This window comes from Lontra canadensis, unplaced genomic scaffold (assembly GCF_010015895.1).
Source record: "Lontra canadensis isolate GAN:19392208 unplaced genomic scaffold, GSC_riverotter_1.0 scaffold2, whole genome shotgun sequence".
In the NCBI taxonomy this organism is placed as follows: domain Eukaryota; kingdom Metazoa; phylum Chordata; class Mammalia; order Carnivora; family Mustelidae; genus Lontra; species Lontra canadensis.
In genome coordinates, this window is record NW_022630996.1 from 46484669 (window position 1) to 46556757 (window position 72089).

General features: G+C 38.8%; 1 protein-coding gene across 1 annotated transcript; it reads left to right on the forward strand.

Annotated features, from left to right (window-relative positions):
- Nucleotides 1-14973: 14973 nt before the first annotated feature.
- On the forward strand, nucleotides 14974-50152 carry LOC116878696 (peptidyl-prolyl cis-trans isomerase A-like). The gene is made up of 2 exons (XM_032876441.1): nucleotides 14974-15121; nucleotides 49792-50152. The coding sequence occupies exons 1-2, from the start codon at nucleotides 14974-14976 to the stop codon at nucleotides 50064-50066; spliced, it is 423 nt and encodes a 140-aa protein (XP_032732332.1). The 3' UTR covers nucleotides 50067-50152.
- The last annotated feature ends 21937 nt before the right edge of the window (nucleotides 50153-72089 follow it).

Sequence of the window (72089 nt, forward strand, 5' to 3'; positions counted from 1 at the left end):
ACTAACCCACACTTTAAGCTGTTGTGGATACCAAGTGAACTATATCCTCCTGAACTAGTGATAGCGGACAAGGAAGTCAAGCACTTATTTCCCCTCTCACCTTTTCATCTGTGTAAAAGGAATACACAGATGTTTTCATTTTCCCAGCCACATGATGAAAAATTCACTCTTTTTCCTCATCTAGCCTCGTGAGAAATATTAAGGAGCGTTTCCTTTGTTAGACTCAATGAACCCTGTACTCATGGAAACCACACGGTTTGTGGTGAGTACTCTGAAGTAATGGATGTTGCAGAGTTTCTTCTTCATTCTAACTTTATGACTTTTTGGTTTTATCTTATATATTTATATATTCTATCAATGCAAGTTCATTTTTTTAACTTCTGAGTTAAATGTTGTGAAGTTCCAAAGGAGAAAGAACTATGCAACAGAGAGACTGACATACTTAAACATAACTTGCCCCCAGTCACAAAATTCAATAACATCTGGCTGTGTACCACGTAACCATACCCGGTTTAATTTAACTCAGTGCTACCACATATGAATTGTAAGGGTCTGGTCCAGAAGGTGATGAGATGAACTTATATTCATTAATTCATTCTTTTTGAAAATTCAACCACCAATATATATTGATAACTACATGTGTTCTCAATTTGAATCAGCCACTGGAGCCTGATCTTACCCTTGTCCTAAGAGATATTTCCATATGGTCATTACACTTCCCATAAGATTCTATTTCCATTCATTTGTCCTATTATGTTCATTTGTTGAAATCACTATTTTATCTTGTCTCTTCAGAATGAAGTTCTATTATTTTAGTCTCTTCATTGACTATATAAAGCACCCTTTCTGTGGCAAGGGATAACAAAAAAATAATGTTTCTGAAATATTTCCCATGTTAATTTCAACGAATCCTACTTGATTTTCTCTCATGTAAAATGTTTCCTGTTTACCAATTAAGTTTGTTTGCCTTCTTTAGCAACCTAATTGATACTCACCAGTAGAATGTAAACAACCCCAAATTTAAAAAGCACAAGGGATGTAGAAAATTATTTAAATTCACTCATTTGCCGCAAGTCCCTTCCCAGAGGTTTGCTTTCTATCTCTCTGCCCCTTTTGCCATTTGTTCTTCTGGTGATTCAGACTCTTCTGGAACTTCAAGTCAAACTCCCATACGGCTGTTGTTCCATTTTATTTTCTCTATGCTAATGTTTGCCCAAGATGCAAATACGTGGGAAGTGCCTTAATTTATGAGTTGGATGTTCTTAAAAAATGAGTGAAAGGATAAATTCTAACTTACTTTATTTTACTATTTCTCTCCTATCACGCAATCAATACACATTCATTGTAGAAGATGCAGAAAAAGAGAAATAAGGATCCAAATCATCCATAATCTTAAAAGATTACACCCAGAAATGATCACTGACAATAGTGTATGCAATTCTGGTCTTTTTATGCATTATGTTTATGTATGTTTAAATAGATCTATGTTAATGTTTTCAATGAGATAATAATGTAAAGCTGCTTTGCATCCTTTTTTAAAAAGTAAATACTTTTTCACTAACATCTTTCTTATTTGACAAACATGTTCATTTATTTTCATCATGGAAGGGCCACACTTTATTTAACTAAACTCCTATTACTGGTCTTGTAGGTTATATTGAAGTCTTTGATATTATAAACTATTGACATCATCGATTAAGTTTTGCACATTATCTTCACTATTTCTCAAGTGCACTATTCTACAAAGTGAAAATATTTAATAAAAGAAAATGTCAGCAATTTTTTAGGGGACTCTCTCTATCCTTTCTTGAAGAATAATCAAAGCAATGATAAACTGAGCCCCTAAGTATCTTTTTGAGTATTTTTCCTTCCTATGAAGGCAGAGTAAAATCTATTGAGACCATTTTGACTCCCCGTTTTCTTCCAATGCATGGCAGTCCCAACTTTGGGAAATCATAATGGCAGAGGAAGCAAGAGGTGCTTAGAAATGTAGACTAAACTGTATAAAATTGACATTGTTGGAGTCCAAAAATGGCTGGAGATAGGCAATTTTATTTTGTTCGAAGTTAAGTCATTTAATCTAATAGTGCAAAGGCTTTTTCTCCAGTCCACCTCATTGAGAGAATTTTGCTGCTATCCTGTGTTTTGGTGTCCTGAGCAATTTTTATTTGGGGGCCTGTAATAGAAAACATTGTTTATCATGTCAACAGTAGTCAACCCACTTTTTACAGTATATGCAGTAAGTCAGATAAAATACACTCCCCAACCGTAAATAGGTTCTGGGAATGTTCTGAGTGATTCTAAGTTGTAGTAAAGGAGAATAAACTTAGTTTGAAGATGTGCATGATAGTTGAGAGGATGTTCTGATTTTATTTTAAGGAAGAAACTGTCTCAAAGTAGTCTTGGGTATTCTAAACAGATAGATGCCAGCAGTTACACTGTTGGCTCAGAATTTACAATTATGGAAATTTCACATTGGCATGCTCTGCAGGCCAACGTAAAGGTACTGTAACGTATGCCTATGAAAGAAAATACAGAACTTTCATGCATCGAATGAGCAAGGCTTGACAGGCAGTTCCATTTTGATATGGGTCATGCCGCTGATAACTACCGCGCTTTTTAAAGGTTACATTTTAAAGGTTACATTAATGTTGAAGTTGTGCATGAAGATGAGTACCCTGTGTAACCAAAAGCTTTATATTTCATTCATCTCTTGTCATCTTAAAAATATAGTTAGTGATACAAATGGAACATAACATTTTGAAGAGCTTACTTGGTATGACAAAGACTTACCCAACCAAAACACCATTTTTTTCTGAGTACTAATTCCATTAAGGGGAAAAAAAAAATCCATATGACCTTATTTCTTTCGTGTCTGCTTTCAATCATATCACAATATTATGAAACAAATTGCTACTAACAGTGAGACTGTCATATTCAGGAATGAAATGGGTAAGCCCATGGAGGCAAGTGATTGGCACAGTGCAAGTTTCCTTTTATCAATCACATCACTCAACAAAATACTAATGTTTTAAAGGGCTTTACAAAGTCATGAACTCAGGTATCCAATTATTGAACACTAGGATGTCTTCATGGAGGTTCATTCTGGAGCTCACCAATAACCAGATTAGAAATTCAATAGCTATAGATCATAATTCTTGCCCACAAAAGCTAGCTCACTTTCAAGGAGACACTGAATTTCATAGGGTCCCGGTATTCTTATCTATAAAATGGAGAGGACAGTGTCCAGTTTCACTATAAAAATATGTAGTACTAAAATCAACCTGATGAGGCATGAACCCAGAGTCTTTAAACCTGCACTGATTAATAATTTAAGAATTTTCATAAATCTCTCCACATACATACTTTTCTAGTTTTTAAAAAAGATTTTATCTATTTATTTGACAGCGAGAGATCACAAGTAGGCAGAGAGGTAGGCAGAGAGAGGGGGAAGCAGGCTCCCCGCTGAGCAGAGAGCCCGATGCGCGGCTCGATCCCAGGACCCTGAGATCATGACCTGAGCTGAAGGCAGAAGCTTAACCCACTGAGCCACCCAGGCACCCCAACACACTCTTTACTTCGATAAGTTTTTAAAGTGACTATCCATTCAACAAATATGTATCAAGCACCTCTTGTGTACTAGGCACTATGCTAGATGTTGAAGATAAAACAGGGAGCTGGACAGACATAACCTCCCTGTGATTATGAAAACAGAAAAACACTGAACTGGGAGTAAAACTGAGAAACGCATGGAGTCTTTGGTTTCATTTCTGATCCCCATTGCTCACCAGTAGTCCCCAGATCAAAGTTTAAGATTCTGTTAGTGAGCTAGGTGGTTTTCAAGCTCTGTTCACTGCGGTCCTACAGCACTTTGGGTAAGAAATATGGGAGGAGTGGAGAGTGCTGAGCAGGGTCTATGGGAACCCTGACTATCCACCTCAGAGTCCAACATCACAATTCCACTTTTAATTGTTTTTACATACCACAAGGATTTTATTTGGGGGATCACTGTACTTTGCTATTTGTTAGGAAAAAGAAGAAACTCTCCAGATTAATAAAAAAAAACAAAACAAACCTTTTATCTTTCAGATAGGGCTATTGAGAAAGTGAGTAATAAATAGGCTTATTGAAGGTGTTGAAATAGTAACACACCAAGGGTTTGAACCCAGGCGTCCAAAGAATTAGTGTAAGCCTTCTGTACTTTGCTCTCCAGTTGCTTAGGCAACTGCCTGTGGAGTAACTTGCAATTTTTAGCTTTAGAAAATTATAATCTTAGAGCTAGAAAAATGTTAAGAGTTATCTAATGCAAGCCCCCTTATGCTAAGTAACAGTGTTTTTCTGACTGTGGACTGTGATCATGAGTTGGTGAAGAAGTTGATTTAGCGGGCAGCAACTAGCATATATATCCTTTAAAATGGAAGAGAATAGAACAGAAAATATCAGAATGCACACTGTGTGGGATAAGACCAAGAGTTATTTCACAAAGCCTGTGTATAAATGTGTAAAAGATATATACACACATATGCACATATAGAAAAATTTATACACAGATAAATACATATATGTGTGTATGTATATATTTGTATATATAAGGTCATGAATAAAATAAATAAAATGTATTTTTTTGCTGTGGGTCATGGTCAAAAAGTTCAAATACCATTGACACCTAAAAACCCCTTTCCCATTACTGTTAAGATGAAGACTCCAGTAACAGAGCCATGGAGCTCTCATTCCTTCCTCAGGCAACTGTTTCTAGTTCTACTAAACCAAGATAGCCATAAAACATTATCCCTTCATGATATTATTATAATTTTGTCAATTAACCATTCCTCATTTCTTCCGTAGGTCCCCCTATGATAATTTCCAGACCTTTCTCCATCCTAGATGTTATTAATGGCCCTCTCAGAAGGAGATGTCCTTAATTTCCAATGAAGCTCTTGTTAGAATCAGCTACATAATGAAAACAGGGAGCCTCCTATTCAAAAATTATTAAGACTTTCAGGACAGGGACTGCAGGACATTAAACTAAGCATGGAGTCCTTAGAGGCACTGGGCCTGTAAGGACCCAGTTAGACCACACAGGCAGCATGCCCGTGAAGCGGGCCCTGCCTCAAGGTTCAGTCTGCCTCTCACAAGGTACCCTGGGTTTTTGTTGCTGGTGTTTTAAGAATACCTCCTCTATTACCACAGCTCAGACCCCTGGGGCTGGTTATTTCCAGGGTGAGCTGAGACTGTAAAAGGTCTTCATCTACAGAAAATGCAGCTAGTCTCCTAGCACACTGGGAAGAACTCAGCCTGCTTTGTGCATTCTCATTTGCCCTGGCCACACCACCCCCTTGCATCTCTGCTCCTCAGACATGGAGGTCTTTGATGTGAAATTTCATGCTCAGTCTCATGGTAACCAGTCTCATGAGTTATGCCATGCTCGGGGTTCCAGGGACAGCAGTGTTCAGCTCGCCTGGCTACCAAGTTCATTTCAAAAATGCTCTGTTCAAGCAATGAGTTGCTCATTAAAACACCCCAAGTTGCTAAGATATCCCTAAGATAGATGTTTTGTAAAAGGTCCCAGCAAATCTGTGAAAACCTAACACTTCATCAAGACTAAATGTGATATGACTTAGAAAGACGGCTATGACAAGTCTATCTCACACTAACAAACAAACCAAAATAAGTTCATTTCATCCTAACATGATGAAAGCAATCAGGTCTTTATCTTAGAAGGATATCATGAGCAAGAGGTCTCAGTCTTTTATTTTAGGAATATTATTCTAAATCGCAAATATTTTAAAACACAGGCCAGTTGAAATTTAGGAGAAACATTCACTGAATATCAAAATGCAGGATAGGGACCAAAGTCAAATGAACTATATTCTTTAAAAAAATCATTATTATGAAATTTCCCTTACATCTATTAAAGCAAGTAGAAAAAAGTATTGGTGTATGAAATTTAATGTATTAAATTTATTGGCACACTTTTTATAATGGACTGTTCTAGGTAATATAAAATTATGTTCTTGGGTCTGCACTTTTGTGATGTTTTCCCACTGTCATTTAAACATAGACTGTTCTAAGGTTGACTGAGTGGCTCAGTTCGTTGAGCATCCAACTCTTGATCTTGGCTCAGGTCATGTTCTTGTGGTCCTGGGATGGAGCCCTGCAGGGGCGCAGGTGAGCCCTGCGCTCACCTGGGATTCTCCTCGAGGACTCTTTCCCTCTCCCTCTGCCCCCCCCAATACCCTTTCTCTCTCTCTAAAATAAATAAATAAATCTTTTAAAAAATAAACATAGATTATCACCTTACTGTATTTAATTAAAAGAAAATTATTTTAATGCTGCATTCTAAAAGAAGTCTCTGTCATAGTTGACCCCAATCCTTGCCACGAGACTATGAGGCTCTTAGAGAGGAGCTGTGGCTCTCACTATGAGTCCCCACAGTGTCAGACTCACAAAAAGTCCTCAGCAGGTGTTTACTGAATGACTGAATGGATTCCTCCACCCAGGCCTCCAGGATTTGGAGATTCTCCTTGCTGAGAAATCATCATTCTGGTTCACACACATTTTTTGGTATAAGAAAAGTAATTATGCATTTTGGGTTTTGGAACAGCCTCCCAAATAACTAAACATAAATGGCAGGCATCTCAAATATTCCTCTCCTTCATGATCCTCTTGAATGTGTTAAATAGAATGGGAGACTGTATCATTCAAGACTTAGACAGAAGTAGTAGGTTAAATTTGTTTTAGGGTCCATCTTCCTGGATTTTAACACCCTTCTCCCTCCTGAGTCTTGCCATTTCTTTTTCTGCTGCTCAGCTAACTGAAGATAAGCCCTTGAGAAATCCACCTTAAGAGAGAGAAAGGCGGTATTTCTATGTACAGGTCTCCATCAATAGCCTCTTGTTGGGTGGAAATCTGCTTATATGGAGATACCAGGGCCATCGACAACACCATTATGTCAGTGACGATGTTTGCCACACAGAAGGTGAAAAGTAAGGAATCCTTCACTGATCAAGAGACAACTAAAAAAAAGTTTTGTGTGTGAAGACAAGAATTATACTGATTCCCAGGCAGGGACATACTTGTGTAAGAAGTAATCTCACAGAAACCTCTGGAGAATTCTGGGGCACCTGGCTGGCTCAGTTGGAAAAGCATGTGACTCTTGATCTGAGTCATGAGTTCAAGCCCCACATTGGGCATAAAGATTACTTTTAAATAAATAAATAATATTTAAAAAGAAAGAAACCTATGGAGAATTCTAAATCCTTTTGTGCATGATCAGGCACTTGGGCTTTCCCTTCCCTTCTTTTCTTCCCTTCTCTCCCTCCCTATGACCCTCCCTCTTCTTCCCCATCCCCTTCCTCGTTCACTGGGAAGGCAGTAATGACTTGTAGACTACCGAAGTTAGAACCCCACATCTATCACTGACAAACCATCTGATTTCAGAAATTTTGCTTAATCTCTCTGAACCTCAGATTTGTTGTTTATTAAGTGAGGTGACAACAGTGCCTACCTCATACAGTTACTGGGACTATCAAACAGGTTAATACCACCAAATACTTAGTGCAGTGCTTGACTCATGATAAACCCTACAGAAATGTTAAACCCTGTTTATTATTATTATTACCAGCATGCCAAACAGTTACATTCACCCTAAAACAAAGAGAGCCAATGAACTAACTGTTTATCTCAGAACTGTCGATCCTGTTCCACCAATTTTATTAAATCTTCTCTGTGACAAACTATTTCCATCTGTCCTTAAATTACACAACCATTCTGAGGGTGAACCACAGTGAAAAAAATCATTCATTCATTGGACATAAGAGATGTGAGCTATTTTTTGTGGCCGTGTTTCAGTTTATCTTCTTATAGAGAAGGCATGAAGGCCAAGTGACCTCAGATAATTTCTGCTTCCTTAGCAGTATTATATGTGGTGAAAGTACACTGCATCATACAGGCTATAAAACAAAACAAAACAAAACAAAACAAAAAAACACAACAACTTAGTGTCTATGAGAGGTCAGTTGGTACCTGCATGATCAGCCTAGTTTCTTTCTTATTTCTAATGGATGCTGTTATTTATCAGGAGTCTATGATGAGAGAGGAGGAACAATCCTCGCCATTCATGCCTCAAAGGAGCACTAGGAATGGTAGCAGGTCCTGCAGCACAAACGACACATCAAAAGAGCTAGGGGTCTAAAACTGTGGGCATCATGAAAACTTTAAATACACTCTTTTTTGTTGGTCAATGGAAGAAACATATTGAACCTGCTCGGGATACTTATTAAATAAAGATGCCAGAAATTCTCAGAGAAATGATCCTCTTCTAAGCTGATAGTCCCACCCTACCCACACCTCAAATCCGGTATCTGTCTGTCTTTGTGGTAAATCCAGAAATTGGTATATGAGTCTATATAAAGGAGAATTTAAGATGCTCTCCAGCCTCTTGCTTTTTTCCTAGTTTTCCCCATATTTTGGTTACTGGGCCTTATCTATGAACCCTCAGGGATAGAACACACAGTGAATAGTCATTTAAAAGAATAGAGAAGACGGACAAGTGTGCACTGGTTGCCCATGGCAGATACTGAGCAGGAAAACACCCAGATTTTGCTTAAATCAGTGTGGCAAATGTCTCACGTACAATCTCCAAGAACATTTCATTGGTGCTGTAATTTATCTGTAGATCACTTGAAGTAGAATCAACAACTCCTAACCCCCCAACCTTATTCCAGCCATGTCCCACCCCCGCCACCCCTACCTCCCTTCCCCCACCCTGCTCATTACAAGAAAGGAGTCTATTCATTATTCTTACTGCAATTACTTTGAAAGAGCTTTGGACTAGAATGAGGTGGTTCCAATCATCAACAAACAAACTCCAACAACAAACCCTAGAGTGTTTCATTTCACAGAGGGATGAGATGGACTGGATAGATATTTACTATACTCAACAGCATTCAAGAGCCTTTCTGAAGGAAGGAAGGAAGAAAAAGGAGGATAGATAGCTGCAGGAGCCTTTGGGCATTGGCATTCATAAGAATTCTTCCTTCCTCAAGAAGTAGAATTTGATCATCTGAGTTTCTTAGAGTTTTGTATGTAAAACATGAGCATCAGTGCCAGATCCTAGTCATATATAAAGAGATGAAAGAGTGAAAGATACAGGGACTGTGGGGCACACTCCATCTATTTCCTCCATAACTACTTAAAATATTCTGGAAAATGCAGAGTATGTGCCAGCCAACCAGCTTTGCCTCCATAGCTCGAGAAAGAAAAAGCAGAAACTGGGAAACAAAGCTCTTTAGGTGGCAGGTCACAGGTTCTGGAGCTGGATGGCCCAGGTTCATATCCCAGATGCATCACTTATTCGCTGCGTGCCCTTGCATCAGCTTCTAGGTCTCCTTAGCCTCAGTTGCCTCATCTATAAAATGGGAATAAAAATCATACCTTCTCCATAGGACTGTTAGGAGGAATCAAAGAGACGAGCCAGTTAAAGCAATTAGCATAATGCCTGGCACTTCATAAACCTGGACCATCTTCGCTGTCGTAATTACCATCTACCTCACCATCACGGGAGTCAGTACTGCTCTAGAAAGATGAACGATGAGAGTGATAGTTCATGACCAACCCCTGACTGTAACGTTCCCAGTAATAACTGCAGTTTGTGCTAGCCCATTAGTTATTCCCCTCTCATAATCCTCCACTGCCCACCATCCAACAAAAGAAAAATTCTCTTAAAAGTCTTCCACAATAGTTATTTAACAAAGTCCCTCCACAAGGTGAGAATTTTTCTGAGTCTTGCTCCGAGTTAACGGGACACTCGTATTTAAGTCTATGGTTTAAAAAACCAATTAAACACCCAAGAAAATGTCATTCTGCCATCTGTAAGTATGTGACTACATTTAAAGTTAGGAAATCAAATCAGGGGTCTAATTGTTCCAGAAGAATATACGTTGCTGACAGAAAATAATAACTGTATTAGACCTCAATATCACAGTGAAATTGGTTGTTATGAACACTTGCAGAAGCAGCAGATAATAAACACATTTCTTTGCTTTCAAAGAATAAGATGCTGTGCTGTAAATAAATCATTACATTACATCAAAGGTACTAAAATCAACAATCACCTGATCATCATTGGCAAGCCTTGTCTGAACTCCATTTTTTTCCTAATTAAATGAGAAAAGAGAGTAGAAGAAATCTTTGCACAATGTCCCTCACACAAAAGAGTTTCTAACTGTAGGGGGTAGAATGATGCATCCATTTCCACTTACTGTATTAGGGAACGACTAAATTACTTGGAGCTCCCTTTCTGCATGTACACTTATGAGTAATGATATAATTTTCTAAATCACATAAAAATACATAAACAGGATTCACGACAGTTCCATGCCCTATCTTTATGAGAATCCACGTGGGCACTAATTTTATAGACTGGTTCTTAAGGGAATTTTAAAAAGAGGCTACCTTTAGTTCTGTTGCAAGCCAGGCTACACGTCTGTATTGTACATATGTTAAGCTTTGGACGTGCAGAATGGTCATGTTTTGCTGTGTTTTGGCATCTGCGTGTAGAACCTGAGATCTTAAAAATTCACTATTTCTCAGCGCTCACAACTTTTCTTATAAAATTAAGCTTTCATTGCCAGTCTTAATATTTGAGTCATTGAAAGCTCCTTTTTAAATGGTGAGTGACCATAAAACCAGCAACGCGAGTTTCATTTTAATTGATTTTGTATCTTCATCACCACTCCTTAAAAAGAATCTTGTCTTATTACTAGAGATAATGTATGTGTCAAAAAAGAAGCCTCAAATGCACTTCCTGTGCACTTGACAGGGTGACAAAATATTTCTCCTATCCTTTCCTAATTGAGCTGCAGTACAAAGGAGGACATTATAATAATATTAATAATAGTTACATGGATATTTGTAGGTACTGTGTAACCCTTCAGTCCATTTTCCCAGACAATAGTGGCTACAAAGAGGCTTCAAAATAGAACATCGCACAATATGAATGCCACTTTTTTCTATCTTACATTTTAAAAACATCATTGAAATCAGAAAGTTCATTTACAAAGGACTGGCAGTTGCAATCACAGCAATAATGTAGTGCTGAGAAAAAAAGGGTAATTGGTTTGGTAAAGATCGCTTTCCATTACACCATAAAGCACTACACAATAGGAAAGGTCGCCAATTAAGCAATCATGAATACCAAGTACTGAAGCTGATGAAAATAGGGCAGTGGTTTAAATAGATTTGCAAGCAATTTACCTTTTCACAATGTTGGCAATCTGATGCAATTTGCTTGCAATTTTGTCTGCTTTCAGTAGCACTCGAAGCTGACACTACACAGACCAAATGGCAAAGAGGCCCTGCATAGAAAATGTAAAACTATCTTGGCTGCATCAGGAAACCAGAATGGTGGTTCATCAGGAAAATTACAACAATTAACATAAGTGCTGCAAAAATCAACACTTTAAATGTCACACTCACTAGTCTGTCCAAAGACTGTGAAAGTACCATCCCCATTGCCGGACTAACAGTAAATATGAAGCAATCACCACCAAACCTTGGGGCTGATGGCTTTACAATTGATGTGACATTCTCTGAGTGATAAAATAGCCTCTCATTTTACAAAAGTAAGTATTTTTCTTTTTTAGACTTAACCTGGATTATGTCAACACAAAATTTACGTTTAATTTTTTTCAACTTTTTCGACAAAGCCATCTTGGGCCTGGGTGGGTGTAGTTGGTCTTGACATTTAAAAAATAACTTTATATTTCAGAGAATTAGAGCCAAGTTGATAAAAAATAATCCCTCCTCAAATATTGATCGGGTGCTTTCAAATGTAAATCATGTTCCAGATTTATGTCGAAAGCTGTTATACTGTGTGAGGTACAGTGTGTCTGACTAGAGCCTGTTTTATTATCTTACAGAGGGCTCCAAAAAAGCGTCTGTGGATATTCCCGGGAGGACTGCCTGGAATTACAGATGCCATCACATATCTATATCAATGTATTCCCAGCTAAAAGTTAGACACCTTGGAAATAATTGATAACTTCTTCTTTGGCATCCATGGTTTGAGAAGCTATAAATTTGTCAGGCTTTGAGGGGAATTGGCTTATAGTGTAAACCTAATGATTTCTCAGTGAACTGGGAGGATCCAGCAGGGAGAGAACAAGAGTGGAATGTCAGAAAATCTAAGTTTAATTTTCATCTCTATATTGGCTGACTGGGGGAGTTATTTTAGGTCTGTGTCTACAGAGGGCCCACCTTCCATTTTTGAGGGAATTGTCTGATTTTTTCGGCTTACGAACAAAGTTGGACTTCCCCCTCATGAACTTCTCTGTCTTGCTTGAGCTTGGACACCATGATTTCCATGCCAAAAGAGAAAGGACAGTATCCCACATGCATTTGTGTGACACACACGCCAAGAAGAGAGAACAATTTTATTATGTGCTAAATGAAAAGGCCCCTTGTAATCACAGGCACCCTGTCCCCTGTTCACTCTCACCGCACAACAGGGCTCGTCTTTCACTTCTTCTTAGTCTATAAAAAGTCATTTCTTATAAGGGAATTCAGAGTTGGCCTGTAGAAGCCAGGTTTGTCCAAAACTATGGGATCTAATATAATGTGGTGACACATATCTCCCTAGATGACTTCTCTTGTCATCACTAATGAATTGTCTCATTCTGTCAAGAGTTACTTCCCCCCAGACACCTTCCTCCCTACTACTCTGTACTAAGCAACAGTGTCAACTCTGGGGAAAGGTTTCATCAGCTTCCTCTTGCCGTGATCATCTTAACGAATGTCAATAAGCGGTTCTCTGCTGACAGGGTCTCTGTCATCCATGCTGCCAACGAAGACCAGCCGCAGACACTGAGGGCATCGTCCAGACGACGGGGGTTCAAGGTTGCAATGCTAGCTCTTCAGGAAGCTGTTCGTTGTGTGGCTGAAAGTTGAGGGAGGAGCTGTGCCATCTTCTCAGAAGGGTTTACATTTCTGTGAGGGGAAGCCAGCACAAGTACGGAATGGTTTCTTCCCCGGTTTCAGGTGGCCTGTTTGCAGCTATTTCCTGAAGCTATGCCTGCATCTGATGCCTATTCTCTGACAGATTCCCAGAGAATAAGTCACTACAGGAAGAGAGTGACCTTCTGTTGCCACCCGCAACGTGACAGGGATGATTCTATGGAAGGGTGGCATCAGTTGCCTCAGCAGTAAATTACAGGCTAGGAATAGCAGGAAGATGTTTGCTATCTCACCAACACAAAATACTCTAAAGTTTGTAAGATTGCTTCCAGAGAAACAGACATTGAGAAGAATTAGCTTTTTTTCCTGTGTGTGTGTGTGTGTGTGTGTGTGTGTGTGTAATGCAGCATGGTCAAGAGAGGGGTATACAGGAGGGTGAGGAGAAACTATAGCTAATTTTGATAAATATAATGACCTGTGGGTTTTTTTTTTCTCAGCTGTTGATTGGTGCCACGAAAACAATTATTACTGGTTAATTTAGTTGCTGGCATAGTGCACAGTAAATATTTTTGTTGTATCACTCTTTATTAACTGCAGAAAAAGCATTTGGATTTTATTTATCAAGTTAGTCAAAAATCACACACAGCAACTCTATGAGCATAAAGCAGATAGTGTCAGAATTATCAAAGCTATTTCCACATCACTCTTCTAGTCTCCACGGTCCATCTCAGAGAAGGATCCGAATTTAGTGTAATCCTGTCGTCAGAGACTTGGATCTAAAAGATAGGATTTGCCAAAGAGGAGGTTCAGAATCTTTACTAGTTTGGGTTGAACTAAATATATACACTGGTTAGGGGCACCTGGGTGGCTCAGTGGGTTAAAGCCTCTGCCTTCAGCTCAGGTCATGATCTCAGGGTCCTGGGATCGAGCCCCACGTCGGGCTCTATACTCAGTGGGGAGCCTGCTTCCTCCTCTCTCTCTGCCTGCCTCTCTGTCTACTTGCAGTCTCTGTCTGTCAAATAAATAAATAAAGTTCTTTGAAAAGAAAAAAAAAAGAAAAAAAAATATATACACTGGTTAGACTAGTCCAATAAATCACATAAATTCTTATAAAAGTAGTCAGTGGGACTTGCCACACCAAGCAAGCAAAATACATAAAAACCATAGCCCCTTCCGGGGAAGAATGCCACTTGTCCAAATAAACATTTTTAGTCCTCAAAGTATTTTAGAAGACAATGAAATGAAACTATTTCTAAATTTACAAAAGTACTTAAACTATGAAAAAAGATTCCCTTGAATGATAGCTATACAGTCATTTTAAGGTCAGCTATGGATTGAATCTTGGTACTGGTATTTATTAGCTGTGCAGCCTTAAGCAAATCATATAATCTCTCTGAGTCCAAATTTTGTCAACCATAAAACGAGACAAAAAAATAAATCTTACAGAGTCTGTGAACAGTCAGAATACAGGATGAGAGGGGGACATACTAGATATTTAAATAAAGCTCTTCTGCTGTTATGTTTGTGGTTTCTGTTTTTGTTGTGAATGCTACGGCTGCTGGTTGGGAATCCAACCTGGTAAGCATTTAAGAGCTTCTGTTTTAATGAGGTTTTTTTTTTCCCCCATGTATTTCAAATGCAGACGGTGTATCCTTAGACAAATATGGAAATAGCTACTACATTCAAATGAGACAACCTATATTAAAAATGTTTAAATGTGCAATAAAATTTGAGCGACATTGCACTATTTCTTTTTCAAAGAGAGAAAAGGGCTTCAAGAGGTATTTTTCAAGGCAGAGTGAAATCACACTTTAATTCTTTGTCTTTTAGTGAATTGCTACAGAGTAGTTTACAAGATAGAAGGAACAAAATTCCAAAATCTTGGCCTACGTTCGAAAAACATAAATAGTTTAGTTTCTCTAAAATCCACAATATTAAGCAGAAAGTTTGGTTCCTATAGAATTTCTTATCCTCTTGGTTCTTGATAAACCGAGGAATCCATGCAGAAGACTTTGGGGAATGTCATTGCGAAGCCCCTTGGAGAGAAAGGAGGAAGTGAGACATTGTGTTCCCGAGCATTCAGAGCCTCCAAGCGAGGCTGCCATGGAATCCCAGTTGGCAAGAACTGGGCCAGGCCTAGACAAGCAGGACCCACAGTACCTTCCAGGTATTACTGCTTTAGGGCAGTCAGAGGATTCTGAATACTTTGGGAACTCTGGTTATCTCTGTTTGTCTGGCCATTCCTTTTTTTTTTTTCCTAAAGATTTATTTATTTAGTTAGTTAGTTATTTTAGAGGTGGGGGAAGGGCAGAGGGAGAGACTCTTCAAGCAGATTCCCTGCTGAGCGCAGAGCCCAATGCAGGGCTCCATCTCACCACCCTGAGATCATGACCTGAGCCAAAACCAAGAGTCAGATGCCACCTGAGTGAGCTCCCCAGGCATCCCAGGCCATTCTTAACTTCAGTGGAAGACTACTGGTAGATGTTTCCGACACTACCCCATACCCACAAGACACCTTCGATCTCTGAATCCAGCCACTCTGGGTTCCCACTTGGCCTGTGGGGGCTGTCATCATTCATGGAGCTTGTTAGTTCCAGTGGACGACAGTTCCACGTAGAGACCTACCACTATTTTTGAATACCAGTCATCTGATCCAGCTAGTATGCACTCAAGAAACATTTACTGAGACCTAGTATGAACTATAGTTTATGGGACACAGAAATAATTCATTGCCCCTGTCTCCAAGGAGATGAGAGGTAGTTTATGGCATATAAATATTTAAACAAAAGATAAAGAAATGGCAAGTACCATAAAAGAAATGCAAAATGCCAGCTGTTGAGATGATGCAAGTAAAGCCATAGTATAGGATGTAGTTATTTCATAAAACCTTGCCCTTTCCTTTAAACTAGATTGACACTGTTATGAAACAGTTGGTACTTGAGATCATCCTTAAATTCTTTACTAGGTAAGCTTTGGATAGATAGGGAAAGTATTCCAAGGTAAAAGAAAGAGCAGAGGAAGGAAGGAAGGAAGGAAGGAAGGAAGGAAGGAAGGAAGGAAAGGGAGGAGGGAGGGAAAGGAGGAAAGGAGAGAAGGGAGGAAAGGAGAGAAGGGAGGAAAGGAGAGAAGGGAGGAAAGGAGGTGGGAAGGAAGGAGGGGAGGGAGGAGGGGGGGGGGGAGGGGGGGAAGGAAGGAAGAAGGAAAGGGAGGGACCTCACTTATGCCAGACAATTCTAGTCCAGTTAGGCTAAAGTGCTGTAACAAGAGCATTCAGAATTCTATGTGTGATCCTGTTTGAGTTCACCTGAAAAATCCTGAATGCTCTGGGTAAATGAGTTTTCCCATTTATAACTTACACATCAAGCCTTTTATAAAGCATGTCCTCAATTACAGAATTTCCGTGTACATTGTAATTATACTTCACGTAAGCCTGGGAATAATAATCCTGTACTTGAATTATCTTGAAAGGATGATACCAAGTCAGAAAAAGGCTGAGTTTTCATTCTTCCTAGGTCAAATGATACTCTAATAAAACATGATGTTGTAATCTTATATATTCTTAATCTTTCAGGTTGAATCCAAACTTGGCCCCAGGCAAGCCAGCTCTTATATAAAAGGTTGTTACAGAGCAAATGAGGATTTCACCAGCTCAGGAACAAACTGCACTTTCCAGTTTACTGCCAGTTTGAACAGGAAGTTACGATTTGTGCCCATCCACAGGTCAATGAAAGTTTTTATTGACATTGGAAAACCTTGTGTACACTGAACTAATAAACCCGATAAAATCAGGCCTTCTGATTTCAAGTGCCTCCTCTAGCCAACTATAGCCACAGGATATTATTCAGTTATGAAAATTCCACTTTCAGAACATTCAGTTCCTTTTTCTTTGATTCCTCTTTAACACCCGGTCCTATGGTACCTCTATACTTGGACAGGACACTGCCATGTTCCCAGATCAGCTGGGAGCTACCCCGACTTCAAACAAACAAGACAGAGATCAGTTCTTCAGAAGCTATACATTGCCCTTCAGTCACCCCAGATGGATTCAAAGGGGTGAAGGGAAGATCTCGGGGGCCAGGATGAAGATCTCGGGGCCAGGATGATCAAATGTCACAGAGCTAACAGGTCTAACAGCCTCGCTGCTGTTGAACTACTTCATCTCTCCGCTCCCAAGTTTGGTGGGAATAAATATATTGCACAGATGGGACTATAACTGACCGTGGCCTGCTCCATTGTATGTCCAACCATCTCTAATTACAGCAACACACGAGAGGAAGGGATTTGAAAGGGCAGGTGACGGGAGAGGAGAGGAACCTGGTCTGACTTAAACAGCACAGGATCCCTCACCATCAGGCCTGATGTACATCAGCCTGACAGCTAATTAGGGTAGACATGAATTTTTCCAATGTAACAGATGTTCGCTAATCAGGCCAGATTTGGAGCCCTTGCGCCAGCAACATTTCATGCACAATTTAACTATCTAAAAGGAATAAACTACTTAATGCATTGTACTGAAGGCACAGCTGTTTCACAATCAGAAAATTTGCTGTCAAAGATGTTCTCTTTAAAACTGACATGTTTTTATATAACTCTGATGGGGTGTTTATAATGTATTAATAGTTGTCAGCAAGAGCTGCTGTCATCATCAGAAGTAAAATATTTCTGAAGGTATATTAAAATGAACAGACTCCTTTCTCTTCCCCCAAAATCCATTCAGATAATTTAACTAGGTTCAATGTGGTCTGCTGGGTTCCAAAATGTATTTGAGACAAAGAACATCAACGTATTCTTTCAGTTTATTTTAAATTTAAGACAAAACCATGCCTGTGCCTTGCTTTTTGGTTTAAAGGTTTAAAACAATCATAGGTCCACATTGGTTTACAAAGCTGGCTTTTTTGAATCGTTTTAGTTTTATGGAAATACACCAGGGGAACATCATTACTACACCAAAAATGTTTTATTGGGTAAAGTGAAGGTTTGACATCTTCATAAGCATGAACTAATTTGGTTAAGAATGAAATGGGATTTCTCTCTCTCTCCCCGTTTGCGCCTCCTGCACTGACCCTGTATTCTAAGAAAGGACTCCTAAATGTAAATGGGAAACTTTTTTCTTTGGACAGTTTGGTTTTTTAACTCGTTGTTTGTATTTTTTTAAATGTAAAGCAGAAAAATCTTTCATACCCTAAGAATATTGAAAAGTTCACATCATTTATGGATTGTCTTAGGAATCTGTATTTGAAGTAGACATTAAATATATGCTGGTGACTTCAAATTCTACAATAAAGACAAGCTGTAGGGCTGTAGTAATCTCTTTGTATTATATGCATAATTTAGCAGTTTGCTCATTTTTGTAACATTTTTAGCAGTTTCCCCACCATATTATGATTCATAACTCGTGTGCATTATTTTCAACCAATAACGTTAACAGTATCCTCAATTATGCTTTACCTATCAAGAGAGCAATGAAAGGTAGTGTAGTTTCTATGGTGACTAGGTTACTACTGACCCTCATTTTCATGCACTGGCCCCAGTAGATCTGTGACTCCTGAAAGGTACGATATTGAATTAATAGCACCCGTAGCTCAGATCTTCTGGCAAAGTCAAGGATGGGATCTTTAAAATCCAGTCTCAATTAAAGAACTGTTTTTAGGACTGATAAAGGAGTCTAAGATTCTCTGCTAGGACTTGAGGATCCTATTTTTAGAATATGTTTTTCTGATGTGATGACTTATCCGCTGGAAACTGGCTACAGACCAGATACTTAAAGAGTTACATTTCCAGAGGATGACAAATGAGACCACACCTAGAAAAGAGAGTTTTCATATCTGTGTTCCAAATCAAATTAGCCCTGAGAGATACTAAAAGTTAACTATACAAGGTGAAAAATGAAATGCCTTGATTTTGTCATTCTCCCTTTGGATATTCTGTGTAAGTAGGTTGTTTGCCATCTTCAACTCCAGTATCTTGAGGACTTGAATCTTTTCATCTTTATGCCAGTTTCAGAACCACCAGCAGTTCTTTCACATGGGGCAGTTTTTATAGATTATAGATATAGCTTCTAAAAATCATAAAGCTCTGGGGCTCCTGGGTTGCTCAGTGGGTTAAGCCTCTGCCTTCAGCTCAGGTCATGATCTCAGGGTCCTGGGATCAAGCCCCATGTCTGGCTGCCTGCTCAGTGAGGGGTCTGCTTCTTCCTCTCCTTCTGCCCCTCCCCTACTCATGTGCCCTCTCTTGGTTAAATAAATAAATTTCTTTAAAAAATAAATAAAAAGTAAAAATGATAAAGCTCCAGATTATTATCCACTTCATCTTTAAATACTTTAACTTTTGCACATAAGTATTTTATAGGATAAATTCTTACAAGACTATCTATAGATTTAGATTTCACTTAGAATAAAATCTATATGCTTTACCACAACCTACAAAACTCTGCATTATCCAGGGTCTCCTATCTACCAACATCATTGCCTGTTACTTGCTCCTTACTCACTGTGATCTCACTGTGTCCTTTCCCCTCCTCTTGGCATGTCTGACTCCTTATCTTCACTCAGGAGTCAGTTTAACTGGAACCTATTCAATGAAAACTTCCCTGATGATCCTAATTAATGTTGCCACTCATCCAAACCCCGCCATATCACCCCACTTATTTTTCCATAGCACTCATCAAAATAAAAATAATTAATTTGCTTGTTTATTTTATGTTTCCCCATATCCTCAAACCCTCCAGAACTGTGAGATCCAATCAGTAACCAGCAGCCACATATGGCTACTTAAATTAATTAAACTTAAATAAAATTGAAAGTTCCATTCCTCAGTTGGTCTCAATAGTACAGATAGAGAACATTTGCAACTCACAGAAAGTTACATTAGACAGTTATATTAATCCAGAACACAATCTTTGAGAGCAAGAGAAAGCTCTGACCAGTGTCCACAGTAGCAATTGATCCATTATAGTTCTCAATTAGTTAAATGTATGGATGGGTACAAGGATGGGTAGATGGATAGGTAGATGGTTGGATAGGTGGGTGGCTGGGTGAACTGCCATTTACACATAATCATTGAGAAGCATGATATTTCAGCTAATGTAATACTATAACTTTTATTCAATCTTCTATTCCTAATATTATTTTATTCATTTTTAAAAGATTTTATTTATTTATTTATTTATTTATTTATTTATTTATTTTAGAGAGAGGGTGTGTGAGTTGGGCGAGGGACAAAGGGAGAGGGGAAAGGAAAGAATCTCAAGCAGACTCCATGCCCAACATAGGGCTCACTCTCATGACCTTGAGATCATGAACTGAGCCAAAACCAAGAGTTGGATATTCAACCCACTGAGCCATCCAGGTGCCCCATATTCCTAATATGATTTTAATAGGGTGAGATGAAGTATACTGACCTGAAAATATATCTAATATGATTTCCTCTTTTCTGAAAGTACTCTTGAAAGAAATGTCCATGACCTGAACTAGAACCAAGGACCATAAAGATCCTTTTACAAAGAAGCCTTATGCTTTAGATCACAGCTATGGTAATAACAGAAAGAGTAGGAGTTTGTACTCTGGTAAATACAATCTCAAACCCTAACTCTGATATTTACTAGTTGGGTTTTCTGTGTGTTTTGCTGTTGTTGTTTTGGAGAATTTACCTAGTCTCTCTGAACCTATTTCCCTCATACATTAAATGGAGAAAGAGTACTAACTTTATAGGGTTATTCTGAGATTAGATGGCTGGCTTATAGTAGGCTCATACTAAATGGTAAATGCCATCATAAGTTTTCTTAAATTAATGGCATGAAGGTAATTAGAACTTTGGAAATCTTGATCTACCTTGTATCACTCCTTCTCTGGCATTGTTCTTTGACTCAGAAATTCTAGAACAGAAGCCCTGCCAACAGACACTGTCATCAACTCTTGGACACTTGTCATAAGCATAGTGCTCAGGAGCGGGGGTAGAAAGCATTAGAACGGTGGGTGAAGGTTGTGGGCAGAGGAGAGCATGGTAAATACTGGCCAGCTACTTACCAAACAGCTTTTTAAATGAACTGTCTCATGTTTTAAATTATATTAAAATCCCTGAAAGTATGAAAGTTTTCTCAGGCTCAGTAAGTACATAAATATGTGCAGTAGCCACAGCATCACCTCATTTCGAGAGTCAAGAAGCTCCTCTTAAGCTTAGGAAGCATACGGGATGGACCCTAAGAGATCAGCTGGGAAGAGGTTCTAGTAGTATGTGTTTTTCTGTTGATAAAAACAAAAGGGTAATTTTATAATGTTGTCAGAGACAATGAAAGTCCACCACTCTTATTACAGTATCCCACAGGGAGAGGGTTTAGAGAGGATCATTCTGAAGGTATAGGAATGAAGTGTCCTCCTAAGCCTGTAAGAAAAAAAAAAAAAACGTACATGGTGCAAACTTAGTACTAAATTTTAAATCAGAATAGGAGTATAAAATGCGAGCTTTCACTACTAGTGTATTTAGCTGATTTTCTACATTTCCAAAAGGGGAGGAGGGATGTTTCTTTATAATTTCCATGTTACCTTAGAGCATGATCTTCTTCAAAGAAAAGAGCAGGAATGAATTCTGCCTTAAAAACTCTACAAGTGATCACTCCTAACCACCGTGGATTCTTGGGGGATATTTGGAAGTTATTTAGTTTAGAATAAAACTATAAAATATTAAGTATTTTCTTGAATGACAAGTGAGAATTCCTGTACTTCCATGGTGATGCATCTTTTGGTTTTGGTTTACTTGCTTTTTTCCTGAGATTTAAGCGCAAAATAAACAGAATGGTCTACATTGCAACTATTTGGAATTGGTCAGTGTCATTAGGAAATCAGTTTTATTGTTAAGTCGCACATGAAGGTTGGGAATACCTTTGATGTAAACCTTTGTGTGGTGTGGGTCCCAGTTCCTGGAATAGAGAACATATTTTTTAAAAAATATTTTATTCATTTACCTTGGAGAGAGAGAGACAGAGAGTGTGCAAGTGGTGGGAGGAGCAAAGGGAGTGTGAGAAGCAGACAGCTCAGAGCACAGAGCCAGATGAGAGGATCGATCCCCTGACCTAGAGATCACAACCTTGAGATCACAACCTGAGCCAAAACCAAGAGTCGGACACTCAATTGACTGAGCCACCCAGGCGCCGCGAGAACTTATTTTTGTACTAACTGGCAGGAAGAAAGAATTTATACTTGTGTAGTGTTCTCCTATTTCTGGAGTAAAGTATCAAACACTTCATAGCCAACCATAGAGAAAAACACGTATGAAGAATAAACTGACTGATTAAACAGCAATTTGGGGGAAGAACTCTGCCTTAAAAAGAATACATCGAGGAATATTCTGGAAGAGGGTATTTGTTGTTGTTTTTTCTTTTTTGGTAAGACACCTGTAGTAAAATATACATATTAAAGACCTAAAGACCCTGAGACTCTGTGACACTGTACGTTGCCTATGCTGGAATCAAAATAATACAAAGGAAACAAAAATAAAGACCCTGAGGGAAAAATTCTTTCCTTTATGGTTTATAGACAATAAGAGATGATGACTTTTTAAAAATGTCTTGCCACGGCCTTACAGAAAAGCCTTGCAATGAGAAGGGCGTAGAGCTTCAGTCACGCAACTTTTGACCTTCGCTTCTCAGAACAAGCTTTCCTGGGCCCACTTTCAGCACACATGATATTTTGTGTGTGTGCTTATTTTATAGGCATGCCCATTGCTTGCTGTTATCACTTTACTTTCATTTACAAGATTAATCTCTCTCCCCACACCCTCTTCCTTACCTTCCTTCTGTTTTGTGGAAATAGTCACCAATAATTACTCGTGTTAAAATGAGAGACTCCGAATGAAATAAAATGGAGAATTAGAAGGAAATACTAAATGAAAATAAACAAGCAAGTAAAGATCAAAACAAAACGTAACACAATGCTAGACTGGAAATCTCAGACATGTTTTCTGTGATCCTAGATGAATCTCTTCATGGTATAAGTTACTGTCTTCCTTCCCTATAAAACAAGGACACCCCAATATTGCAGCTCTACCTCTTGGGGATATTTGGAATATTTCTCAGTCATGACCGCTAGAGAAATCAGTGTTAACAGTCTCCTGTTATATGTATTTCCCTGATTATGAGTTTCTTCTCTTTTTTCTCCATTAGACTCTGAGAGAGTAGTTTCTTTGGACTTTCCTGGATCCTGTCTATCTTCATATAGGTGCAGATTTTACATATGGGTGCTGATTTTGGCATGTCATTCTACCAACTGACTTCCTTCAAGTTTCTCTTTCTCTTTCCTTCTCTTTTTCAATATACTTTCAATGTTATTTCCCTATATGTCTTCTAGGAATACTTAACACCATTTTAGAGTGAAAGCATGTTGATCCTGAATAGGAACTCAAACATTTTCTTGTTCTGGAATTTTCCCTCCACTCCAGCAACTCCAGCAACTGTCAGTTTACCAAAAAGTGTTGGCCATAGTGCAGAGCCCATCAAATACATCATTGCTCCTGTAATTTCCAATCCCCTTTGGATTGCAATGCATGGAAAATGCTATGTGTAGAGTCTTTCTTAGTGATTTTATTCTAGGACTAAAGCTTACAAAGTAAACCACTGGTTAAAAACAAAAACAAAAACAAACATTGGTTTAAAATAACAGAAACAAGTAAATGCAAAACCCCAATGATGAAATGAATAAATAGATAACAATTAAACTGTCACCCGCAAAGCTGAATGAGGTAGAGGCAAACCCTTTAAAAAATTCTGGGATGGCTAATATACCTTCATAATTTAAAAATCAACAAATGTTAAGACATACACAGTATAAGCATTTGCTTCTACCATTATTCCCATTCAGCAGTTCCTACACCCTTCAAACGGTACAAATTTCTAACAGTTCTTTGTATAATTATTTATATAAGTAATGTTTTATGCAAGATGAATATACATTCATCTTCTCTCTCCTAAAACAAAAGGTAGCATAATTACATACTGTTCAGCACATTGATTTTTTTTTCTTCATATTACTTAGAACTATGTCTATATTGACAGAGAGATTGCTCAGTTTTTGCATTTATTGCATAGATAGACCATGGTTATCTTAACCAGTCCCCTATTGGTAGATATCTGGGTTCACAGAGTCTTTTGCTATGAAAAACAATGCTCCAGTACATAAGTTGAATATATGTGACATTGAACGTGTACTTGGATATCTGTAGGGAAAAAAACCCTAGAAGTGGGATTGCTAAGTCAAAGGACATATGCATTTGTTACTTTGAAAGACAATGCCAAACTTTCTCCCGTACATGCTACCTCAATTTACACTGCTATCAGCAATGTATGAAATGGCCTGTTTCCCCACAGCCTTGAAAACAAAAAGTTAATAAATTTCTGCATTTTGGAAAATCTGGAATTTTGATTACATATGCTGGTAAATTATGGTAACTTGGTGGGTTTTTACTTTGCTTTTCTTTTATACTGAGGGAGGCTGTGCATTTTTTCATGTTTAAGAGCCATTCCTTTTCTATAAAATGCAGTTCAAGGGGCTCCTGGGTGGCTCAGTGGGTTAAAGCCTCTGCCTTTAGCTCAGGTCATGATCTCAGGGTCCTGGGATCGAGCCCCACATCGGGCTCTCTGCTCAGCAGGAAGCCTGCTTCTCCCTCTCTTTCTGCCTGCCTCTCTGCCTACTTGTGATCTCTGTAAATAAATAAATAAATAAATCTCTGTAAATAAATAAATAAATAAAATCTTTAAAAATAAATTTAAAAAATAAAGTAAAATACTGTTCAAATCCTTTGCTTACTTTTTTATTGGGTTTTTACCACTTCTAGGAATCTTTTTTTCATATTAAGGCAATTAGCTATTTGGATCACATGCAATCATTTCCCTGTTTTGTTATTTTTCTCTGGATTTGCTTAGTCTTTTTGTTTTGTTTCCACTCAGAAGTTTAAAATTTATTTTTCCATAAATTTATCTATATTTTTGTTCCAGTCTTTAGACTTTAGTCTTAGTTACAAAGGCCTTTCTCACTCCAAAGTCATAAAAGGATTCTCTCATGTCATCCTCTCCACTATTATAGCTTCATTTTTTAAGTCTTTGAAACCTTTAGAGATGTTCCTAGAGTAGGATTAAAAAAAAAAAAAAGGAACTAAACTTAACTTTTTTAGATGGCCTTACCATTGCCCCAGCTTTACATGTTGAATAATACATCTTTTCTCTCACCTATTTGAGATTCTGCTCTTAGCAAATGATAAGATCCTTATACATACAACTTTGTTTCATTGATCTATACATTCACTTTGGATTTAACTAGAGAGAGCTTTCTTGCTTTTTCTGCAATCATCCGTGCTTTAGCCATTCAGAACTACTCACTCTTCCTTTCCAAGGTCTTCAACAATGGAGGATCCCGCTTACATTTATGGCTTTGCACAGGCTGTTCACCCTGCATGGAATGCCAGCCTTTCCCTTCTCTGTCTAGCAAACCTTGCTTTGTCTGCTAAGACCCAGATAAGCTACCACAGTTCCAAAGAAATGAGGAGCAGAAAATACCACTATAATTACCAGGCTGGGGAGAGGATATTGTGTACATATGTATGTAAACAAGAAGTGATGAGAATAGTTGCCTCTGGGAAGAAAAGCTGTGATATTAGTATGGAAAGGAGAAAGATTTTTCACTGAGTTTCTTCTGTACTGTTTGAATTTTTATCACATGATTGTATTAAGTTTTTAAACATAGTATTTTTTAAAGAACAATTTCAAGTTCAAGGAATGGCATGTAGACAATTTAATGTCCAATGAAATCAACAGCATAACAGTATAATAAATAAAAGACCATGAGGAAATTTTTTATATCAATAATACATCATCTCCACTGTGAAGCACCCCTCACCATTACTCTATTCTCTATAGCAATTAAGGGTTCCATTAGCTATGTTCCTGCAGCACCTCATACAATCTTCCAAATGGAAGCATATTGTGCATTTTAATTTTGGTGTTATCATTTGCCTGTCACCCAAACAACATTTGGCTTGTTGTTCATCTTTGGAGCTCAGTTACTGAATACCAACTTTTGCCTCTTAGTAAGCATACATGTCTGAAGAAGGAAAGAAGGAGAAAGAGGAGGGAGGGAGGAAGATATTGAGGGATTTTACATTAGAGGTGCCTACTGGAAAGAGGGGAATGAGAAAGGAAATAGGAGTACAAATAAATAAAGCAAGGACGTGGTATTATATGGACCAAAGGTGAGTATGCCATGATTTGAAGTGTAACCATTCAAGATCTCTCTTTCTCTCAAACTCCACTCCCAATATTTCTAGTCTACACATGGCAGCTTGAATCATCTTGTTTAAAAGTGTTTCAGATCATGTCTATTTGGACAAACCCTCAGCCCTGCCTCTAGTCAATGGCATCCAGCTTTCACAAAGTATCAATCAACATTACAAAGGTCAGTGTGGCCCCACATAATCTGACTCCTTGTCACTTCTCTGACCTCTTCTACTATTCTTACCCTAAATACTCTTCTCCCCGCAACACTGTCCTCTTGGTTATTCCTCCAACACTCTAGATACAATCCTATTGTAGAGGCTTTGCATTCGCTTCTTCTGCCTGGAATATTCTTCCCATAGGCAGCTCTACAACTCCTTTAACCCCTTCAAGCCAAAGACAGCAACTTTCCTGCCCTCATTTAAAATTGTAAGCTGCCCTTGAGCCCTGATCTGGCATCTTCCATCTACTTTCCTTGCTTTATTTTTCTTCGTGGTACATAACAGCCTTTAATATACTACACAGTGTGCCAAATTACTTTTTCTATCCCTACTAGAATATAAGTTCATGAAGGAAGGGGGTGCCTGGCACAGATTAGATATCCAGTAAATACTCACTGAATGATGGAACAAAAGCATCTTAAGTTCCATCAAGTAAAAACGACTTTGCAAGAAGCAACAGTAGACTTACCTTGTGTTTTACAAACTGCCGCCCACCCCCTCATCTCCCACCAAACAGTGTGTCCTGAAATCTAGTGGGTATGGGCTATGATCCTCTTTTCTTCTCACATTCTTACCTGATAGTCTTACCTACTGCCCCGAATTCAATTTTCATCCATAAAATGATGTCTATTTTCAAATGATATCTAAGTGAAACTCTAGTCCAGAGCTATCTCCTGAATTTCAGGTACCTCTGGACCTTTCCCTCTGATGATTTACATGCTTTTCACATTCAACATGTCCCTGCTGAATTCATCCTCTACTCCTCTAAACCCACTGTTCCAGTTTCCTTTCTCAGAGAAGAACATAATCTTCTTGCCAGTTACCCCAATCATAATCTGGAAGTCACTCTTGACTTCTCACCCAAACTTACCCAGTAAACCACAAAGGGCTACCAATACTAGTATCTCAGTATTTCTTTGAACCATTTACTTTTACAAGGACCCATTCCACCATCCCCCTGTAATTCACTAGTGTTTTCCATCTGATTATTGCAATTTGGCCTCACTTCTCCCCTTAGTTATTCAAATCTAATAAAGATAGTTAACTTTATTGGTCATGCTCTAAGGACTTTACATCCATTTAAACCCCCAGGAACCCTATACAACAGGTTCTATTATTATTACTACCATTTTACAAGTTAAAAAACAAAGGCACCAAGTGTCTCCAAGTCCTACAACTACAAAGCAGTGGATCTGAAATTTAAACCCAAGTAGTCTGGCTCCAGAGCCCACACTCTCTACCACTATCTTACTTAGCTTCTTTGGACTAAGTCACACCCTGGCTGAAACATTTTAATGGTTCCCAAGGAGTCTGGCTGGCTCAGTCAATAGAGTGTGTGACTCTTGATCTTGGGGTTGTGAGTTGGGTACAGAGATTACTTAAAAATAAAATCTCAAAAAAAACCCCCAAAACCCCACACTTTAATGGTTCCCCATACCTTTAGGATGACACTCAAATTTCTTCTTATTCCCACCAAAATCTGAATCTTGTTCATCTCTCCATCTCTGTCTTCAACTTCAACAGCCACCCACCCTCACTCCCTTTCCCCCTATATATCCTTCACCCTACCCTTTGCTCCATCACTAATGAACATCTTGCAGTCAGTTCCTTGAATGGTTTCATGTGCTTGCACATGTTACTCTCTGTGCCTGGGGTTTTCATTATTACCCTATGCCCAATGGCCTGACTTCCCCTCACTCACTCTGCATATCTCACCATAGGCTTTTCTCAGGGAAGGTTCTCTGATCACTCCCTCTTATAACCCCACATCTAGCTCTTGGGACACTCCATTTTGCTCCTGTGCCTCAAGGCTGTGCTCTGGGAGTCCTTTTTTCTCACTGTGCATGGCCCCACCATGAGTTGGTCCAGCTATGTTTCAATGGCTCCTAATCTCTATCTGACCTCTCTCTCAGATATCCAACTACCGATTTGACATCTCTGCCTAGAGGCCAAATAGATCCCCATCACCATCTATTCACTTGCCCAAATCTAGGAGTTATCTTTACTCCTTTTGCTCCTCTAATCTAAACCTACAGCAAGTCTGATTAACTGTCTCTAAAAGATATCCCAAATCTGTGGACTTCCCTCAGTCTCTCTTGCCTGGGCTGTGTCAACAGCCTTATAACTAGACTCCATGCTTCACATTTGGCACATGGCAGCGAAGTAGATGTTTAAGATGTAAATCGGATCATGCCCTCTCCTACTCAAAACATGGCTCCCCAAAATGGCTTTCCATCACACTCTAAATAGAACTCTGCCCTTTATACGGCTCAGTCACCTCCCTGACTTCATCTTCTACTCTCTCCTTGCTACTACCTTCCAGTCATAATGCTCTTCTTTCCATTCCTTGCATGTGCATCTCGCATCTGCTATGTTTGGATTTATGAGCAAGAGACAGAAAACCCAAAATAAAGATGACTTACCCATATTGGTTATAACACACTCAAAAGAGATTCAGGGTTGGTGTGGTAGTTCTGTCATCGTTAGGTTCCTAGGCTTCCTCTATCATATAGCTCTGTTATCCTCTATACATGGTTTAAATTACATGGTCCAAGATGTTAGCTTGGGTTCCAGCTATCCCATTAGCAATCCAGCCAGCAGGAAGGTAAAAGGCATACTTCTGCCTTTTAAGAATATATATGTTGCTTTCCCATTGGCCCAAACTCTGTGACATGGCCATATCACATTTCAAAAGGAAACTGTATCAATAGTTAATTTTCATTGCTGAGTAGTATTTCACAGTACGGACATACCACAGAATGTTTAATCATTCATTCACTGAAGGATATTTGAGTTTATTCTAGATCCTATTACAAATAAAACTACTATGAATATTCATGTATAAGTTTTAGTATAAATATGTTTTCATTTCTCTGGGGGAAATTCCCAAGAGTATAATTGCCAGTTTATAGGATAAGCACTTGTTTAGTTTTTTAAGAAACTGTCATACTTTTTCTAGAGTAGCTGTACCATTATACATTCCCAACAGAAATGTGTGACTGACCCAGTTTCTTCACATCCTCACCAGCTTTTAAGGTTATCATTATTTTTTATTTTAGCCATTCTGATAGATGCAGTGACATCTCACTGAGGTTTTAATTTGCATTTCCCAAATGGCTAGTGGTTTTGAACATTTTCCATGTGCTTATTTTCCATCCATATATCTTTTCCAGTGAAATGAATATCATTTCATGTCTTATGTTCATTTTCTAATTGTCTTCATTCATTTTTTCCTTATGAGTTTTGAGAGTTCTTGATATATTTTAGATACAAACCCTTTGTCAGCTATATGCTTTGTGAATAGTTTCTCAGTCTGTGGCTCGTCTTTTCATCCTTATCACAGGGACTTCCACAGGGCGAAAGTCTGTAATCCAGTTTATGAATTTTTTTCTTTTTTGAATCATGCTTTTGGAAGTATCAAGTCTAAGATTCCCTTTCCCAGTCCCAGGTCCCAAAGATTTTTTTTCCTATGTTTTTGTTGTCATTGTTTCCTGAAAGTTTTATAGCTTTGCATTTTACATTTAAGACTATGATCCAACAAAAGTTGAATCAACTTTTGTAATAAGTTGTGAAATTAAATCAAGATTTTTTTTTTTGCCTGTGGATGTCTAATTGCTTCAGCAAGAAAATATTTTAAAAGAAATCATTAAACCGATGGTTGTCCACACATAAAAAAGAAAGTAATGGTTAACAACAAAGAAAATGGGTTCACTAAAACCCAGTTAGGCCAAACTAACTTCTTTTTTTGAAAACAATAATATTTCTATGAGTGGCAATTTGGGGAATGCTGGCAAAATAAAATAAACAACACATATAGCCCTAGACAGATACATAGTGCTCAGTGCGAGAGAGCTCATTGCCCCACTATATTTGATTCTTGTCAGAGCATTTCTGCAGTGGAGCTCTGCCTGTCAATAATATATTTTAAAAGCACATCAAGATGTGTGGAAAGAAAGTCCAAATGATGACAGGTCTGCAGCCATGAATTTTTAGGATTGTTGAAGGACCATGTACTGCTTACTTCACTTTGGATGGGTAGTGCAATAGTGGATAATGAGCCTAGAAAGCAGTAAGGATAAAGAAGACATGAGGAAAATTTGAAAGGTTCAACAAGCCATCTCACAAAAGGAGTGGAGGGTTATGCACAGCTTTGGGGAAAACAAGCCAGGACAAGAGTGTGGAAGTTATAGGAAGCCTGACTTCAATGGGAGGAAAATCTTCCTAATTATTTATGCTAATCAATCACAAGTTATGCTCTAGCTCAAAATATACATATGGAATATACTTCAAAATAAAGTGAATTCCCTGTCAATAAAACTGCATTACCTATAATGAGAGGTTGACCCACATGACCTCACAAGTCTATAGCCAGGATGAGAAACTGTGAATTTGGTGGAGGAAGATTTTCTTACAGGCTGGAGAGGTCAGGCAAGATTTCAGAGTGGAGAGTGTCTCTTAGGTTTGTTTCATTGTTCTTTTTTAAAGATATATGTATTCATTTTAGAGAGAGACAGAGAGAATATGTGTGTGCAAGCAGAGCAAAGGACTGAGGGAGAGGGAGAGAGAAAATTCTTAAGCAGACTCCCTGCTGAACATGGAGTCTGACCTGGGCTCAATCCCAAGACCCTGAAATCATGACCAGAGCTGAAATCAAGAGTTGGATGCTTAACTGACTGAGCCACCCAGGCTCCCCACCTTTTAGTTTTCTTAAATTGTTAGTGGCTTCGTCTTTTATTATTTTTTTTAAGATTTTATTTATTTATGAGAGAGAGAGAGAGAGAGTGAGCACAAGCAGACAGAATGGCAGGCAGAGGCAGAGGGAGAAGCAGGCTCCCTGCAGAGCAAGGAGCCTGATGTGGGACTCGATCCCAGGACGCTGGGATCATGACCTGAGCTGAAGGCAGCTGCTTAACCAACTGAGCCACCCAGGCGTCCCTGGCTTCGTCTTTTAAAGACATGAAGGTAGAGATCTTGGCTAAGGAAGAGATAGCAAGCTGTTCTTTCTGGTTGAAGTAGAGACTTTTTTTATGGGAAGGATCATCTAAAGATATCTCCTAGCTCTGAACCAACTGTTAGGTCACATCTAGACTGTGATTGTCTGAAGGAATGTTTTTCCAGACATAGACCAATCAAATGGCTCTAATAAGGACATACATGGTAGACTGACATCCCAACTTGAGTTTTATTGCATGCAATTGACATTCATGCACTCTTCCAACTACATTTTAAATGGAATAATAAAATGTTAGAAGTAAAGGGCCTCAGATACAATCCCTTCTAATCTACCCCTTTTATAAAGGGGGAAAAAAAGAATAAAGTAGAGTCAGAGAAGTTCACATTTTTCACTCAAGGAACACTTTTCATATGTAATTGGCGATAGTCAGGACTCCCTGTTCCAAAGAGTTGATGTCTATTGGGTACTTTCCATATGCAGAGCACTTTATATGGATTATATATCAACCTTTGTAATAATTCTATAATTTGAGTATTATTATCAATGTCATTTTGCAAATGAGGAAACTAAGGTTCAATGGGAAAAAAAGATTACTAGTCATAAATTATATAGCTAGAGAGCAGAGGAGCCAGGATTTAAAACTAAATCCTACCAGTGGCCCACTGGTAGGAATGTAAATTGGTACAGCTACTATGGAAAACAGTACAGAGGTTCCTCAAAAAATTAAAAATGGAAATACCATATGATCCAGTAATTCTATTACTGGGTACTTATCCAAAGAAAATGAAAACACAAGTTCTAAAAGATATATGCACCCCTGTTTACTGCAGCATTATTTACAATAGCTATGATATGAAAGCAACCCAAGTACCCACTGACAGATGAATGGATTAAGAAAATGTGTATATCTACAATGGAATATTACTCAAGTCATTAAAAAAGAATGAGGTCTTGCCATTTGTGACAACATCAATGGACCTAGAGGGTATAATGCCAAGTGAATTAAGTCAAACAGAGAAGGATGAATACTATATGAGTTCACCTATAAGTGGAATTTAAAAAATAAAACAAAAAGCAGAAACAGACCCATAATTACAGAGAACAACCTGGTGGTTACCAGAAGGGAAGGGGTATGGGGGAGATGAACAAAAGAAATGATGGGGAATGGGAGATGTGGGCTTCTAGTAATGGAATGAGTAAGTCACAGGCATAAAAGGTACCGTATAGAGAATACAGTCAGTGGTATTGGAATAGTGTTGTATAGTGACAGATGGTAGCTACACTTTGGGTGAGCAGAGCCTAAGGAAGAGAGTTGTCAAATCACTATGTTGTACCCCTGAAACTAATGTCATATTCTGTGCCAATGATATTTCAATAGATATAATAAATTATTCAAGCTATCAATTTCTAAGTTTCAATTTCTTGAACCTTTCTATATCATCATTACTTTCTAGTTACAAAGGTAATTCAAGTCCAACAATACGGAGATGTATAAGAAAACGTTAATAATCTGCCTCTCTCCTCTCCCCAGCCACTCTCCTTGGAGGAACCAGTGTTTCCAGTTGGGTGCATAAGCTCTTAGACTCTTCTCTGAATACCCAAACGCTTGGCCTTTGCGTTTTGTGGCCTCCCAAATTTAGTCTCATTTCTAGCACAGAAAACTACCTCTAAATGAAAAAAAATGAGAAGGGAAATTTTAGAAATGACATGGTAACTAAGTACCAACTGCTCTTAGTAAATCGATAGCTAACAAAGTATACTAAACTCCCCAGAATAGGAGGCTTCACGTGGGGCTGAATAGTTTCTGGTAAGATTTACTCTGATGAATATGTGTAATTAAACTGAAATGGGAAGGTCTAACTGTGTATGTGACTGTGCTATGGACAATCATTACTTTGTCCCAGTAGCAAACAATTATTCCTTGTATGAGAGCCAGATTTGGATGCTAAATTTCACTCTGGAAGATAAACGATCATAGATAATTGCAGGAAACTCTGAAAATAAGTATTTTCTAGTGAGGATGTAAGGGGGCCTTATCTAATGTGGTAAGATCACAGTGTTGAGCTTTCTTTCATCCTATCAAGAAGCAAGGTACACCTTTCACTTTTCAGGGAAAACGAATTTCCACTTTTCATGGGACAACTGTATTGAAATACCTGTTTTTCCTCTGAAGAAGTAACAGCCTAAAAGGGACAGAATTCATTAATTCTGCATAATCTGATGTTTAGGAAATAGTGCACAATATAATCTCACAAATAAAAACACAGAATTATCCAGATCTATCCTATTTTGATTGATCACCTTCTGTTGCTTTGAAAATCTGGGGGAAAAAAATTCTGTCACAAAATTATTCTGACTAAATAGCACAACACCTCTGAAACATCCTTTTGTCCCTCTTTTTAACTGAAAAGTTTTTCTGTAAAACTTTCTGTGCAATAATGGCTCCCTTCACGGTTTCAAACAGCTTAACAGCAGATCAAAATACAGGCTTAACCATCAGCATATTGAGATGTATCCAAAATAGGAACATTTTTCTTGTATCTAAAAATAAACCGCGACTATTTCAATTTGTGGAACAAATAAAAACGGATCAGGAAGGGCAAGCCTGTAGCACTACCTACAGCGTGACTGACGATTCCTTTCATTTCCTTCCTCATACATTTAACAATGCAAATTTAGCCATGGCTTGGCCCCACGGTTGCCAATTTGGGCACCAACTTTCTCGGAGAAATAGCCTGATTAGATAATAATTGTACTTCTTTCCCGCTACTGTTACCACACCTGCACTTTTCATTTCCTATAAGGTACGGTGGCAAAACTGCATCTTTCAACTCTGCCTCTTTTATCTGATGTAGTGGATGACAGGTAATCTAGCTGAAAGTTCCGACAATTGCACCACCAGAAAAACACTGGCTGATGAAATCTGAGCAGTTATCACACTAACCATCACCTGTCAAGCCTCTTGCTTCAATTTAAGGGCGCATCAATTTTCTGAAGAGGAAATCAAGGGCAAAGAATAAAAGCGCTTCAGATAAACACTGACAAAGGCCCTTTCTGCCTTTTTTTTTTTTTTTAATTTATGATGGGATGTACTATCATAGGTTGCTCCGTGAGGTTTTATCAACTGTCCTGATACATCCCAGATAGCTCAGAATTCTTTGGCCATTGATGAAGTGCTATACTTGCACTTACTGAAAGGGCAGAAGATTTCCAACTGAAAATTACTTTCACTAAATACCACAAAGATATTGAAGGCAGAGAGAGCCAGGAGATGGGACAAATGACAGCTGCATATAACAATGAACCTCTCCATTCTCGAGGCTGGCAGACAAGACTGATTAGAGCAAGAACATGAAATAATGTTTTCTTAAAGCCAGGGAGCATATTGTGTAAAGTGTCAGGCACAAAGAGTCCACGCGTGCCTTGTGGCAAGTTGGGAGCTGGGCGCGGGCTGCCAACTGTACTTACGGTATGTCCTGTCACAGCTTACCAACCGAGATTTTTTTTTTTTCTAGATTTCTTACAGTGTATCAGGTTACCCCATTCAGAAGACAAGGGCAAATAACGGAATTTGGAGGGAGGAAAGTTGGAGGCTAAGGAAGTAAAAGGTATGGTGAAGGCCATTTGGGGAGGCACGTGGAACTGGGCCCCTACCAAAACCGACCTGGTCTCCTTATGGGGTTGAAAGCCATAGATAGGGCTGAGGTGCTGGGTCTTCACTACAATTCTCTTGGGACATTCATGGAGAGCATTTCCAGGAGGGAAACAACATGGAGGGCAAAGACTGGTGTTGATCCGTCTTAGAGCCTAAGAGTCGATGTGAGGCTAACTGGAAAATTTTCCCACTCCTTCCATATCAGCCCACTCCCTGCCCAGTGGAAAGTGGCCTTGGTGTCTCACTGGAGGCTGCTGGAATTTTTGAAGAAAGGGCCAGTTACTTACTCTTTTAGTTTCTTCAAGTTGTGAACCATTTGGAAGACAGACAAGGCAGTCAGAGCTGAAAGCACCAACTTTATCCACGTGAAATCAAGACTAGAGAACGTGGGGGGGACGTACCTGCCCCCATGGGCATAACAAGCAAAAGAGAGGTGAGTGGGCGCAACCCGCTGTCAGGCAAGTTCTGAGCAAAATTGCCAAAGGGAGTGTAGGCCACCTACATGCAAGGGAGCCTCTTTCCAATGTTTCCAATCAAGTCAGCAGCCTCTCCTTTGGGGTGGGGGGTGGAAATGAGCACACAGCAGAAACATGAGGATAATATACTCTGACAGTATGGAAATTTGAATTTTGTGAACCAAAGCCATCTACTCCTCGGTGTTTTTATTTGTTTACTGATTTGTTAGCAGGCCTGTTTGGGTAGTTACAAAGGAGAGTATGAAAAAGCCTCTTTTGCCTTTGGGGCAAGCGATGTTCTCCCAACCCAGTTTTATCAGTAGGAAAGCTGATCCTTCCTCTGATGCCCATATTTCTGCTCTCAAATCTCAGAGTAGAAAGCAATGTCATTAATATGCTCAACAGCTCAGACTTCTCCAGATATCAACTGGACAGTTTCCCAGTGGCCTATGAGAGCAAGTCTATGCAGTAAGGGTTGAATCTATTAATGAGAAATTTCTATTTCGGAACAGTGGCGTTTCAGGTCTGGTTCAACTCGAAGTTTCCTCAGGACAAAAGAGTGAAAAGGGATCTATTCTAAACTCTGATTTACCAGGAGAAAAATAATTGCTTGTTTTTGACCTCTTCATACAATGCATTTCTTATTTGCATTTTTTTCATGAAAATCTGAATCCAAACCACAAATATACTTTGCTGGATTCTCTTAAATGAGACAGTTTTCCTTATTCACATGTAAAAGGAAAGCGTGGACTCCCTAGGACCTCACAATTATAATTGCAGAGCATCCCTCCTTCTTTCTCACACCTTCCCAAAGCAGCGTTCTTTTTTAAAAAATTTATTTATTATTTATTTATTTATTTATTTATTTATTGGGGAGGGAGGGAGAGAGAGAGAGCACACACAAGCAGGGGAGAGGGAGAAGCAAACTCCTGGCTGAGCAGGGAGCTGGACAACACAGGGCTCAATCCCAAGACCCTAGGATCATGACCTGAGCAGAAGGCAGAGATTTAACTGACTGAGCCACCCAGGTGCCCCCAAAGTAGGGGGTCTGTCTAAGATGCCACTTTTTAATTTGTTCCTTCTAAGAGGCTCAGAGCACTTACAGACAGCTCCTCAATTTTTGCAATATTCCTGTGACTAATGAATGAGAGAGGAAGAATAAAGTTGAAATTAAAATGAGGTATGCAGGGGTGCCTGGGTGGCTCAGTCATTAAGCGTCTGCCTTCAGCTCAGGTTATGATCCCAGGACCCTGGGATCCAGCCCCGCATTGGGCTCCCTGTTGGTTGAGAAGCCTGCTTCTCCCTCTCCTACTTCCCCTGCTTGTGTTCCCTCTCTCGGTGTCTCTCTCTGTCAAATAAATAAATAAAATCTTTAAAAAAATAAAAAATAAATAAAATGAGATGTGTGAACAGTTGACGGTCCCCGAGTTACTCAGTGAGGCCATGCTGAGGTGGGACATCTACCAGGTCACTGAGAAATAGCACAAGACATACCCCTCAATCCTTCCTCCTCCCCTCCTCCCCCTGCCGTCGCTGTGCTTTCTGCATTCACCCAAAGCACGTGGCTCTGATTCTGATGTATCTCACAGTCCTTATGATGGAATTCCTCTCCTCTGTGCTTGTTACCCTCATCAGAGTGACCACGAGCACTGAAAGGCAAGAACCGATGGTACTTATTTCTAACCCCAGCACACCATTAGACTGGCTAGAAACATCGGTCTGTTTTCACATGATGAAGGAAGCAAATTCACAATTGTGCGAGTCATTGAAAAGTGGGTTCATCATCTCTATGAGGGTAAACTATGAGGATTATATCTCTGTGAGGATTTTTGCCTTTTTTTAAAGGTGGAAAAGGGAGAAAGTTGTTTTAATTTTTCATTTTTGGGTTCCTAAATATCTGATATGGCAATCTTGCATTTTCTGCTTATTTCCAGTGCCCCTTTTCCCAGAGGTACTAGACAAGCATGACTGGGGGAAGCAATTATATTCAAAGGAAATGGATCAACTGCCACTTCCTAGGGTAACATTCGGAATAGTTTGAACCTTCAGTCTCTTGCCTGAAACATCATTGGGTTTGTTGGGGTGATTAAATAAGATGACATGATTCACATGCACCCCCCAAAAATCTCTCATGAATGTTCCTTTCATCTGCTCATTTTCCCTTCTCTGGATGTTCAGATTATCAGTGTTTACTACAATTGTATTCATGCTCGGATGACTCCGTCTGAAGGTAGCATTTCTGATTTTCTGTTTGTTTTGCCGGGGAGTCTATTTAAAGTGGCACTGCTTTCCTACGAAATCGTGCAGCATGCCAGGGGTTGAATCTACAAACGAGAAATACTTATTTTGGAACACTGGCAGTTCAAAGTATGCTTTGACTCTACATGGTCTTCTGTGATATTCATTATACTACTAATTTTATATTAATTATTGACAAAAAATAGGAATCACTTTATTTGTTGGCGTAAACCATCAGAGACAGTACTATTCTTTTCCATCCTTGAGAAAAATTTCAATAGTGGTAAAGGACAGGGTGGCATAAGGTCTCTTGTCCTCTTTAATTTACACATTAACAAAGGCTTGAGAATCGCTGTTTTACGGCAATGAATACATACTCTTGGTCAGAACTAGCAAAAATGAAGAACCAAGTATTTGAGTATGTCTGTGGGGTAGGAAAGCAAACTGACTAAATTATTTCCCTGCACAACGTCCTCTTTGGGTAAGGAAGGTAATAGCAGGGCGGGGGTGAGGATTGCTCTTTTTACAATGGACATAACAGTAAGACAACTTTCTGTCCTCCATGGCTGGTAGGGGTGGGTGCTCTTTCCATCCAGTGGAAGTAGAAAACTGAAGATATTTCTCACAGTTTATTTCTAGCTCTAGGCAAATGTCACTTGGCCGAGAGAATTGATAATATAACCCAAGATATTTCTTCCTATCACTTTAAATTTCATGTGCATGCACGCCAGGGAAAAAAAATTAATCTGTATTTCCATTTTTAAAGTGCCTTTAGTTTAACATAGTTAATTCCTCCATCTTGAGGAACCATAATATCTCCATTGTTGAGGCAATTCCACATTTCCCTCCTACAAGTCATTTGGGGCTCAGGGTAGGCCAAGCACAAAATCTGGACGCAGAGATGTACTGGATTTCTTTTTCCCAATAAATGGAACTGCTCTCCTAGAAATAGGAAATGTACGACTTCTTTTTTCTTCCTTAATAACAGAGAGGCTTGGGTTACATTTGCACACGTGCCTGTCTCCTCCTGAGCCGGTGTTACACCTGCTTGTTCCTTATTTCTCTCCTCAGGTTGCATAATTAATTCTTTTTTTTTTATTCAGGGAAATTATTATATTTTTGTATTCTAAAGCCTCATTTCAAATAAGAGATGCTAATGGTTCTCAGAATTGCCTAAGCTGAGCTCTCATGCACTTTCACACAAGCTGTATAAAATGCATATATAAAAGAGGTTTCTTGGCTAGAGGTAATATTTGAATAATCATTGCCAAGTCATTATACTGAGTACCATTAAAATAAACTCTGTTACTCATTATTAAATATTTTTAGATAAAAAAGGAATATATATTAATACAACATGTTTAGAAACTTGATTATGTTTTAAAACCTCATGTATTTTTAATGACATCATAGATCAAAAGTTTCAGTCTTGTTTCATCATAGAACCGTAAGATTTTTTATGAAGAGAACCTGAAATGAAATTAGTTACCTACAAATACAGGTTGCAATGGATTGTAGAAAATCATTTTTTTCTAAGCCTTCGGCTAAGGATTCAGAAAGTTATAAGAAGGAGTTCTTGCCACACTTATTTTTGGTTGAATTATATTTCACTTAGTATCCCAGCTTGCTGTCCAGCTAGAAGAAACCATCCACTGGCTTTTAAATATACAACATTCTATGATGGAGACTTATTATTTCTGATTTCATTAAATCTCAAAATTATTGTGTTCCAGTCAAAATAAATTTTGAAATGAACACGTTAAGAAAAAGAGATTTCAAAACATAAACATCTTCCATAAATCCTTTAAGGGCAGAGAGTAGATCTCCTGCTGTGTTACCTTCTATATACTCCATGACATTCAGCAGATACTTACTAAGTGTTTTGTAAAAAAAATGGAAACAAAGAACATCATAGCTCCCGATTCCATGATTCTAAAATCTAACGAATTCATATTTTTAAAAGAACAGCATTAAATCGTATGCTTATGATTTCCATTTGCCCAAATGGGAGAAATGATGCAGCTTCCTTTCACAACACAAGAGTGAGTTGCCTTCTTCTGACTGAGCAGAACAATACATCTAAGGGACAATGCTGGAATTTATCATAAAACTCATTTGCACTATTAAGATAAATGTTTACCTAACAGAAGCTCTTGTTAGGTTAATAATGATCATTTTGAATTCCAATATCCCACTTGGTGATTTATAAAATTCCTCTTCAGAGAGCAACTAGACACACAGAACATGGCATGGGTGAGATTACAGTAGATATGCAATGAAAAAAGGACTAGACCAAGCACCCTATATGAAAAGACAAGAGATCAGGTTTAATTTTTGCTCATGCTTTCTTTTTTTTTTTTTCCTTGCCTTTCTTTTTGTCTGAACATGTTTCATGTTAGTCCCCCTCCCACACACAGTCACCAAAGTCACAGACAATGAGAAGGCAGTTTCACAGGAATTACTAACTAGTTTATTTTCCTGTGATGCTAGTTGTACATACTGAGTTGAGTGATGAACATGAAATTGCCAAAAAGCAAAAGAACCTTGGCAAATAGTCACAGAGTAGAGCACAATGCTTAAATACAACTAAATGATTTAATGACAAGTAGGGAATTACTGTAAAATATAATGCTGGAGAAAGGCAGCAAACAGCACCTGCTGGCTAGACTAAGAAATCCAAAATGGATTCCAGGAAGAGAGTACAATGCCCAGCTGCTGCAGCAGTTGCCTGTTCCCCTTATACTGTTATTACTGTTCAACAGTCCTGAAATCTGAATGACAGTGGCCTGAGCCCTTTCAAACAACAGAAAGAAGGTCAATTTTTGTAATGAGGAAATGGAAGTGGTGGCGCCGAAGATCACTGACCCTTACAGTTTCTTGTGCGTTGAAGGAGCAGTGAAGTGCACCAGGAAATTATGGTGTAGGAAAACAGTGACACCACCATCATAAAACACAGAACCAAGGAACAAGTAGCAAATGCACTAAAATGTGCATAAATCAAATATATGCTATCAACCCTGGCTTTATTCCTCTTCTCAAACTGTGAGAAATTGGGCCAATACTTCTGTGAAGAAAGGAAACGGCAGAGGGCCAAAAATGAAATTCCAGAGTCTAAAATGATACTTTTAACCAGGAATAATATTTTAAATATTTAGCAACTGGATGGTCTATGTACTGATAGATCAGAACACAGGCTGATCAAGGTGCTAGAGTGAGACCAACTGCTGGGTCAGGGGCTCACTAGTGAATTCCCAGATCCTGGTTGGGTATAGGGCTCCAGAGAGAAGCAGAGCCAGCTCAGGAACAGACATGGGGTAGGAGCACTTAGGGCTGGGCCAGTGGTGGTTTACCAGCTGGTCCAAAATTATTTCAATACATGAGCATCTCACACAGACCACCAGCTCATCAGCACTACTCTTAACCCTGCCTCAGTCTATTGCTGTGCCTATTCACACAGTATTTTGTAGGGTAAAGCAGGGAAACAGTAGCTTGTCAGCAGAGCCAAATGAAAACTTGTCCTTGATCTCTGATGGCCCTTTCCTAATTCATGTCCTTTGGCATTATGATACCAGACCATCCTCCTATTCATAACCCAGGAGTTTCTGAATGAGACGGGGGGTGTGCTCAATTCACTAACAGAATCCATGAAATTTATTTCACTGGATGATAATGATGTTTGATTATCTGATGATTCCAGGCATCCTTGATTTCCTTTTTAGCCATAAAGCAAGAACTGTAATTCTGAACAGGTTAGACCAGATGTGGCAACAACATTTATAGATTTGATGACTTTGCATTTATATTTAATTTTTATCAGTTTAGTAAGTACAGTAATTTTAAATAACAAAATCTGAAATATTAGCAAATGAGACCTAGAATGAAGATTTGGAAGTATCAAAACTTCTAAACTTGGAACTTCTAAAGGACACAAAGGCTAAAGGTGAGTTATCTGCTAATACAGAGTCAATGTAATCACTTAAAGATGATTCTACTGACCATGCCTGAGATCTTAAGACACCTGGAAGACAAAGAAGCCATAACAAAAGCAGTCATGTCTCCAGATTTTTCTCCCCACGTGTGACAATGAAGGAAAAGCCCAACCTAGTAAGGAATCTGCACAGCAAAGGAAACAGTCAACAAAACAAAGATCAACCTATGGAATGGGAGAAGATATTTGCAAATGACACTACAGACAAAGGGCTGATATCCAAGATCTATAAAGAATTCCTCAAACTCAACATGCACAAAACAGATAACCACGTCAAGAAATAGGCAGAAGACATGAACAGACACTTCTCCAAAGAAGACATACAAATGGCTAACAGGCACATGAAAAAATGTTCATCACGATTAGCCATTAGGGAGATTCAAATCAAAACCACATTGAGATACCACCTTACACCAGTTAGAAAGGCCAAAATTAACAAGACAGTAAACAAGTGTTGGAGAGGATGTGGAGAAAGGGGAACCCTCTTACACTGTTGGTGGGAATGCAAGTTGGTGCAGTCACTTTGGAAAACAGTGTGGAGATTCCTTAAGAAATTAAAAATAGAGCTACCCTATGACCCTGCAATTGCACTACTGGGTATTTACCCCAAAGATACAGATGTAGTGAAAAGAAGGGCCACCTGTACCCCAGTGTTCATAACAGCAATGGCCACAGTTGCCAAACTGTGGAAAGAACCAAGATGCTCTTCAATGGACGAATGGATGAAGAAGATATGGTCCATATATACAATGGAGTATTATGCCTCCATCAGAAAGGATGAATACCCAAATTTTACATCAACATGGACGGGACTGGAGGAGAATATGCTGAGTGAAATAAGTCAAGCAGAGAGAGTCAAGTATCATATGGTTTTGCTTACTTGTGGAGCATAGGGAATAACATGGAGGACATTGGGAGATGGAGAGGAGAAGTGAGATGGGGGAAATCAGAGAGGGAGACAAACCATGAGAGACTGTGGACACTGAGAAACAAACTGAGGGTTTTAGAGGGGAGGGGGGTCTGAGGTTGAGTGAGCCTGGTGGTGGGTATTATGGAGGGCACAAAGTGCATGGAGCACTGGGTGTGGTGCATAAACAATGAATTTTGGAACACTGAAAAGAAATAAAATAAAATGGAAAAAAAAAAGAAATTAAAAAAAAAAAAAAAGAAAGAAAGAAAGAAAGAAAAGGAGATGTCTCATCATTAAGAGGAAGCCGGGATGGATGGTGGTAGAGGAACATGACATACTCCGTTTGCACAAGGCACAAGACTGGAATGCCACTCAGAAATATCTCAAAGAAATATTTAATAACATGAGCAGAGCTTCTGAGCAGGTAAGTTACCCCAGAAAAAGTTTCTCAGGCCACAAAGGGAAAAATATTTGATTCAAATTTTCAGATTCAGTTAGTAAAGACTGAAAATGCCATCTCTGTGCTGGACACTTCAACCTCAGGTGCTACGGGGAAGGCAATAAGCAAATAAAGAATATGTACAGGAAGTGGTGAGGACGATGGGTAATGAAATCATGTATATTTTTAATCTACCTTGCAATGTACCAGAAGTTGAAGTTGGATTTGTTTTCTTTTTTTTTTTTAATAGAAGAAAATAATCTGAATTCGAAACTTCTCTTAAGTGTCAGCCTTCAAGGGCCATCTTGTCTGAGGTTCCACATACAAGGAGGCGGGAGGAAAAGCCCATAAATTTGAAAAACTATGTGCCCCTCATACATTTCAAGTTGACATCTTAAATTAATCATAAGTGAAAATAGTTGTAAAGGATGTAATATTGACATTTTAAAATACAACTTTACATCCCTCTTTTCAATGAATTCAATGGGACATAAATGCCATAGTGATTTTACACCCACCATCATCCACCGAAAAAGAGATTCAACCAAGTCTTCTCAGGTAGCTGCAAATTTTATACGATTCCTTTGTCTCATTAAAATTGTTTCCATCCCTCTTTTATCATACAATTTTATCTTACTATAATAAGTGTTTAATATTTGAAGGCACTCTATTATGTTATCATACTTCTCTGCAACAGCAAAAAAGGCATATAAGCTGAATTTTTTAACTTAAAAATATCCTGTTACCAGGTGGTAGTAAGTATTAAAAAACCTTCTTCCAGGTAGAGTTGTTTTTTTTTTTTTTTAGAGTATTGGTAGTACACAATTTAACAAAACAACATACATATTTCAAAAATATTTGATAAATATTAAATACAAAAATAACATTTTATTAGAAATTCATCTCCTTATGAGGTGGGAGAATAATTATGGAGTCTTACAGAAGGGTTCTTGCACACACAAATGAATTGTCCCTTTGCATAGCACTCTGGGAGTTTTTAAACCCTGGGGCTACTGGGGGACACTATAATGATGGGGTATAATGTAATCTCAACACTGCATGACACTGAGCTTTCCAGTGCTCAGGACAATTCCTAGCACCTAATAGGTTCTCTGTGAACATTCATTTCCTTGGTCTCATTTCTCATCCTTCCAGCCTGCTACCTTCCTGGGACAACCACTGGCCTAACAAATCAAGCCACCCCAACACCAAGAGCTTGAGTAAATAGGGATCTTCCCCAATAAATGAAAGTACACAGAACCTTAATGTCACCACATCCTCTTCATAGCAGGAAACAAAGAATTTTCAAAACACGTTTATACATGTACATGCACATTTAATGAAACGGGTTTAAGGTATAAAGCCCCAACCCAATTTTACTGAAAAATTAAGAAGTTCTATGTAGGGGCATTTAAATGGTGACATTTATTGCAAAAATACACTAACTTAAAAAGCTCTATTTCTTTTCCAGTACTAAATGCTTACAGTATGTCAAGCAAATGGAAACTGCACTTGAATACACAATACCTGGAACATTTGAGTCATTTAAAAAAACACAGATGGTATTTTAGAAAGAGCCTACCTTTCTATTAGCATAAGTAGGCTGTGGTTTTTTTCAAACGTAATGACTTCTGTTTCTACCCCCTGCCTGAGTGTACCGCCTACTACTGAACCGTCTGAATCTAGGCTTCCCCACTGGTCTCCCCTACTCTTCTCACCCAGGGAAACATACTCCCCAGCAGGTACTTTTTATTTTAACAGATACAAAACTATTAATGGCTCATTATCCTTTTTTTTAACCATAGATTATTTTTCACTATTTTTTTTTGACTAGGAGATTTCTGCTTCTCTACCAAAGAAGTATGCCAAATATTTAAAACCTCTCTAAAAAATAAATAAAATCTTGTTTCAAAATAAAGATTTTCGGAGAACTTCTTTGTAAAAAGCAAACCATTGCATTTTCAGTGTCTTTTTGTTAGCAAGCCCTAATAGAGCAACTCAGCAGTAATTGCTATTTTATAATCTCCTGAGTATTGAACTATTTATTATGCAAATTAATACTCTTTGGAGTATGCATCCGACTAGCCACTGAGTTCTTTTTGTTTACATATTTTACTTTCGCAGCTTTTGCCCGTCAGTGTTAAGAGGCATCTTGATATTTGCCAATTGAGCATCAACAGATTTCTGCCAGACACGTAGCAGCTACACTTCGTGTCTTTGTTTTTCAATTAAAGAAAGACATATGGAAGATTTGCAAAATAGGAGGAAACCATTTTTTGGTGACAGCTAGAAATTCTCTTTGGCAGACTTCCATCTCATCGTGGTTACAGAGCCCTAGGACCAGAGTATGATGCCACAATCCACAGCAGAATGTGGTGGTTTAAGATGAATTAGGTTGAACCATGCAAAATTGTCATTTTGACCCAATCTTTGTGGATTAAAAATGGCCAAATATTCCAATTTGGTATGGTTCAACTGAACAGCTGCTGTATATAGGTTCCTTCCTCAGATGAAGTTCTACAGAATAGACCTCTTCAGGAAAATGCTCTACAGGTGACCCCCAGGAGCTATTTCCTAAATTTGGTAAAACTTCATAATACATTATTTATTTAATTTCAATATATTCTACCAAATCGTTTCATGAAGGGCAGACTTGATGAACCTGTGTTCCCTCTTAGAACAGATGTCTTTTAAATCCTTTATGGCCCTTCTTCTCCCAGGAGGAACTGGGCCCATCCTAGCCCCAGAAACATCAGTAAGGGGGTCAAGGAAGCCCCCCTCCTGGGCCAAAGTTTGAGGGAGTCAATAAGGAACAATAGTCTGAATGTACACAAATATATTGACCATCTTAACGATTGGTTCATGATCACCACATTGGCTCCAAAATCATTCCACCGTGCATTTGTGTGAATACACCCACAAGGTTAGCAGGGTAGATTATCATTTCTATTTTACAGATTAGGAAGCTAAAGCTCCAAGACAGCAAGCAATCAACTCAGGGTCCCCAATGAGTTGGCAATGGCATATCTAAACTAGAACTCTGTTCTGTCCCATGGTGGATTTCACTGCGAGATAATATTTGAACATACAGGATACTAGGCAGAAGTTCCCTCCAACTTGTTCCCCTGGTACTCCTCTCCGTCCTTCCTCTCTTTAGTGCCCTGCCCACATGCTAAAGCAGTGAGAGGACTTGGTGTGGTGGGCTGGCGATAACTTCACAAAGAGTCAAGCACTTCTCTGCTTCTGTGACGAGTCAATGGCAGAACAAGACAAAACAAAAACAAAAACATATTCCTTTGGCGAGAAAAGAGGGTGAGACAGAAATGAAGCACTTCATAGATTTCATGAGAACAGACATCTAGAATCTTTGTGTCAGCGTGGGGCAAGAAGAGAGAGAAGGAAAGATCCATCCTCTTTGGCAGAGAGAGCTATAGGGTTATTTCTGGGCTTTATTTTCACCACAACAATGTGAGCTGAGCATGCCCCGTGGACAAAGCCCAGTGAGACAAAGGAAATCTCCCTCTCTCTCTCCCTCTGTCTCTCACTGACCTTAAGAAATGTACAATCTGGATAAGCTTGGACAAATAAAATGAAAAAAAAAATTCATGGCAGAGAAACATGAGTGTTAATATGGATGTTCAAATGCTTGGAATGATAGTTGTCATAAGAGATCAGCTATAAAAACCTTGAGTAGAAATTGGCCCTCAAAAAGCTAGGAATTCTAAAGAGATGCTTAAAATTTCATATGAATGCCAAACACTGGAGCCGAATAAGATCAATACAGCACACTTCTCTTTGAGAAAAAGTGCTTACCTGTTGAGGTGCCAAGTGGCCTGGATATACCTAGCAATACTTGACTTTAAACTCTATTCATCTAGTTCCACCATAACCTAAGAGTCAATAAAAATAACCTGAATTTGTGTAACTTTCTTCTGCAGACTCAAAGAAGAACATGAGAAAATGGCAAAATGTGTTTAAAAATAAAGTCCATCCTTTCTATAAAAAAAAAATGCTGAGACAAATATTTCTACCCCAAAGCAACCTTTTATTTTTGCAGTGTTGTGTAAAATGCTCATCATATGTCATAGGTAATCAAATCAATTTGAAACCAGTTAATCCTAAAGGCAAAAGACAGTTGTCACGATGCATAACTTCCTGTACATAAAATCATTTTTCTTAGAATACTCATTTTTTGTGACTCCTCTGTTCCAATTGTCCGGTTGAACCATACCAAATTGCAAAAAGTCCCTGACTTTTTGTGCTAGATCAGTTTGTGGGGCTGTGTATATGTGGACATGGATACTGAAACTAATCTTACAGAAAAGCAAGATGTGAGAGCTTAAGGTAGATATGAAATTTGTTTAGAAGATGGTCTTGTCCTGTCTGTAAAAACTCAGAAATCAGGCTTCCAAAGCCTGCAGAGGAAGCCACCCTTGACCTTTCCAGATTGATTTCTGAGTGGGCACAGAGTAAATGGGGGGTAGAGGGTAAAGGACGCCCAGCCTGGGCCCAAGTTTGAGGGAGTCAATAAGGAAAAATGGTCTGAACATACAAAAACATATTGACCATCTTAAAGATTGGTCCAAGAACTTCATGTGGGTCTCCTTTTTGCAACCGGATATGCAGATAGCAGGAAATATGGACTTTAAATATTCCAGACAAACTGAGACCAACTTCAGGTCTTGATAAACAGAGAATATCCAATAACTGAAAATATCAAATGTATGTAAAACAACTAGAAATATATTTATGCTTTAAATATTTTTAAATGATCCAGGTGTCACTTCTGATTTTCAGTGTGTGTGTCACCAACACTATTCCTGGCCAGAGTATTTGGGGTACTCTAAATCAGAGATGAAGCAATCAATCAGTATTCACCCTGATAGGTTTGACACAAAGGCCATCAGAAGCCCAAACTTAGATTTTATGTCACTTTTAAGTCCTTTTCTCTCCGCAGTCACTAAAGCCTTCCAACATGACTTCATGAGCACCTCTCTATTTCTTTGTGTATATTTTTATTCAGGCACACATATCGTTGTATTTTCCTTAGTCATATCTATCTCCTAGCCTAGTGTATTAGTGTCCTAGGGCTGCTACACAAAGCACCACAAACTGGGTGGCTTAAAATAACAGAGATTTATTGCCTTGCAGTTCTTGAGATTAGAAGTCTGAACTCAAGGTGTCGGCAGGGCTGTGCTCTTTCCAACCCTGTAGGAGCATCCTCCCTCGCCTCCTCCTGTCTTCTGGGGGTTTGCTGATGGTCTTTGGCATCCCTGGCTTGTTAGATGCATCTCTCTAGTCGTCTCTTTACACAGCATCCTCCCTGTGTGTGTGTATCTCTGTCCAATTTTCTCCTTTTCATAATGACACAAACCATGTTGGATTAGAACCCACCATAATGACCTCATTGTAATCTGGTAAAGTCTGCAAAGACTCTATTTGCAAATGAAGTCGTGTTTTGAGGTACTGGAGGTTAGGACATTAGCACATCTTTTTGGAGATACACAACTCAACTTGTAACACCTAGAATCAAGTGTTCCATTTGAGAAGTAACTCACTAATAACCCATTGTGCCAGATAATGGAAACATTAGAAATAAGCAATTTGATGACAGACTTAATGCAACTGACCCTTGAACACCACGGGTTTAAACTGAAGAGGTCCACTTATACACTGATTTTTTTTTTTGCCACTGTAAATGTATTTTCTCTTCCTTATTATTTAATATTTTTTCTTTAGCTTACTTTAATAATACAGTATATAATACACATCACATACAAAACATGTATGTTTAATCAACTGTTTATGTTATTAGGAAGTCTTTCTGGTCAACAGTAGGCTATTAGTAGTAAAGTTTTGGGGGATCAAAAATTAGACTACATGGGGGTCGATATCCAAACAACCATGCTATTCAAGGGTCAACTATATCTTCATTTTTAATTCCCAAGTATAGTAAGTAGCACAAAGTTGGTGTATTAGAGAAGTTTACTGATTGCATTAAGAACGGGTAAAGGAAGGAATGAATAATTCCAATGTTGAGATCCTAAACTCAGACCCCATAGGATGTCTTCCCCTTCCTGAGTTTGGTACCAGTTCTCAAAGGGGTCAACGCACAAAAGTGCTGAAGAAGCAGGGGAAGAATCATTGTCCTGGTTCCTTGCTCAGGATGACTTCTGGTTCTGGTAGAGGTACCAGTGGTGACCATCTCACAGCACTAAATCATCATAGCTACTCATCATTATCCGAAGCTTATTGTGAGCCTAGCATTGTGCTAAGTACCTACCATTTATTATCTCATTTTATCCTTACAATAATTCTAGATAGGAGAAAATATTATTATTATTTTTAAAATTATTATTATCTCCTTTCTTCTGATGAACTCCAAGGCAGGAATCTGGGGTGGCAGCAACTACATTCTTTGGAGCAGAAACACTGCCCCTCTCACCTAGACCATTGGCACAGTAACTTGAACTGATCTGTTGTCATTTTTGCCCCCAGCTCAGGCCTCACAACTTCCTCTTTAAATCCTCTTTAAAATCTTCAGCTGCCAGCATGTCAATAGGCTGTGAAATCCTGACCCAATTTTTTGGACGACTTAAGCCCCTGCCAGAGGTGGCATGCTGGCGACACTAACTTCTCTCTTCTTCCCCATAGTCACCATGTAACTTGGGAGCTAATATCAACTGTTAGAACCTCACTGTGTCATCTAACTAGATAATTAGATGGCAAGTCCATCTACGGTGAGAAGTTTGATGACGAGAACTTCATCCTGAAGCACATAGGTCCTGACATCCTGTCCATGGCCAACGCTGGACCCAACACGAACGGCTCCCAGTTCTTCATCTGCACTGCCAAGACCGAGTGGTTGGATGGCAAGCACGTGGTCTTTGGCAAGGTCAAAGAGGGCATGAACATCGTGGAGGCCATGGAGCGCTTCGGGTCCAGGAACGGCAAGACCAGCAAGAAGATCACCATTGCTGACTGTGGACAGATCTGATCAGTCTGACTCGTGTTTTATCTTAACTACCTGACCATTCCTTCTGTAGCTCAGGAGCGCGCCCCTCTACCCCTGCCTACTCGAACTATCCCACAATCTCTGCTCACTGCAGTTCTATGGGTTCCATGGTTCCTTACCCCCAGGCCTAGCTGGATCTCAGAGTTCAGTTTATGATGAAATAAAACCTAAACCATGAAATATGAAAGGGGCATATCCAGGTCCATCTTCACTTTTGAAAAGGAGGAAATCAAGATTTTGAGAGTTATGTAGCCAGACTGAGGTTGATAGTGCCAGGACTGGAATGTAAGTACCCTGAATATCTTGCCAAGTCCTCCCCAAAATGAAATGTTAAGACATCTCATGTTTCATCTAACTTGATCCACAAGCAGAATCAGAGGAGCTAGTATTGTTAAATCAGGGCAGCATGCCTCCCCATCAATGAATCAATCAATATCTTTTGATTGCCTATTTGTACAGGGCACTTTGTCAGATGTTGTAGAGCATGCCAACATCAATTAGACATTTCCATCCCTGGAAACTGACTCTCCCAATTACAATTCTGGGCTGGAGGCTGGAGCAGTTCCCAGGATTAAATACGATCCATCATCATAGTCCGTATAATCCAGAATCCTTTCAGAGGACTGGCCTAAACTAGGCCACCTGATGGGTGTCTTTCTGCTTGCCCCAGTCTGGGGTTTGTGTAGGCAATGAAAAAAGCACAGGCCTTGGGGCTGGGACTGGGTGTGATTTTAGAGAACCTTCACTTGCCGCATATATAAGTTAATCCTTTTCTCATCTCTGAAAGTAATGATGTAAGATGGTGGGGCCCCTGAGTGAGATAATGATGCAAAAGGGCTGGCACTCAAGAGGTATTCACCAAAGGGCAGCTGCAGGATCATTACTGTTATTTGCAATAGGGTCCAAATTGGATCATAGGTCCGGATCTGAAACATACAGGTCTTTGGAGGCCGTCAGAATAAAAGGGATCCTCAGGCTTGCAGAGGCTTGAAAACAGACTAGTGGCTGCTTCTCTGGCTAGCAGAAGCAAAGAGCAAAATCTGTTTCCCTCTATGTTCACGGCAGAGAGAACACTTTGGTGGCCTTACACTTTGGTGGCAAGTTGTATTAGGAGGGATCTGTCCCCTTAAGGTTCAAAAAGAGACCTCCTTGCCTCTGGGGTGGGTCCAGCTGTCACTACTTGCTGTGGTCAGTGTTCGTCTCCCCACTACAGAGGGGCACCTGGCAGGCTCAGTAGGTAGAATGTGCCACTCGTGTGTTTGAGCCCTGTGTTGGGCCTAGAGCTTACTTTAAAAAAGAGAGAGAGAAAAAGAAGAGGAGGATCATGGAAATATTTGAGATTCAGAGAAAAAGAGCACGCTAGTTGAATTGTTGGAATGTGTCACTGTGATGGTTAAGTCTGTGTGTCAACTTGGTGGGACCAGATATTTGGTTAAATGTTATCTTTCTATGTATCTCTGACGGTGTTTCTGGATGAAGTTAATACTTGAGTCATCGTCTAAGTAGAGTGGATTGCCCTCGCCAGTGAAAGTGGGCTTCGTCCAATTCTTTGGAGGACTGAATAGAATAAAAGACCGAGTAAGAAAGAATTCTTTCTCTTGCTTGACTATCTTTGAGTTAGGACATTAGTCTTCTGTCTTCGGACTCAGACGTGGACTAGAATTAATGACACCATCAGCTCTCCTGGATCTCCAACTTCCCGACTTGGCACTTTTCAGCCTCCATCATCGCACAACATAATTCCTTATAGTCAGTCTTTCTCTCTTTCCCTTATCTCCCTCTAATTGTTCTGCTTCTCTGGAGAATTCAGACTAATATAGTCACCTGTGAAAAATGGTAGAAACGATACCTACCTACTGATAGGAAACAAACAACAGGTGGACTTGCCTGTCAGGCAGAGAAGGGGAAAGGGTATGCGCAGCGAGCAGTTACGCACCAGGTGGCATGTGGTACGCATGGGTATACGTGTCACAGGCTAGCCAGGAGAAAGAGACCTGTCAGCAAGGGTGATTAAGACTGCAACCAGATAACAAGGGTGGATGAGGGACCCTGCTCTGGTAGGACGTGGAAAATAGGCTGAACAGCTACTTTTCTTGAAACCTGGGGGGGATCTTGCCTGGAGGTAGAATTCGGGCTGAATCACTTCATAAATTTCCTTCTGATAGCACGATGAGTTTATCGGACTATTCAGAAGTCCAGAGGAATTTCTAGAAATTAGACCTAGGTGGAATTTAATATAATTAAGTTCCAAAAGAAGGAAACACTCATATAAATAATAATCTTGGGCTCAGGCAAATTATTATGACTGACCTTGATGCTTCTACGCTTATAAATGATTATGTGCATTGCTCAAGCCACATAAATGCTCAGCTCTACTATTTTTAAAAAACATGCTCTTTGTGACTTACGTTTCACTTTTCAGGATATCTCATGGGGGAAGAGAACTTATACTGAATTCGTTTCCCTCATGGAGAGGCAGGGTTAGCATTTCCCTTGGTCTTCTAGAATTTGCATAGAATGACAAGGCTGAGGATAAGAAATACCCTTCGCATAGCAATTTTCAAGTTCTACTTGTAGGACAGTAGGGTTGTATTTTAAATTTTTCTAATAGACTAGCTCTCCTAACCACCTTTGTCCATTATTCTATTCATGCAATCCATCATCAATGAATATATGAATATTTATGTGTAGCTCTAATATGTATAGCACTTTAGCAGGCAAGGCAATCCCCTGAAAGACCACTGCAGTGCCCTGTGAATGAATTTCAGTGGGTTCTCGTGACACTCTTCCAGGCCACCTTTTACCTGATTAATTGGAATTATAACATTACCTGGCAAGCAATAGTGGGGAAACAAAACACAGGACAGACTAACAAGACAGAGAGTTAGAGACGCAGGTAGGACCCAGAATTCCAACTGCCATAACCAAGTGATGTTTGCAGACCTGGCTCAGTGGAGAGGAGAGTCAAGAAGGGAGGCGTACAGTGAACTCAGCCTTGCGACTGACTGGCCATTCCAGGAAGTTCTCAGAACTTTTTTGTTTTCATTTCCTATGTGAATGTACATGTACAAACTTAACCTTGCCACAACCCCCAAAGTCTAAGATTTGTGCTTCCTAACATTTTATGTGCTTTTATTATGCTTCCCAGAATTATCTCTTTTGTCAAGAGTTGCGTGAGTACACCACAAAGAGGTTATACATGTACCCTCTGTCCCACCTTGCCCCTCCAATGCTGAAGAACAAGACGGAAGTCCAGATGACTTAATTAGGGTAGGTTCAGTAAGGAGAGGGGGCCTAATGAATTATTCCCCTTTCCCATCCATGGTCAGAACTAATGAAGAAATAAATGAGGGAGTCTGGCAGGTCAAGAACAAATAGTCAACTTCATGCCTGATGAAGCTCTAGAGAACAATGCTTAGATATGTGAGCACTGTTGGATTTTTAGAACGTAGTCTAGAATTTAGCTAAGCTCAACCCCAGTACTGGTATAGGAGCGCATGGCTTTGCTGTACTACAGAGAACAGCTGACTGTACCCATCTTACAGAGGAAAAGAATTCTAAAAAGGCCTCAACAGGGATGGAAACACATGGGCCTTCTTCTCCACTGTCGCTCACCAATCCCGCACATTCTGGTTAGCTATGCTTCCTTCCCTTGAGCAGTGGAAATGAAATGGTGAAGAGAGTCCAGGAGCGTATTTCTAAACTAGAGTTCTCAAGTGTGACCCAAACACCAGCAACAACAGCAGCATCTGAGAACCTATGAGAAAGGCGAATTCTGAGCCCAGTATAGAGGCCTAACAATCCGTGTTTGCAGGCTTTCCTGTAATTCTGATGCTCCTGAATGTTTGAGAACCACTACTCCATAGGGTAATTCTCAACACAGAACCACCTGAGGCATTTTTTTAAAGATTTATTTATGTGGGAGGGTGGGGGAGGGGAGATGAGAGAGCAGGGGAAAGAAGGGCAGAAGGAGAGAGAGAACCTTAAGGAGATTCTGTGATGAGTGGGGAGCCTAACACAAGGCTTGATCTCACATCCTTGCATTCACAACCTGAGCTGAAACCAAGAGACAGATGCCCAACCAACTGTGCTACCCAGGCAACCCCTGAAGCATTTTTTAAACGTCGGGCTGTCCAGGCCTTCCCCCAGACCAAATAAACTAAAGTCTCTCAGGTGGGGCTAGGTATGAGTATTTTTAATACTTTTTGTGGTGACTGAATATGAGGGCTTTGTGTACATAGCAGATGTTTAAAACTAACACTTTCATGGACACATTTGTGAATTTAGGGAGACCTTCCTCTACCCACCCACCCACATTGCTCAGGATCTCCCTCCTATAGTTCTCTAGAATGGTAGTCCTCAACTCAGGGCGATTTTGTCCCACAAGGAATATTTGGCAAAGTCTGGAAACAGTTTTGATTGACACAACTGGGAAAGGGCATGTAACTGGCATTTAGTGGGAAGAAGCCGGGGATGCCAATAATACCTCACAATGCACAGGAAACTCCTCACAAGAAAGAATTACCCTGCAATCATGGCAGCAGTGCCAAGGCTGAGAAACCCTGCTTGGTGGCATATATTTCTGAACCTACAATATAGCTGTATATACCAAGGTTTTTATGTAATAAAACTATATTTTAGAACCAGTTATAAAACCGTCTCCTATAAACCAGACTGCTTTTTCTCCTCCCCATTTCAGGAGAATGAGGAAGATTATGGATTCTTGATCTACATTTCTTCAAGGTACTTCCTTTATGATTCCATTTGAGTATGGATGTCTACATTACAGGCTGATGAAGGCAGTCCACCATAATTTGTTTTCTGAGAACACTCAGCACAGTGTCCCATGTAGACAGGCACTTGAAGGATGCTATTTGATGATGACTGAATTAGCTTTTCCTAGTTAGGAAATGCAACTTCTTAAATTCAAGGACCACCTTATCTCAAATTAATACACTTTCAAAAGTATTTTATTATGTGCAACCTTTGTATCCTACAGCTCTATAGCTCTGTAGCTAACATTTCGTGCCCTATCTCTGGAATTCTAAAGCAGCTCTCTGTCAAGTATGCTCAATGATCCACTGAGTGCCAGGCCCCTATAGCATACTTTCTCCTCTCTGTCATTTAACATCTTTCATAGGATACTCATACATTTCCTGCTAACTATATTCTATTTAGGGTCACCACACAGATTACAGGGTTTCCAATTAAATCTGAGTATCAGATGAACAACAAATAATATATTAGCATAAGTACATCCCAAATATTTCCTGGGACATATTTACACTAAAAAAAGTATTTATTGTTTATTTGATAGTCAAATTTCATGGACATTTCATGACTTTCCATTTAACATATGTAACTATCAACTCTCTGAGGAAATATGTCTTTTTCAGTCTGACTACTAGATAATTTTCTATTATAATGAGAGCTGAAAGTTGGCCAGTATAACCAGAACAGTCGCAGTATTTGCTAAAATAATATCTTCTAGACATGTTAGAAAATATACACTGCTCTGAGCCCCCAAGTGACTTTCCCACCTCCTCCCACTTTGTCTTGAATTGGCAATGAAAGGGTTAACATCAGCCCCTAGGCAGGGTCTCTAAGACCTGGGTCCAGGTACCTCTGCTCACATATGTTCTAACTGGTCAGTGCCTGGACACACTGTTATTAAATATTTTTAATATCAGCCCTAAGTACGACTCTTATTTTAAAGCACACAAATGATTCCCCAAAGTATCCATACACAGATATAATTACATCCTGTGTATATATTTGAATAAACACATTTTGAAAGTCAAGTATGCTTTCATCTCATTTTCCAATCATGTCTTCTCCCATCTTTCTCCTTCCTAAGTAAACAGTGACGGTGCCTCCTTTTCTGAGGTTGCTTTTGCTACCATAACAATTCTCCAGCTTTCCCAAGGGATTAGCCATGGTACGATTTACTTTTCAAGGAGAGCCCATTTATCTTCCCCCTGACAAATTTCAACACATGCACAGCTCTAGCATGAACATTTCTGCAGATTAATCCCTCACCCTTCTCAAAGAGAAGAATTATTCTTAAACAATCTATTTCAATACGGAGTTCCTGGTGTGAAGTTAATTTCCACAAACCTTGTGAGCATGCTACCAAAACACCATCTCTGTTATTCACTGAGAACAACAGAAGCTCTCTGGCTTGTAGTTTTTCATCCTTATTGTTTAAATGTAAACAGGAAAGAAAGGCCAATGCATGTTTTTTTTTTTTCTTCTTAAATCAGTGTTTCCTCCAAGCTCTGGGGTTGGTTTCTGTGTGCAACAGTCTGTGGTCATTAACTATTGATAAGCATTTATCTGGCGTCTACTCAACAAGCACTAACATATATACGACATGCTATGAATGGTGACATTTTACACGTACATGTGATTGGACATTATGTAGTTTTGATAAAAGGCTATGCAAAATCAGCTATGTGTTTAGATCAGTCTGCTGACAACCCAAAGAGATAATAGTGCTTTATAAAATATATGCATATTTTTCTGTAAAAAGAAAATAATACTTGATTTGATTATGAGGAACAGCTAAAACTATTTAGGGGCAAGTACAGAGTAAAATGCCTTGGAAAAATTACCAGGGACCAACAACATATATAACAGGGAAAAACAAGTATGAACAAATAAAGCAGAAAGAGAGCTAGGGGACAGCCACAAGCTGAATGTGAATCAGCAATTCAGGGCTATTGTGATAAAAGTCAATATGATACCAGCACAAATCAATAGCAGTAGAGTCGACAAGGCTCCAACATAATTCTTCTTCTCTCCTCCCCATTAGTCAGAGGGAGGAAAGTATCCTGTTTTGGGCAGCACAGTCGAAAATCTGTGAAGAACCCAACAGCATTCAAACAGAGAAAGCCGACTAGGTAAAGGGATGGGGAAAGGAGCCCGAGCAGAAAAGGTGAAAAAACACTTTCAGAAAGCTGCTCCAGGGAGACATGAAAGCTGTTTCTAACTATCTTCAGATTTTGAGAATTCTGGCCCATGACTCTGATGATGGAGCTTCCAATAACAAAAAAAATATCATTCTAAAATGAACTTTAGGGGCATTTCTGCTGGACATGGACATAAGGAAATTCTTGCCTGCCCTCTACGACAGTAAGACAGAAAAGGAGGTGTTGTCCTGAGACAAAGACTCCCAAGTCTTTAGAGCCTAATTCTGTAAACAGTTTTTAATTCAATCTTCATGAGTTCACCACTCACATGAAGGTTAGGTGGAACCTCATAGTCATGTTCACCTGTATCATAATTAATACAGAAACTGTAAGACTCATCCATCTCTACTTTCAATGAACCTTTTAGTATAAAATGCCTAGAGTCCAGGGCCATGAGGGCCAGCTGGGAAAACCTATACAGCTACATTTCAATCAACACATGTCACTTTCTATGAAAGCAGACCACGCCCCTCTCTCGTGAACACCTACATACACAAATTCCCTGTTTCCTTTTCTGACTCAGGCACACAGCCATACAATAATTGCATAAGAGCTAGATACAGTCTAACTAACTCCTAGATCATTTTACATTGTTGCAAATTTATTGATCAAGGAAATCATTTGGGATAAATATTGATGGGTGGGGTGCATATTTTTTGTTATTGGACAATAGAAAAATTATACTCATTAATTTAACTAATTTTCTGGCTAACTAACTTTTTTTAACCTTCACTTTTACAGTTTGATGGATATAAAGACCACATTGGATTGGGTGATAAGGGTGTGGTCATTTATGATATAGCTACAGTTTTCCTCTTCAAAGGTCCCTTGTAAGGAATTTTTTTAAAGATTTTTTTTTTTCCATTTTTATTTTTAAGTAATCTCTACACACAATGTAAGGGCTCAAACTCACAATTCCAAGATCGGGAGTCACATGTTCTACCAAATGAGCCAGCCAGGTGCCCCTGTAAGGAAGTTTCTTAATCTTAAAAATAGCACTTTTGTCCTTATCACTTTTCACTCTTTCCTGAAATTGCCTTACTTTTCACATTTTTTAAAGACTTATTTATTCTTGGAAAGAGAGAGACAGTGCGTGTGAACATGTGGGTGGGGGGAGAGGCAGAGGGAGAGAAGAGAATCTCAGTAGACTCCCCGCTGAACATGGAGCCTGATATGGGCTCCATCTCAGGACCCACGAGATCATGACCTGAGTCGAAATCAAGAGTGAGATGGTTGGGACCTCTGGGTGGCTCAGTTGGCTCAGTTGGTTAAGCGTCTGTCTTCAGCTCAGGTCATAATCTCAGGGACCTGGGGTCAGGCTCTCTGCTCAGCAAGTCAGCTTCTCCCTCTCCTTCTGCCCCTCCCCCTGCTCATGCTCTCACTCTCTCTCAAATAAATAAATAAAATCATTAAAAAAAAAAAAAAAGAAGAAGAGTTAGACGCTTAACTGACTAAACTACCCAGGTATCTCACTTTTCACATTTCTATTATGCTCACCTGAATATTAAAATACTCATAGAAGGAAGGGTCAGGCTCTGTGGTCTGGATTCTATTTTTAAGAAAAGGAATAAAAGTGATAAAAGTCAATATGATACCAGCACAAATCAATAGCAGTAGAGTCGACAAGGCTCCAACATAATTCTTCTTCTCTCCTCCCCATTAGTCAGAGGGAGGAAAGTATCCTGTTTTGGGCAGCACAGTCGAAAATCTGTGAAGATTGTATTGCTAAGTATGCACATAACTGCTTGCTAAAAAGTTTTAGCATGAATATACTACCTCACATTAAACGTTCTTTTGCATTTAAGTATTGTTCCTAGCAGTGAACTAAATAATTGTCCATATTTCTTAAACTGTAGCTATACTGATGTTTCAGGACATACCTATTGGCTATTTTGTCACCCAAGTCCTGTTCTTGCAGTGATCTCACCCATCCTCATGAAATGGTCCAAGTTAACCATCCCTCCCAACCCACCACCAGTGGGAAATAGAACAAGTGAGTGTGAAGAGGCAGAGGAGTAAGAGATGTTTCGTCCTCCAGTTTATATTCCTACTCTTGTCTTCCTGGGACTTCCCGGGGAAACATCCTGGCAACTCCAGTAAGTCAGCTACTCAGGAATCTCAGAGGACTCAGAAATAAAACCAGCAACTATGGCCATAGTGACTGCATATTTGGAGCAAATATGGAAAGCTTATCAGGGATCAGACATTGTATTAGACACTCTGTGGGGATGTAAACATAAATCAGAAGCAGATTCTACATGGAAAACCCAAATTCTTGGGATTCACAAGAGTGATTTTTGAAATTAGCCTTTTTTCAACCAAATTTTCTATAGAATATTTGAGTTTTGAGATAGCTTTAATTCTCTTTACCCATTTTGTTCTTTTCTTTTTTTTAGATGAGGGGGAGGGGCAGAGGGAGAGGGAGAGAGAGAATCTTAAGCAGACTCCACATCCAGTGCAGAACCCAACACAGGGCTTGATCTCACAACCCTGAGATCATGACCTGAGCCAAAATCGAGAGCTGGGTGCTCACCCAAATGAGCCACCCAGGTGCCCCTTAACAAAGTCATTTTCATATATTCCACGTTCAAGATCTACATAAACAAAAATATTTAGAAAACACTATGAGGAAATAATACTACATGATCTTCTGATAGGTGGAAATATTGTTCATGTAGAATCATAGTGTGCAACTGTATTGATTGGAAGAGAGATTTACTTTTTCACCAACCTTTACCATTGAGAATCTTAATTCAGGATGTGTGTAGCCAGCAGTCAGGCTCATGTATCAGGATTTCCACCCGAAAAACAGATAGTAAGGGCAGCTTAACATGTTTTTGCATCAATGTATAAAAAATTGCCAGAGAGGCATCTTGGTGTGTCTGGTCTTATATCTTAAGGTAAAGTGGCTGATTATGGGGACAGACACTTATCACAACTAACTGAATTACAGTATCTAGGGTCAGTGACTAAAATGTGATTTCTTATTTCTCAACACTTTTATTTATTGTTGTATTTGTCTCATTTTGTGTCACTGGTACATACTTTAAAAATGAGGCACAAAGTCATATTTTGGGGCTCAGTTTCCTTAATTACCCTTTGTTATACTTGCTTTGGAAAACACTTTTCAACACTGAAGCATCCAAGATCAAAGTTCTGGTCAACAATTTAGTACATTTTGATTTTCAGGAAATAAAGGCACATGTTGTCATTAGGCAGTCAATGCTACATTATATAACCCTGGATTTGTCCATCTAAATGCGTGTGGCACATTGGCATGGTTCTAAAATTGGTATTCTGTATATACAAAATGGAAAGAATAACCTCCAAATGAGTTAGAAGAATCGGTGGTACTTTACAAATGCAAAGTTTTTAACAAATATTTCAACCTTTAAAAAGATACTTCAATTTCTCAATCCTAGTACAAATCCCTTTCCTTGTTTTCTGGTGGTTCTGACTAATATCAGATCCCTATTTAAAACCATTTCTCCAGGGGCACCTGGGTGGCTCAGTGGGTTAAGCCTCTGCCTTCGGCTCAGGTCATGGTCCCGGGGTCCTGGGATGGAGCCCTGTGTCAAGCTCTCTGCTCAGCAGGGAGCCTGCTTCCTCCCCTCTCTCTCTCTGCCTGCCTGTCTGCCTGCTTGTCATCTCTCTCTCTGTCAAATAAATAAATAAAATCTTAAAAAAATTTAAAAAAAAAAGGTCTCCAGAAGCCAATTTATCGAATCACCATATATTAGTTTCCTATCAGTGCAGTGACAAATGACCAAAATCTTAGTGGCTTCAAACTGTACCAATGTATTATCTTAGAGTTGTGGAAGGCAAAAGACTGAAACGAGTGCTATGGAGCTAAACTCAGGGTGTTAGGAGTGCTGCCTTCTTCCTGGAGGCTCTGGGGAAGAATTCATTTCCTTATCTTTTCCCACGAAAGGCTGCCTGCGTTCCTTGGTGTATGAACCCGTCTTCCATCTTCGAAGCCGATCACTCCAGCCTCTTCATTTAAATGTGTTGCTCCAAATGTATTCCTTTTTGCCTCTTCTAGGAAATGTGGACTGTCTCAGCCTGGATCTCTTTCAACTATATTACCAGCCTGAGTTGTTTTTGTTTTTCCCTATGATAGTATAGTAGTATGAATTCTGCACCCAGACGCATAGGTGAACTGGCTTTGAGGATCAATCCACAAAGGAGATTCTTTTTTTTAACTCTTTGCCCAGAGCTAAGGTCAATATGAACAAGTATCTGCACACTCTCACCCTCTGGGATGAGATGAGAGGCAGTTCCAGGTTGCTTTTGGTCATCTTTTTGATGTCCCTTCTTCACCAGTCTCCAAACAAACTCCCACACTATTCTGGCCACAGACTTTGCTTCCTGTCCCTCTGCAGATGTAACCCATGTTCTAAGGTTTCAACACTTACTTAACTCCCCAGTCTCACTTTCTCCTTGTTCCTGGTCTTCCAAGAATTTCCCTTATGTTCCACTGGGTTCAGTGATGCATTTACATTTTTTAAATATTTTATTCAGCATTCTTGAAAGTTCTGTGTTGGGAAAAATTTCTCTAAATTTTTAGCCCACCTTAAATAGACCCCCTTAAATTTAAACTTCGTAGAATTGGTCTTTGGACTTTAAAAATCTCCTAACATGTTGCAAAGCATAGTAGGTATTTTTAAAAATGAGATACCCATAATTGTATAAAATAATTCCATTATTCAAGTCATAAAGTTAAGCATAATTACCTAAGCCAATAGGTTATATTTCTCTGTTTTTAATTCTAAGAATTCTAATTTTTTAATTCTAAGAAGGCCATAGAGATGGAGAGAGAGAGAGAACACTCAAATAATTACAAAGCCACTCAACAAGGGACTGCGTTCTAAACTATTCAATAGATAAATTGATCCTAAGATAAACTTGTTTTAGATAATACGGCTGTTGCTGAAATGACACAGAGCTATTCTGTCCAAAGGTCTTTGTTACCTCTCTTTCTATATTAACTTTTATCTTAGTTTTTTTTTTTTAATTTGTACAGTTAAGCTGGGTTGAATGACATGTAGGAGTGGCTCAACTTTCTATTGAATAAAATATGTCATTTTCTTCATCAAATATAATAGATTCTTGGGAAACTCCACAAGGAGATGATTAATAAAACAATTGGATTGAAATATTTTCCTTTTCTTTGGTTTATATATCTGACCATTACTGCCTAATAATATTTCAAACAAATTAGCTAACTTCTATAATATTTAATTTCATGATAGCATTGTTAGAAATATATGATTGCCATCAACAGAGGCATATTAACTTTCTCAATAACCAGCATAATAAAACAACTGGCCAAGTACCTATGCTGTTCAATGGTTCTGGTTCCTTCATTTTGAAATTGTATTTGAATACTCAATGTTGAAAGATGATTGATCACAAGAGACACTGAAATCTAAAAATACATAATGCAATTGATTCATAAAGCCAAGGTTGCTAATTGGGTAATACTGTGCCTGCCCACGAATTGGCTATCATAAATTTGACTAAGGTACCTTAGGATATTCCATGGGTTCTTTCACCCATAAAGTATATTTCATTAAACTGGACATTGCCTGGGTCCATTATGTATATTATAGTTTAAACAAAACCATTATATTACCACAAAACTGTTTCTTGAGTCACTTAACCAGCCAGCACAAAATCCATGGACAGAAAACAGGAGTCATTACAATAGGAAATAAAAAACTAATTAAAATGCCATGGTTGTGTGCCAAAAATCTTTTCCTAATGGCAATATTAGAGACCTAATATGATTTTCTCTTGTTTCAAAAGATTTAAAAAAATAATTTCCCTCTTACCTACTTGGACATAAATGAAAAATCATTTGTAAGTAACATGCATAAATTGTGTATTAGTTTAATGGGATATTCTGTTCTCTTTGTTCTTTCATTAGATATTGGTTTGTACACTAACTTATTCTTTTGTGCCAAAGGAAACAATGCACCAACAGCCTATGAACTGGTCACAGATACAGAACTTCCAAGTTACCAAGTTACTTCTATAGCTAGTGACTGTTCAAAACTATATGTATCTCCAAAGAAGGAACACTATTCTTAGGATACAAATAACTTAATATAACAACAAGAACGGACAGTATAAACCCAGTACATTATAAGATCCATGAGGGGAAGCTAAGAATGCTTCCCCAGCCACACTCAGCAGAGTGCCTTATACAGAGTGGACATGCAATGCATAGAATTTTAACAAATTATGTAATGTTTAGCAAAGAAGAACCAGTTCTCTAAAGCTCACCACATGCATACACGTGAGTGTGAATACACAGGCATGCACACTCACACTCACACACAAACATCTATGCCCCTCTTGAAGAGGAAATACAATTAGATCTAGTTATCTAGAAAACCTACTCCCTGCCTCAGTTTCAGCTAACCTTCCCTAACTAAACCAAGACTGAGGAACTTCTCAATAATTCCCCAGATAGTTAGCACCTCACATCCGTCTTTTAAAAAGTGAGTCTAAAATTCTCCTAACAACAAATCCCATTAAAAGAATCTTAATGCCACAGAAATCTTAATGTGAAAAAAAGATGAACAGGATCCATGTTCTAGTGAACAGGATTTCTTATTGCTTCCTAAGGCAGCATACCTGTGGCTGCTCTGTATTTTACTTTCCTGCTTTTTCATCTGGAGAGGGGCATACAGTGATGACCAGAACCACAGGCCTAGGGACAAATGGAAGACATGTTATTTCTTCCTCACAGAAGACCTAGTCATGAAAGATTTTAGAATAGTGTTGTGAGAATCTACTTTGAAAATGAAAGAATGTTTATTGAATCTTCAGTATAATAATTATGTTTTTTTTCCACCAGCTCCTCAACGGTGAGGAGTGAGTACCTCTTAAATTCAATGCTTGTGTCCAAATGACTCATGAGTCTAGAGACAAGAATATCAGTATCTTAAGAACCACTTTTTGAAAGTCTCCCTGAGGCTACCCAAGTGTATTAATAGCCAAGACATGTGCTGGGATACTGTCAAATGAGAATTTAAGGTGAAAAGGACCCTATTTATCTTACCTGAAAAATGACTTTAGAAGACTAGTATTTAGCTTCGTTTATTGACTTTTTGAACTTTCTAACAGCTGGTAGACTTCTTGTGCCTAGTTTTGCAATCTTCTGCTCTTTCTTCCAACCTTCTAAACACTATATTTTTATAAGATTATTATTTCTCTGGGCTGAGATTAGAAAATGTTTTATTGAGAAGCATTTTCAGTTGCCTACAACTTGGTGAAAAAATACTTACTCTTGTTGTTGAAACTGTGCACTGTTAAGGTATTTGGAGAAATATTGATTAATATGAGCATATTTTAAAACTGCTTATGGTTCACCAGTCAACTTTTAACCTTTCTTTAGGCTGCAGGCTCCTAGCAAGATGCACTAAGGAGTGATTTTGGTTACTACTTGTTCATCCTGTCTCCACCTTTTTTTTTCCAGTCTTCCTAAATTTTTTTCACTTGGGAAAAAACTTTAACTTTATGCTTAGAGGCCCAAAACAATTTGAAGCAACAACCACCAGAAGCACACACAGACACACACACAAAAAACCCACAGAAAAATTACAAGAAGTGTGGGTAGACATGAATGTATTTCAAGCATTCCAGGCACACTTACTTTCCCGCGCTTCACTCAAGTGAACTATATATGTGTAAGTCAGGATACAGAGAAGGATCATTCCTATTTATAAAATCGCTGGAAATTCCAATCACTACTATTGCCATTCATCAAGTGACTTCATTCTTATAATTCCCAAAGAAAATAGTTTTAATTTCTACCACTAAAAAGTAAGTTGTACAAAATACATTTGCTTGAACCAAATGGACAAGTGAGGAATGATGTATGGACATTAATCTTGTAATTTTAAACATTGTACTGATCACACTATCTGTCATTGACTACTAAGTTACTCACATCACTCTACATTAGGGAATTCAGATCCTTCCCCAACACAAAAGGGTCTAGAAAAATAATGCGCACCTGTTCTTTATCTTTTTATACGCTATCTCAACAATCCCTCTTGAGATGCTGTTTCGCCAGCTACCCTTTGCTGTGCAACAAACTACTGCAGACTTGGCAGATTGCTTTAATAAAACAACAGTTCCTGTGCTGATTTTCCAAGGCTCACTCACATGGCCAAGTCAGTTGGAAGATGAGAGAGACCCTAAAACCTACGATGATTTTACTCCCAAATCTGATATTTGGTCTGCTTGTCACTTGGGAAGCCTCAGTTCACCCAGTGGCTTCCCAACCTTAGTAAGCAAGTCTCTTCCTATGGAGGTCTCAGGGTAGCATTCCAGGAATGCAAAGGCAAAAACTCCAAGTCATTGGAAAAGAATTCACACAATGTCACTTCTGGCACATTCTGCTGGTCAAACAAATCACAAGATCAGCCCAGATTCAAGGTGTAGAGAAAAAGACTCCACTTCTGGATGGAGGGAACAGCAAAGTTATATTTCAAAGGGGGCTGGTACAGAGACTGGAGGAATCTGTGGTCATTAAACAAGCCACCACACCTGTTAGGAAGACAAACTTCCCAGTTCAAGGGCAGGTGGACATCTCATCGCAGACAGTGTCTCCACGTGTCAAGCATTTGAAAAACACGTTGTGCAGTACATAAATATCAAATATTCCACACAGTTTTCAAGTAGAGGGATCTAGAACTATAATGAATAATTTCCCCCTGGTCAAATCAAGAACTTGCTGTCTAAGCCTCATGCTTCATGCCTCAATCCAATATTCTCTGTTGGACATCTAATAAGAAAACTTGCCGGCTCAGAATTCAGCTCACCATAGGCCTACTGGGTCACCATTTCTAAACTGAACAGTGTTTTAAACATTCTTTTGAACAAGTACTATGTGCCAAGAGATATATGAGATAGGCTTTGGATGGTAAAGATTGGTAAGGGCATACTGAAATTGTAGAGACCTGCCCCGGGTGATTTAAGAGAACAGAGGAAAGGAATCTCATCCACCTTAACCTGGAAGACAACTGAAAAAAATGATTTGACCACCATAAAGATACATCTCTTTTATCATCCTTTGTACTCTATTTTTCAAATGTCAGGTTCTGTCCACAGAATCTACAAGAAAAGCACAGTATTTTTTTTTCAAAGCCATGTAAACAGAGAAGGTTGAGTAAAATTCAGATCTGCTTTGTATTATTTAAATTCCAGTGACAGCATCTATACTATACAGCCTAGTAAGCTTTCACTAGCTATGCCTTGATGTATGGAAAGATAGATAAATAACATAATTAATAGTATTTATTCAAATTCAAAGATCCCCATTAATTGCACTATAAGTAATACTGGTCATTAATACTAAAAATACTTTTTAATTTTATCTCATTATAGCAAGTGCCTACAAAACACAGCTTCCTGTACCTTTCCTTCTAGATAAAGAATCTCTAGATTACTGAGAGGGTCATTTCCTACACATATGCATATGCCTTTGTGCACGGAAAGTGGAAGATTTCTTTCAATTTTAACTGTTTCCCTTGGACAATGATCAATTTTTTTTGTGAGCAGTATTTTATCATTTAATTTATTTTAACTTCTTGAAATGGACCAGCTGCAGAGTAGGAAGTGTGTTGACATTTATCTGAAGTCTTATCTTTATTAAATCACTTGTATTATTGCACTACATAAACAACTTAATAAACACAGCGAATACTTATCTAACTAGAGTCAGTAAGTCTATTGAGCCAGCCAATTTACTCTTAATTTTCTGAAAAAGATAAAACCTCCTGTATCAGCTGAGTCACTGGGGAAATTAAGTCTTCAGTTATCAAATCTGTTACCAGTCCGAAGTACCCCCCATGAGTACTTGGAGGGCTTTTGATTCTTTTCTCTAGACACCCAATGGAAACGTTTAGTGACCTTTCTACTCATTCCACTTGACAAATGTAAACAGTCAGGAAGGTTTTTTTCCCCCTACCCTCCCCCAATACCCCAATAACTTTCAGATGCCCTTTGCCATAGCTGATATTAGCAAAAGATTATTGTTTTTCTTCAAATATGCACACCCACAGTCATCATGAAAAACAAGACAGGGTTTTCCCAAAATGAAGTCAAATGTTAAGGCTTATAATGTTCTTTGTAGTCTCTGCTTTCCAATATGGTAGCAATTGGCTGCATTAAAATTTAAATTAACTGCTTTCATTCCTATGGATTAGATTTCCAGGATAAAGATTGATGGGTTGATGGAAAAAAAAAAAAAAAATTTAAATTAACTTAAAATTGAGATTAAAATTACATAAAATTTAAAATTCTGTTTCTCTGTCACACTAGCCATATCTCAAGTGCTTAGTAGCCATATGTGGCTAGTGGCTACTTGATTGGACATCATAGAGCAAGTTCCCTCATCAAAGCAAGTTCTATGGGACAATGCTGGTCTAAATAACAGAAAAAATAACGAATACATCGTCTAGTCTGAACACCTCCATTTTTTTTTATTCTAGGACCATTATTTCAATCATATTTTAAGATACTTTTTATTGTATTTCTTAAATGCAAAAAAAGTGTATTGAAGACTCTTTGTCCCATTTCTCAATACAATTCCCTTCATCCTCTATGGGAATCACTATACTATACAGCATTCCTCCCACCCATTTTTAAAATATATTTTTCCTAAATTATAGTAGCATTTTTTAAATTTTATATTAATAACAACCTGATTAAAATTTTCCACTAACAGTTGATTTTTTTAAGATTTTTTTTTTAATTTATTCAGCAGAGACACAGCAAGAGAGGGAACACACAAGCAGGAGGAGTGGGAGAGGGAGAAGCAGGCTTCCTGCTGAGCAGGGAACCCAATGTGGGGCTCGATCCCAGGACCCTGGGATCATGACCTGAGCCGAAGGCAGATGCTTAACAACTGAGCCACCCAGGCATCCCAACAGTTGAATTTAGAAATTGATGCATATTAATAGCTTGTTAAGTATTCCATTGCAGGTAGGGCTCAGATCATTCTGTATTCCACTGCATGGATATACCTTATTTATTCAGGCACATATGACCTTATCTTTATTTTTTAAATACTTCCGTTCTTAAAAACAGCCATTGATGTAGTTAGTGATCAGGATAGAAAAAGATAATGGACTAAAAATTACATTTCATTTGACAAGTGTATCTCTTACGCCTCACAGCCAAGTCCCCCCACTATATAAAAGTGTGGGTAACCAGGTGCTATTAAACATAAAGGCTTCTATGCTTCTCTTCTCCAAAGACTATTTAAAAGACAGCAAACAATTGCAGAGACTAAAGGTCTAAGATAATGAAACTTTCCAGTGGAAAAAAAGAATAATATTGTCTTTTCATAGTTTCAAGTAATAACTTCTTACACTGTTTGCTCTACTAGAGGACAGGAATATGATCTCTGTCATGTGGTGAAAGCTGCTTGAATGAACCACAGATAGTAGGCTTAAGGAGTGATCATCCTGCAACCAGTATGATCCAACTCACCTTCACCTTTTAGAAGAGTTGCTCCCAAAATAAAACCACTCCTTGATCTTAGCTCTCCTTAACTATACTGTGTGTCTTCTGTCCCATCATTCATTGGTCATGGTGGTCCCGTTTCCTAATAACTTTGTTTCTGTGCCATGAAAGACTGAAATTTCGGGCACGTGGTATATATATTATATTGTGAATTAGTGGGACCTATAATGTAACAGCTAATCAATATTTGAAGATATTGGCACTTGATATCCTCTTCAAGAAGATCTGCCTATAAATTTTGAGCTGGAAAGTCACTGGAATAACTGATAGAGAAGAATCATAACTACAGGACTTTTTAAATTTTCAGCACAAATTTTAAAGAGTATAAATTAAAATATCTACATACTGATCCTCAAAATCTCAATAAAATCTCAGTTACAAAAGAAAATAAATAAATAAATATTAAATAAATAATGTAACATAATCATCTATATCTCTGTTCCCTGCCCCGTAGGGCCCTACACAGCAAGAAAAGTAGTCAGTCAAAGTATAATTTACTGATACCAGTTTGCAGAGGTGAAGAGATGGAGTTTACTTTTGGTAAACCAAAAGTTTACCACTTTTGACATAGTGCTTGGCACAGAGTAGGAGCTCAGTCTATTACTATTCAAGAGTGATGTGTATTTTGCTTTATACAAGGAACGACAAATCATACATTATGTTATAAATCGTATCCTAAGCTTCAGGGTCTTCCTTTAGCAAAACCCTCAGGGAAGTCACCTTTCCAACTTCCAGGGCTCTTAAGAGCGACCTTGTTCTACTAAGGAAGTCCTACCACCTGTCTTTTCACATAGTAGGAAAGTCTGTGGAATTCCTGCTGGTCCAAGTTCCAACCCAGGATATTTATTTCTAGCTCATTCTCAAATCCTCACAACTGCCATTTCCCCCAGAATTACCAATGGCATCCTATAAGAAGTGTTGGCTTCCCCTCATTATGTAGAAAATCCACACATCCGCTCATGGCCACAAGCACTCTGCTTAAACAAACTGAAACACACCTTCCCCCCACCCCCACCCACCTTTCAGAGTACCCTTGGACATTTTAAAATATAGAAAAGCCTTCAGAACTAAGCAAGTGGATAAAGGTTCTTCAGATTATTAGTTACCCATAGACTCTCAAGGGATCATTCTTTTGTAAAGTTCAGGTTAAATTTGGATTTCCATAAATTGGGTTTTCTTTTTTGTTAAGATTTTATTTATTTTAGATGGAGAAAGAGTGGGGGGAGGAGGAGGGAAAGGGACAAGCAGACTCCATGTTGAGCGCAGAGCCCCACATGAGGCTCCATCTCACAGCCTTGACATCATGACCTGAGCTGAAACCAAGAGTCAGACACTCAACTGACTGAGCCACCCAGGCGCCCCAAAATTGGGTTTTCTTAAATCAGGTTACATCTGTGCAGGAGCTATGAGGAGAAATGGCTATGATGGGCCTAACTAGTTCTTTCAGCTTATTAAAGGAGCATGTTTGGATGCCATTTAAAAACTATCTAGAAGGCATGTGCAGGCCAGGTGTTAAGTGTTTCTTCCTTTACTTTTCACTGTTCAGCATCACACAAGGCAGTCATCTTAGGTTGGGGAGATCAAGTCAATTTTGGATGCAGTATTCCAAGGAGATTTCAATCATCAGAGTTCACCAGTTAACACAGCTACATCTTGACCACACAGTCCCAAAGGGAACTGTATGTGGGGAATTCAATACTTTTCTCAACACATTCCACAAAAATCTTTGGAAACCTGCTAAATCATCTCCTGACTAAAATGTGGAAAATGGACTCACCAAAAAGCTTTATTTGATTGTGGGGGTAGGGGCAGGGGACAGGTGGGAAGGGGAGGGGAGACAAGGATTTCAGCAGGATGTTTTGGGTAGAACAGGTGTACAAAAAGGGCTGGAATAGTAATTTACATTCATCCTAATCCCTGCTTATTCTACAACATCCACCGTGAAACTCACATTTACCTCACGCATAGAACTCGCTTTTACTTCAAGGGGAATTCCACCTTTTCCAGGAATAAAAAGGCCATGAGGCACACTCATGATGAAAAACAATCCTAGAAACATGATGTAGTCCCCAGAAGTAATGCAAACTTGACAGCACTGGTGCATGCATTTCCATTTTAGGTCAGAACACCAAGATGAAGTTCTAATAGTGTTCCAATTCATTTCGACCTGAAATAGACTAGCAATTGGATTTTGAAAGATGTGTGCCACACTACATTGTTATATCACTGTAAATCAACGGTTGATGAACTGATGTTAATTGTGAATATTTCTTCCAGGCCTCATTTCTTTAACAATGTAGAACTATGCTTTATTTTCAATAGCTTTTCCAATATGCTTAATTGCATATTATAACTAAAGCTCTTTGTAAAATTCTAAAGCCTTATCTATTAAAGCCCTACCTATTAAACATTTTCCCATTATTATTTAACTACATTCAATTCTTACACGGAAAATCTTCCCATTTACTACCCTCACATAAAACTTTAGTAATTTTTAGTTTTCCTGATAAAATGATCTTTACAAAGCCCAATTAACTCCTCTCTTCTCCCCCTTGATTGATAGAGACTTTAATCTGATAACACAACTCAGCAAGTATCCATTTTAGTAAGTACTAAATATAAAACACAGAAACATTGATTATTAGAATACCTCTAAATCCTTTATTGAATAGCTCCTAATAGTAAAAGCATTTTCAAAAGAAAAGGGGAAAAGACACAATCCCATTATTATATTATTTTTTTTACACTGGGGGAAAAAATTCCATGACCCACTTTATTAGCAGTTTTCCAAACCAACTTTATAATGATATCTGGCCTCTGGCCTTGGGTGCTTTCCAAGGGATTTAGAGGGATATATCACCTTGACTGATATGCGATGTAAATACTGAGTACAGCTATGAAATTAACTATTCACCCCTTAGCCTGGGGCTTAATGGGATCCAGGCTTGATATCATGAGCATTACTTAATAACTCAACATTCAAACTCTGCTTTATGAAGTTCAACACTAACAAACCCTGACCACTTGTTGCTTTTGCTAAGAATCTCATTAAGCTCACACACACAGAGTATTCTTCCTTTACTACATTAAGTATGTCGTTTAAATGTGGCAGTTTACCACTACAATCTACCAGTGGTCTCCAGGTAACATTTTGCTGGCAATAATGTTCATATAAAGACCACTGAGATTTAGCAATTCTGTAAGTGGAAATAATAATGGAAGAGCGTGGAATCTATTCTCAGAAACGTGATTTAAAGGAAACCAATCAATTACATCTTTGAAGGGCAGTTTGACAGAGTTCTCATCTGATATCCAGCCTTGACCAGTTGTCTTACAGCTGACATCCATTCTGATTGATCAGAGCCTGTGCTGTACCAACTATTAAAGATTAAAACATCACTCTGGCAATGCTTGCCAAAATTTTTTGAACATTCAACAAATATTTGCTGAGTGCCTACTGTGTGCCAAGTCCTAGATTTTGATGGTGAGC

What these genes read in the sequence shown, in the direction of transcription:
- LOC116878696 (XM_032876441.1), top strand. Translation starts at nt 14,974, where the DNA reads ATGTCATTGCGAAGCCCCTTGGAGAGAAAGGAGGAAGTGAGACATTGT. An exon ending in GGACCCACAGTACCTTCCAG is followed by an intron (nt 15,122 to 49,791) that starts GTATTACTGCTT and finishes CTAGATAATTAG; the next exon opens with ATGGCAAGTCCATCTACGGT.